The 71,613-nt window shown below is 45.6% G+C and overlaps 1 protein-coding gene across 3 annotated transcripts; it reads left to right on the forward strand.

Annotated features, from left to right (window-relative positions):
• Positions 1 to 1,093: 1,093 nt before the first annotated feature.
• Positions 1,094 to 25,702, forward strand: LIPG (lipase G, endothelial type). 3 transcript variants are annotated; one of them, XM_023647796.2, is made up of 10 exons: positions 1,094 to 1,627; positions 5,961 to 6,142; positions 7,786 to 7,965; positions 9,147 to 9,258; positions 13,821 to 14,042; positions 15,858 to 16,100; positions 17,007 to 17,127; positions 18,073 to 18,291; positions 20,954 to 21,058; positions 23,151 to 25,702. In XM_023647796.2, exons 1-10 carry the CDS (start codon positions 1,468 to 1,470, stop codon positions 23,170 to 23,172), a joined length of 1,566 nt encoding a protein of 521 aa, XP_023503564.2. In that variant the 5' UTR covers positions 1,094 to 1,467; the 3' UTR covers positions 23,173 to 25,702. The 3 variants fall into 3 exon arrangements, with proteins under 3 accessions (XP_023503564.2, XP_001499209.2, XP_023503565.1); XM_001499159.5 differs by lacking the exon at positions 1,094 to 1,627 and adding an exon at positions 2,378 to 2,781; XM_023647797.2 differs by lacking the exon at positions 1,094 to 1,627 and adding an exon at positions 2,408 to 5,217.
• The last annotated feature ends 45,911 nt before the right edge of the window (positions 25,703 to 71,613 follow it).

A 71,613-nucleotide genomic window follows, 5' to 3' on the forward strand; every position in this document is an offset into this window, starting at 1 on the left:
GTTTGCTTTTCAGCTTCTGTAGTGGAAAGTGGTCTCCTCTCATGCAAGGGGGATGCATTCCTCTAACACAGGAAGGTGTCTTCAGAGGATGGGCGGCCAAAAAGAATGATCACAGTCCTTTCCTAGTATAGCCTGAGATGCTGAAATTTTGACTGCAACACAAACAGAAGGTTCTGCGGAAACTCCCCAGGCAGAGACTTCCTCCACACAGGAGGTTCCCCAGATCTCCTTGTGGTTGTTCTGCAAAGTATGAAGTATAACAAACAGTTGATCTTATACACTACTCTAATGCTGTGTTTGTAATTTCCTTATGTCCTTTGGAAGTTCTCATGATGTTTTAATAGAGAGAGACACAGGAGGGCACTCTAACCAACCAGCAATAACATTTAAATGGTTTCAAAGCCTTGGCAGTTAAAAAAATGCATGTTGATTTTATCGAATCTGTTTTTTTTTTTTTTTTCTGTCTCTCTCTCAGGTAGAATAACCAACTTTGCCAGAATATCTAGCTCCCCTGGGGGGTCTCACTTGTGACAAAGGCCCCCAAGACACACCCTTCACACTGTTCAGTTAAGGTTCTAGGGACTATGGCTTTGAGCAACTCAGCAGAAAAAGGGATTTTTGGCTTACAGGTTACTGAAGAGACTGAGACGTGGTTCCCAAGGGCTCATATTTAGAGGTCAACTGGCTAAATCAAACCGAGAGCGGAAGAGAGAGACCTGGTTATCCAGACTTTCCTCAAATCCCCAGCCTGTCCCCATGATTCAGTTTTCCCGTCTGTAAAATGGAGATAACACCTGGTTTATGTCTGGATAGTTTGCCAATGGAGAAAAAGAGCAGGAAGGGGATGGAAGCAACATATTTGGGGGTACCCTTTACCATCCCACAAAGTGCATTCAGTTTTATGCTAAAAAAATAAAGCCAGCCTGCCTCTCCTTAATGAATTACAGCACGCCAGAGGGACAAAACGTGCTCCGCTGGCAGCTGGAGTAACAAAAGTAACGCATATCAGTCGGAACAGGACCTGTTCCTCCAGATTGGTTTCCCCACCCAGATCTCCCAGGCTGGGGCCCCGACACCGGGGAGGAAGGGGCGTGGGGCTTCTCGGGCGGTTTTCCTCCCCAGGCAGGAGCGGGACGGGTTCCCGGCGGCGGGGTTACTCGCGGTCAAAGGTGCAGCGTGGCAGAGCCAGCTCTGGCTGGCTGGAACGAGGCGGGATGGCGGTGCTCAGCCCACCCGCTCCGCGTCCCCAGGAGCTGTTGAGGAGCATCCGCCCCTCGGTTATCCCGGCCGCCCCCTGGCGGGTGCCCGGGGCTCGGCTCCGGCTTCCCTGCGCCAGACGCGGATTCTGGGCCAAGGTCCCCAGCGCTCGCGGCCCTGGGTCCCGGGGTCCCGCGGGTGGAGCTGGAGCCGGCACCCGAGGGAGGAGCAGGGACGCGGATCAATACAGGGAAAGAGAGGAGGGAAAAAATGTTGCGGGAGAGGAAGAAGCTGCTTAATTCCACGCAACAGGTAGTTGCGCGCGTCGGCCGAGACTCGGCGCCGGTCACGCGTCTGAGACCCTCAAGCTCGGCTCACTGTTCCCTTTGGGGAGTGTCGCCTGGTATTGCTCTAGTCCTCCACTCCCAAGGTAAGAGAGCGCCTACCACGTGGCGGGCGCCGCACTAAGCGCTGTACGACCTTATCGCCTAATTTCCCCCACGTCCCTAAGCGGTAGGACTGTTATCACCCGCGTACTGAGAACGAGGGAACGGCCTTGGAGAAGCTGGGTGGCTTGCCAGGAGTTTTGCAGCCAGTGCCGGAGCGAGGACTCCGAGAAGGGTCTGTGCGATTCTGAAACCCGGGCCACAGCCCACAGCCGCTCAGCTCTACAGGGTTATAGTCCGGTCGCGTGGTCTGCACCTGTCACGAGCCTCGCTGGGCGGGAGGAGAGGGAGAAGAGAAGAACCAAAAGGGTGACCAGGTGCCTCTCCCCCATCCACACCCTCGGCCCGGGGAGAGGAGAGATCATTTTGGGCGCGGGGCTGGCTTTGCGCCTTGGAGAGGATAACCTTTCTTCTCCAGGCATCCAGTCTCCAGCTGGCGCAGGATTTCGGGGTAAGGTCCCCGCTTTGGGGCAGCAGGGGCAAGCGGAGACTCTGGGGTCCGGGAACCTGCACTAGGAGGAAGTAGGGCAGCGGGAGCGTGGCCGCCGGCCGAGCAGGCGCAGGAAGCAGCGAGGCTGCGCGTGGCGAGCGTCCACGCGGTGGGTGTGCGGCGCTTTCATTCAAACTTTCGGGAGTCTCGGTTTGGGCGTCAGCGAAGGTGTGACCAATCAGATTCCAGAGATGGGAATAAATTATGCAAATAACCATCTGGCGATGGGTCAGATGACTCCGATACTTTAAAAAACTACCTCTCCGGTGTGACAGTGTCTAGCCCTGGCTTCCCGGGCAGGCGGCACGGGTGAGGGTAGATCTGGTTCTGGTTCAAGCCACTTCACACTCTTCCCCAGCATCCCGCGGCTCAGTTTAGCCGAGTTTTCCTTTTCCGTCATCTCCGCCTTCAACTGTCTAAGCCCAACACTCTGGTTCAGAGAAGGCTGCCTACTTCTCATCTTACCAGCTTGGACTGCTGGAAATCCCTAGAGGGTTTTTTTGTTTTTTTTTTAAAGTCCTGTTTCGCGGGAGGGGGTGTGGCGGAGAAGGATGAGAAACTCCATTCTTCTGCTCTGCCTCTGGAGCGTCTATTGTTGCTTTGCCGCGGGAGGCCCCGCACCCCTTGGTCCAGAGGGCGGGCTGGAAGGTAACGTGCACTTTTTTTATTTACCCCTTCCCACTTCTTTTCTGTGCCGGGCCCCCTCTGTCTTGTCGACTCTTACTTCCGTCCATCCTCCTTTCTGCGAGATCCTCCTTCCTTTCCCGCTGCGCTGTCCATTTTCTGCTCCTAATCAGCCTTGCAGTTCACTTGTTCTTCGGCGCTTCTGACCAGGGCATCCCTAGCGAGGCATCCAAGAGGCCGTAGGCTGGCGGGTGTGCTCGCCCGCGCTCGCTCTCGCTCCACCCCTTTCCATTATGTGGTTCCCTTAATCTGGGCTGTCCAGTCAGCCGAGTTGGCTGCCGGCCGCTCTTCAACCTTATCCTCGTCTTTGGAGCTGGAGGTTTTTGAGGCGAGAATGTTGTTAGAAAGAGCTCTGTCGCTTGGTGCCCCTGCTTTTAAATTTGGGGTAGGCGTTTTGAAAGTTAAGGTGGCAGGGTAGCTGGCTCTGGTTTGATTATGCTTGTAGGGACCATTTAGTGAGTAACTTGTGCCCAGAAGCTGCTGGGCTTATTCCTGCAGGTTGCCAGTCTCCTCCCCAACACTTTTTTTTTTTAAGATTGGCACCTGAGCTAACAACCGTTGCCAATCTTCTTTTCCTTTTTCTTCTTCTCCCCAAAGCCTCCCAATACGTAGTTGTATATCCCGGTTTTAGGTCCACCTAGCTGTGGCATTTGGGACGCTGCCTCAGCATGGCTTGATGAGCAGTGCCATGTCTGCGCCCAGGATCCAAACTCGTGAAACTCTGGGCCGGCGAAGCGGAGTGCGCAAACTTAACCGCTTGGCCATGGGGCTGGCCCTTCCAACAATTTTTCTAACTGCCCGCTTTCCTCTTTCTACTTTTCTTCATCTTTCTCCTGCTAGCTCCTAGCTTTTCCTTCTTCTAAGTTCTGTAGGGCAATTTCTTCCATTGGAAGAAGCCTGCCCCTAGAGGGTGAGGGTAGTGTTACTCAGTGGGAGAACCAAGTCAGTTAAGCAGGGGAGAGCATGGAGCCCCTAAAGCATACCCCATTATTTCATCTTCTACTATTCTGCTGAGGTTGGGCCGAATAATGTTGATCCAGGTTCAGCTTGTGTGCATTTGGAGGGTTCATTTGAATGAATGGAAAGCCTCGCTTTACTCAGCATGTTGCCAAGTCGAGTGCTAACGGAAGAGTGACCTGGAGTAGGCTGCATCTCTGGTTCCTCTGCTGTAAAATGCTAACGTTCCTTCTGACTTCTATGTTCTGTGATTCTGAGTATTTGTGGGCCATTTCATTCATTTAGAAAATATTTATTGTGTGTCTGCTTAGTGCCAGTCACTCTTCTAGGAGTAGGGGAATATAGCAGTGAACGAGCGGATGAAAACCCCTGCCTTCATGGAGCTTACATTTCAGGGGTGGGAAGACAGACAGTAAACTAGTTAAAATACGGAAACGGTGTTCCGTGTTATGGAGAAAAATAAAACACAGGAGGAAGGTCCGGATTGCTGGTGGGAGAAGGTGGTACAGGTTTCATCTGTGGTTGGGTTTCCCTCACTGAGAAATTGACCATTGAGTGAGGTGAGAGGTGAGAGCCATGAGGATATCTGGGTGAAGAACAATCCTAAAGTCCCAGAGGTTGAAGTGACCCAGGCTGGAAGCAATGGGACTGAAGCTAGAGAGCTCTGGGGTCAGAGGAGGCCAGATGCTAAGGTGAAACTTTTATGTCCATACGTGGGTTTATCCACAAACCTGTCCCAGAAAGCCAGCAGACTCCTTTTCCTTCTCTCCTAGACTTCCCCATCTGGTCTCTGCGTGTAGCTATCCGGGTGGACATTGAAGAGTTGTCAAACTAGTTATGTCCATGGTTCAAATTTCTGCCAGGTGGGGCTTTTGTTCTTGCTTTAATGACCGAGTGCTGCTTGTGTGTATTTGGCTGCATTTTTGGAACCCTATCCTTTTTACACCTGGTGCGTTCTCTTCCTCCCCTTGCCCCCTTCACCACCACCGTCTCCACTGCTTTGGTCTCTCTTTCAATGATTACATTTGCTTCTTAACTCTGGGAGAAATTAAGCTCCTGGGATGGTCATTTGCTATCTTTTCCCTTGATTTCTGGGTGATAGGAGAGTTTGATCTTCTAATTTCCTGGCTCGTTATCAGAGGATGGTTTCCGGGCTGGTTGGAAGCGTGCAGGATGAGGTTCATTTACAGCCGTCCGAAATAGTGTGGTGATGACAGAGCCTCGTGTTAAAAGGCCGTAGGGACCATCAGTGACCTCGGCTGTGTTTTGGGAGCAGGGCCATCCCCTAGACGGCACTGTGTGTGAACAGCGGAGTTAGAAGGAGCGGTTTTACTGCTCTTAGGAGTTTCTTCATGGCTTCAGTTATTTATTTAACAAACTAGAAGGATGCCTGGCACATGTCTGGCACTCTGAGGAGAACTGAGGATGCCTGAGGCCTTTGGAGTAAGTGCTGGAATCAAGATGGGAATTCTAGGGGAAGCCCATTGTATAATAGGTCGAACTTCTCGCCTCCAATTCCAAAATCCAAAATCTTTCAAAATCAGAAAATTTGTTTGGTAACTTGTTTGGCAGTAAGACCTGGCCTTACCTGACTTGAACTCATTTGGCAGGAAAAACTGAACTGAATGATCAGGAGGCTATTTATAATCTTTACTTTTGCCCTGGAGAGTGAGTAGTCATGGGTTTCCCTGCAGAAACATTAGTGTGTTTGACAAATGAGGAGCTCCAAACCCCGCTGGGTATATGGTATGCACCATAATGCATATACATGGTATATGTACCATGATGCCTTTCTAAAATCTGAAAATTTCTGAATTCTGAAACTCACCTGGTCCCAAGCATTTCAGGAAAAGAACTGGGGACCTATACTCTAAACGTATTAACTTGAGGAAAAGAAAGAGAACTCATTTTGATAGGGAAGAAGAAAGAAAAGCAAACAAGACCTATTTATTTCAAAGTCACAGTGATTGATACTAGTGACTAATTAATACTCTTAAATAGATGAGATGAAACTTTTATAATATCTTTGCAGCTCCTCTAGGGGGTGAGGAGGAAACATTCAGCAGATGTGAAAACTGAAACCCAGAAAGGTTAAGTAATTTGCTCAAGGTTGAACTAGAACTAGACCCAAGGTCTCTCACCGCTCAAGCCGCTAGATGCACCCACGCCCTGTTCTGTCTCCCCAGATGAACCCCACAAATCCAGGGATGTACAGCCTGCTGCCAAACCATCTGTGAAGTTTAGCCTTGTCATCTCTGAGGACCAAAAGCACAAAGGATGCGACCTTTCTCTTGGCCGTGACCAGCCCCTGGAAGACTGTGGCTTCAATATGACAGCCAAAACCTTTTTCATCATTCATGGCTGGACGGTGAGCCTGGGGGAGGGAGCCCTATAGCTTTACACAAGATTTGGTTGCCTTTGTTTTGGTCAATTAAAAAGAATACCGGTGCTTCCAGGTTCCACTCTCTCTCCCCTTCTTTTCTTGAGGGCTGCTTGTATTTCAGATGGCTGTGAAGAATGTCACGGGCCCTTGGCTGAGGGGGCAACCTGGCCTCCAGCAGAGTGGTATTTAATGCTGGCACGCAGCGGGCTTTCAGAAAGTGGCTCTCCTGAGGGCAGCAGCCTTGCTCCACTGGCTCTTAAGGACCCCTCTAATTACACTTAATTACATTGGTCAACCTCTGCCTCACGGGGGGCCATCTCTCCGTAAGAGCTGAGCTGAACTGAAGCAACTTGACTGGCTCCGAGAGTCTATGAGGAGCCAGCTGGCCTGGATTGCTGGCATGGTGCCCTCCTGTTTGCATAGAGATGGCTCCGGTTAAAGGCATTGGGGCTCTTTGTATGCCCTAGCTGAACAATTCATGGTGAAAGGCCCATGACAAACTTCAACAAAAAGGGCTTTAACGCTGGCTTCTGAAGCTTTTGACCAGCAAGGGAATTATTCATTCATATAATGACAGTCTGTAGGAAAATGGCACTATTAAGCGAACAGGTTTCTGCCTGGACTAATTGGGAGGGGACATTCCTCCTCTTAATGATGAGAAATTCATATCCGTTACATGCTTTCTGGGTCTTTAGGTCTGTCACCAACTGTTGGGGTCAGGCCCGGGGGGACAAAGGGGTGGGTAGGCGCTTACCTACCTAATGTGATTGAAGAGATGGTTAAGGGCCTGTCCGTCTATCCTCATCTCACAGCCTACAATTAGAATCATGCATTTGAACCTTTTGGAGGCCCCCTGTCAAAATGCAAATACAGACTGCCTGCAACTCACAAATGGGTTGCATTCCAGAAAGTTCTTTTGTAATCTATTTGGAACTTGGAGCAGCAGTTTCCCATAGAAGCAAGATTGTAAATGGTGTTTGGGTTCCCAGGCCAGGCACAGAAAATCTATTTATCTAATGATGTGCTTGTGGATAGGCTTACAACTGGACCTAGTCACTGCTTCTACTTGGTTTCTGTGGGAAAATGTGTTCTGAGTTCTAATTTGGGATTCCAGGAACAGATCTTCCCTACTCTGGGGTCAAAATGGATGGCAGAGATGGGTTGTGGGAAGGGGTCATTTGTTAACTCTGCGTTTGCCTGGGAGACAGCAACTCCCTGCATCTCCAAGAGAGGAGCTGATTCTCCAGGGCAACCCTCCCCAGCTACCTTTGAATGATGGACCAGGCCACTACTTGCCTGACTGTGACAGAGACTCAGGCTAACCTCAGGCCAGTATTGCCACCAATGCTTATCTCATAGTGTCCCTATCAGACAGGGGGGCAGCAGCAGAGGACACCAGCTATGAAAGTTTTGATGGGAAAAACTGGAGATGTAAAGAGCAATGGAAGACAAACACCTGGGCAGCAATCCTGCCTGTGGCTGGCCCTGCTCACATGCAGATGTGTGCTCCCTGAGCAGCCAGTGTGAATCGGCTGGGGAGAGGGTCATGGAGCTGAATTCCATATTCATGAAAAGAATTCTGAAGGCTGGAAGAAGAATTTTTAAAAAATGGCCTGTTTTCTCTGCAGATGAGCGGCCTGTTTGAACGCTGGCTGTACAAACTCGTGTCAGCCCTACAGACAAGAGAGAAAGAAGCCAATGTAGTGGTGGTTGACTGGCTCCCCCTGGCTCACCAGCTTTACCGAGACGCTGTCAATAATACAAGGGTGGTGGGACATGATGTCGCAAGGATGCTGGACTGGTTGCAGGTAATGAGATGAAAGGGAGTCATCTCCTCTCATGAGCAGGATCTCGAACCTGAAGCTTCTTGAGAAATACAGGTCAGACTGTTACAGAGAACGTCAGGAGTCTGTGAATATCTTTGGGATTCAATTTTTTACTGAATCAAGTGTTACTTGAAATTCTTGAAAGTTGGGACTTTTAGAAAGCTTTTCAATTATTGATCTGTCTCTGGATTTTTCCTGTTACTTTATTTGCAGGAAGAAAATTTGCCTTATGGGTCATTACTTGCTAATGCCCTTTGGTTGGGAGTGGTCAGGAGCCAGGACCAGCTTGTAATCTGAAATCCCTATGGAAGTCTGCTCTTGCTTCTGAGAGGTGGCTGTCCTGAGGGTGGGGAGGGGGTTGATTCAAACGAATGCAGCCTACTGCTTTGCATAAAATATTAAGTGTGGAAAACAGATCTGGACGTCTAAAATTTACTTTTCATAGGTCAATGATTTGCCTGAGATCAGAGGACTTAACCTGAGGCAGGGGTACACTGGCAAAGTGACCCAATCATCTGGGCAATTCTGGGCAATTCCAGCCTGACCTTCTAGAAGCAAAAGCCCATGGAATCTGATGGATTCTGGCAGAATTCAGGATTCTGGAGCGGTCCCTCAATCCTTTGCCTAGATTGTTTTGTAAAGCTCGGTTCCTGAGCCGTGGTGTCAAATTTCCACCTCCTCACCCCTTGCTAGCTAATGCCCTGTCAGGATAGGATGCTTTAGCTCTGGGGTCCTGGGCAGGCTTGTGGGGAGGAGTGGGCAGCTCCTGGGCCTAAGAGGGCAGGCAAGGAGCATGCTGCTGTGGGCTGTGGCTGGCACTTAGTGTCCAGTGAGTCTGTGGCTTTGACCTCCACCCTGCCACCCCTGCCCCACTTAGATACTGCCAGAAAGAACTGAAGCATGTAGGGGAAGGGTCAGGTACGCAGCTTATAATCACAGCCTCCACTCTGTCCCCAGCACTCGGCATTTGAAGTGCCACCCACTCTTTTGACCTCCCTTTACCTGGCTATGTTCCATTGCCAGCAATGCCAGCCATGCCCTGGAAGGCCTCTGCCCCCAGCGCCTGTGTCTCCTCCTCGTTGTGGTGGAATGGCTGAATTGTTGGTGATCCTGGGGGCTCGGGACCACACTCTTGACTCACGCTCTTTTGTGACTTCCTGCAGGGGAAAGATGGTTTTTCTCTCCGGAACGTTCACTTGATCGGCTACAGCCTTGGAGCTCATGTGGCTGGGTACGCTGGCAACTTCGTGAAAGGCACGGTGGGCAGAATCACGGGTAAGCGTGGCTGTCTCCACTGACAGCTGGGCCCTGGGCTCTCTCGGGGGAGGTCACTTGGCTTTTCTGAGCCAGCGTGAGTGAGCCATAGAGGGTTAGCTTTGGAAGAAACCTGGAGAATATCCAGAGCTTTTCAAATGTTCTTTTTAGTCACAAAACTTTATTCAAAAAACTTTTATATAAAGTTTTGAATAAAACATAAAGTTTTGATATAGAACTTCTGAATAAAGTTTTTATTCAAAAAACTTGTTTAGGACCCCAATATATGAAATAGAAGGGGTGTTCTGGTCAAAGCTGGGTGTAGGTGGGTAGTGTCAGCCTCGCTCTTTGGTCCTTCCTTTTCTCCGGGGGAATCTCAGGGTCCCAGAGCACCACGGAACACAGTTTGAAAACCACTGGTCTAATCCAACAGGTGAGGAAATACCCAGGGTTTTGTTAGTACTGTGGAGTCAATTCTGACTCCTAGCAACCCTGTGGACAGCAGAGAGGAACCTGCCCTCTTTTTGCGCCATCCTTTCACCTTCCAGCGCTGCATCACACAATGCTCTGCTGCTATTCAGAGAGTTTTCATGGCCAATTTTTTCAGAAGTGGGTGACCAGGTCCTTCTTCCTAGTGTGTCTTAGTCTGTAAGTTCCACTGAAACCCATCCACCATGGGGGACCCTGCTGGTATTTGAAATCCCTGTGGCGTAGCTTTCAGCATCACAGCAACAAGCAGCCGCCACTGTAGGACAACCAATAGATGGGTGGTGTGGTTTCCTGACCGGGAAATGAACCTGGGCCACGGTGGTGAGTGAGTGGCTGCAACACCCCCGGGGGCAAACAGCTAACAACTAAGGGGCAGTACTGGGGTGGAGCCATGGCCTACAAACCTCTGAGGCTCACTTCCAGTCTCTACCTGTGATACTCCAGGACCTCAAGGGAAAAGAAGGAGTGCGATCCAGTTTAAATTCTGCCTCTGCCACACACACACACACACACACACACACACTCCTTTAGAACCAACTGTTTGATTCAGCGTAGCTTGAGAGCTTTACTTTTGGTTACCAGGCTGTGGGGCCTGAGCTGTTAAGTGGGCAGTGATTATGTGGCCACACATGACTGCTTCTTAACCCATTGCCGGTACAAAGCTGTTCAGCCTTAAGCCGCTCTGGGTTCTATTGTCTTAGCACCTCCTCCCAGCCCTCAGTGAGAGGCAAGATGTTTCAGAGCCAGGCCAGCTGTGTTCAAACCGCAGCGCACACAAGGCCCCTGCCAGAGCACCAGGGCCCAGGCTGTCATTGGCAACAAGGACAAGCTGCAGATCCTTCCTTTCCCTATTTCTAAATCTGAAATGAGGTGGGGCTAGTGAGGAGCGTTCCAGTTCTTTCCCCTTGCCTGTTGGAGTGGGAGCTGCTGAGATGCAGGCTTTGCTGGCGGAATGCTAATCAGTGCTCCATGCTGTCTGCGTGGAGCCTGGGGGCCCGCATGTCCTGAGCACAGCCCCTTCTCTCTGGCCTTTCACGGTGGAGCGGGGGCCTGGGGTGAACTTGACAGGAAGGAGTGGCCTCTGTCCAGTTGCCAAGCAGCACCTCGGAGGGTATTTGGCTGCTCTGATGCATGCTGTTGTGCATGTCTGATGGGGGAGGCTTGTGCCCTCTCCTCTCCCCTCAGACTTCCCAGGGGCTTGGTGGTCCTGACTGGTAAGAGGAACAGAGACTGCAGCTTGTGTGGGGTCCTGAGGTCGGTGATGCTGCTGTGCAGAGGCCAGCAGGGGGTCCTTAGCCTGGGACCTGCAGCAGATACCTGAATCCCTGTCTTACTTGGATCAGAGAGCTGTGGACTGGGGTTTGCTAGGATTTACCTTCTTATTTTTTTGAGGGAATTCTGCAATGTACTAGCAGAGAGGTCCTGTATTCCTAGTTGAAGCTGTGTCTAGTTATAAAAAAAATAAGCAAGCAGATTCATTCATTCAAGAAGTATGAATTAAATGTCCCTTCTGCAGCCTCTGGGCTAGATGCCACCTAGTGTCAAGTACCTAATGTGTGATAGGTACTCTTGGCTGTCTCTAAGCCACATAGCAGCTGGGGTCTGTTTGGCTTCATTTTACAGATGGGGAAATTAGGACTCAGTGCTTAAATAATGGGCCCAATATCTTGTGCCCTAAGTAGCAGAGCCAGGATTCAGATTCCAGAACCTGCACCTAGCCACTGCAGCATGCTGCCTCTCCTCAGGCAGAGTAGGCTCTGCCCTGCGAGGCCAGATTGCAGAGGCTTTCCTGTGTGTTTATGTGTGTGCACAGGTGTGCGTGCGTGTGTGTATTCCATTTGTTGAACACAACACCTTTGGAGGAGTCTAATTGCATGGAAGAAGGGGTGGTTTTCCATCTTCTCTTTTTTTTTGGAGGGGATAAGTTCTCCCTCCCATTCCTAGTTAGAAAAAGAAAATTGTGCAACTTTTCCCCAGAGTCTGTGGGCCCTGGCTATGCCTCGGGCCGGGTCAGGCTGGGTGGGTGAAGGCTCAGCCTGCCTGTCAGCCGGCCTGTCGAGCAGCTCCATCAGCCGCCTGCGTTCCTCCAGCACGGCCTGGTTTCCATGGCACTGACCGTCTGGTGGAGACCTTTGTTCACACCGAGCCAAGAGCTCCTCTCTTGTATTGGTTGCAAAGCAGAATGTTCTTCTTTTTTTTCCCTCCAGGGGACATAGTGAGAGGCAGGGAGAGGCTGCCTGTGTCAGTACTGGGGTCCTTGCAGCCTCTAAAAAGAGTCATTGTGGGCTATTCTGGGAGGACACTGCTTTTGTGCCATCTTTCTTTTGGGTCCTGGGCTGGGAATGAGCCCCCAAGCAGCTTGGGCTCCCTTTCTGCCTCCATCACACATACATTTTTCTAAACTTCTTTTGGAAACTATTTAGAGGCTCAATTTCTATCAGTTCTCATGAGTCGTGAGTTCCACAAGCTGCTGTCCACTCCAGACAATAGCTCCGGCTTTTGTTTATCCTAAAATCACCCCTCTCAAGCCTCACAATGTGCTCCGGGATGTGGGGAGCACAGTTCCATTACCCAGCTCCTCCTTTGACGACTCTGTTCTTGGTCATATCTCCTCCCTAGCGTGGTGTTCCTAGGTCAAGGTTTCTCAGCCTTGGCGCTATTCATATTTTGGGCCAGCTACTGCTTTGTGTGAGAGCTGACCTGAGCATTGTAAGATGTTTACCAGCATCCCTGGCCTCTACTCTCTGGATGCTGGTAGCTTCCACCTTCCATCCCCTGAGTTGTGTTGACTAAAATTGTCTCCAGACGTTGCCAAATGCCCGTAGGAGCAACATCAGTCTCAGCTGAGAACCACTGTTCTAGACTAAACAGATCCCCTCCTCTGCGGCACATATTTTCTTGGTAACTTTCTCCAGGTCTCCTCCCTGTGTCTATAGGGCAAAGGCCTCCTAGGTTGCGGTGAATTTGCTTCCTATAATTACTTTGGCTTGGCAATAGTAGTGAGATTTTACATCGACAAGCACTTCATCTCTTAATATCTCACATGAACCGCATGACTTAAGACATTGAAATTTCATTTTACAGATGATACTGAAACATGGAGAAATTTTTCAGAATCCGGTTCACAGACCACGTACTTTGAGGATCACCTGGGGAATAAATACATATTTTCAGGCTCCACACCAGACCTACCAATCAGAATCTCTAGGGTATCAGGGAATCTGCATTTTATGCTTTGCAATCTTTTTTCAAGGGTTTTGCATTCACATGGTTCCAAAATTAAAAGAAGGTGAAAGTCTCTCTTGTTGTTGCCACTATCTGCCTAGTGCCCTTCTCTGCCCTCTCTCCCGACACATACACACAGGTACCCTGGGGCTTGTGTCTCCTTGCAGAGTTTTTTTTTTTATAGCTGCACAATGGGATTTGAATTGTTAGCAAGCTCTCCAGTGATATTTGTGCTGTTTCAAATGTGAGAACCAGTGCTCTCTACAGCGCTGCCTGCCTGTTCAATACAGTAAGTTTGCAGGCAAAAAGGTTTTCTCCTTGTGGCTGCAGAATAGAGGAATCCTGGAGGCCTGGGATGTGGATTCTCAGAGTATCTGGGGTACCCCCCTCTCTTGCCATTCCATCCCTGGGCCTGATTCATAACTAAAGGAAGGGGAAGAGTAAGTCCAAATATAGATAGCTCAGTTTGGGGACACTGAGTCTTCCCTCCGGAAGATGTAGGTAGCTTAGTTATTCTGTAAACCTTCTGCTAACATTAAGGCTGTGGAAGGCTCTCAGTGGCAGAATAAATGGGGTGAATGGCTTAGTTTCAGTCAGCCCCCATTCTTTGTCGAACCGCTCCAGTGCCGACAGTCCATGGTTCCTCGCATCCACTTGTTACGTGAGCCTTGTGGCTAGTTGACTGAGTCAGCTGAGTTGTCAGGACAGCTGAAGCCTTCAGAAGAAAGTTCCTCTACAGCAGGCACCACGCTGTTCAGGATTCACAGTGCCGGGATGTCTTCATTCTGTACACGCCGACTTAACTTTAAATCAAGACTCGTTGACTTGGTGCACATGACGGTCCATCTTGGCTCCCCCTTCTGCTGTAGGTTTGGATCCTGCTGGGCCCATGTTTGAAGGGGTGGACATCCACAAGAGGCTGTCCCCTGATGATGCAGACTTTGTGGATGTCCTCCACACCTACACACGTTCCTTTGGTTTGAGCATCGGGATTCAGATGCCTGTGGGCCACATCGACATCTACCCCAACGGAGGTGACTTCCAGCCTGGCTGTGGGCTCAATGATCTCTTCGGCTCAATTGCGTATGGAAGTGAGTTCCTATATTCTGCTTCATGTGGAGGTTTGACTCAGTTATCACATCTCCTCAATCAGCCAGAGCTGATGTACTAGCAACATCCATTTTATCATTCCCACCTTAGTGCCGTTCATTCTACAAGCCTGTTAACAGCCTTCCTGCGGTCTCTGCTCTGCTTTCTCCTGCTTTGAGGTTACAGTTATTATGGATTACTTTCTTTTTATAACAAAAGGAATACATGTTTGTTGGGGAAAAAAATCAAGCAATATGAAATTGCATAAAGGAAAAAGTGAAAATCCCCCTCACCTCCCACTCCGCTCCTACTTCCACTCTTCAGAGGCAGCTGATGTGAACAATTTGCTTGTATCCTTCCAGTCTTTTTTCTTTGCAAATTTATTTGTGTGTGTGTGTGTATGTGTGTTATGTGTGTGAGTGATTATATTTTTCAAAATCACATTGTTCTGCAACTTTCCTTTTTCAGACGTAATACATATTATGGACATTCTTAAACATCAGAGCACATAGATCTATTTACCTTATTCCTTTTAAAGGCTGTATAATAGTCGTTAGTATGGATGCACTATGATTTTATTTTTTGTAACATTTTGAAGAAGTAAAACCAAGACGCTTTCTCCATTCACTTATGATTTCTCTTCTGAAATCTACTGAGTGCCTGAGCTTGTTCCCAGCAGACTTGGGCTGAACTGAATTTGCTGCTGAAAGTGATGTGTGGCCCCAGTGACCAGTCCCTTTCTGGGTTTTTCATTTGCTCATTGCCTTGCATCCTGGCAGCATTTCTAAGTCTTCGCCCGGTCAACTCTACTTTGAGGCTCTGCCCTTTGGATGTCCCACTCTGTCACCCACTCTTAAGACTGGTGCCCTCTCCCCACGCGATAATATCCAAATAGCCCCTTTAGGGCTCGGAGGTCCATGCAAGGGGAGGTCAGCCCTGCCTCGGGAGATCAGATGATGGTGTTTCTTAAGGCTGATGCTGTTAGTGAGGAAAGGATGGGGGTGGCTTTGCTAAATTTTTCTTACTGTCCAAGGATTTACTTGAACTATTGGCTTTAGCCTCTGGTTACAAGAAATAATGATGTACCACGGGCCAGAAAACCCAGACTATACTCCTAACTTCATAACCAACTGACTATGTGACCCTAAGCAAATTACTTCACCTCTATGGCTCTTTGGGCCATAATCTTTAACTGAAAGGATTGGACCTGAAAGGGGTTGCCAAGCATTTTCCTAAAGGAGCAGCTAGTAAATATTTTATGCTTTGCAGGTCCTATAGTCTCTGTTTCGACCCCTCTACTCTGCTGTTGTAACGTGGGAGCAGCCACAGACAATGGGTAAACAAATGAGCATGGCTGTGTGCCGATAAAACTTTATTTACCAAAACAGGGCTAGCCTGCAAGCCATCACTTGCTGAGCCCTGGACTAGGTGGGGTTTAGCATCTGACCCATTTCCAGCATTTTGTGACTGTACAACTCTCTTAGGAGTTAGTGACTCCTCCTGCACAACTGGTCTCCATCACACTATTCAGTGCTTGTTATATGTACTCTCTTGCTCTTCATTCTTTGTGTGTATTAGTGCTGTCTTCCCACCTGGAGAGAAAGCAGTTAGGCAGCAGGAAGGGCTGTCAATTCTTCTACATCCTGATGGGAGCCTAGCACATCACTGGGCGTGCATTAAGAACGACACACAGAAGAATGCTAACAGTAACAATAGAAGTCGTTTTTACTGATGAGGTGTACAGTACTTATTGAGCGAGTGGGCGAATCATCGAGCGGCACTTCGTCCTATGTGTTCTCTGTCTCTCTGTCCTCCAGCAATTGCAGAGGGGGTGCAATGTGAGCATGAGCGTGCAGTACACCTGTTTGTCGACTCCCTGGTGAATCAGGACAAGCCGAGCTTTGCCTTCCAGTGCACGGACTCAAACCGCTTCAAAAAGGGCATCTGTCTCAGCTGCCGGAAGAACCGTTGTAATAGCATTGGCTACAACGCCAAGAAAATGAGGAACAAGAGGAACAGCAAAATGTACCTGAAAACCCGGGCAGGCATGCCTTTCAGAGGTGAGCCTCAGTCCCAGCCCGCAGTGCCCTGGCGGAGGACTTTGTCTTTTCCTTCCTTCTAAATATCACCTTTACAACAGAGCACATCCCAGCCCGGGCTATGTGACCAGCATAGTTTAATCAAATCATTGCAAATCAGATCATGTTGTGCCTGCCCTGGGGAAGGTAATCTTTAAAAATAAATGGTGGAGGGCTGGCCCAATGGTGTAGTGGTTAAGTTCATGTGCTCTGCTTCTGCAGCTGAGGGTTTGTGGGTTTGGATCCCAGGCACAGGCCTACACTTGTAAAGCCATGCTGTGGCGGGAACCCACATACAAAATAGAGAAAGAGTGGCATGGATGTTAGCTCAGGGTCAATCTTCCTCACCAAAAAAATAAAAATAAAAAAGGTGGAGACTCCTTTGGTGATGTGAATCCTCACTCCGTGATCACAATATCAATATCTTAAATTTCTATCTTACATTTAATTTTTCAAAGCTGTTTCATGTTTGTCTTCTCATTTGATTATCATAATAATCTGAAGTAGGACCAACAGGGGTCAAAATGATATCTTGTATTTTTATGACGTGTTATAAACCATAAGGTTTTGCGAGTATTATTTCACATATGAGGAAGTTGAAGCTTGAAGAGGCTAATACCTTGGTCCTTAATTCAAGGTTACACAGCTAGAAAGTTGGCCAGAATCCCCAAAAAGTCCCCCAAACCCCAAGGTCAGAGCTCCTTCTTCTATACTGCAGTGCCCTCTTATGTCACTGGACAGAATGAGACCAGAGGGAGACTAGAGGCTGGGCTGGACCAAAAGGATGTCGGTCCCTAAAAACTCAGTGTGCTAGGTGACTCAGTTTGGGTCAGGGTGCCCTGAGATGACAAGCAAGGCTCACACATGTCTTTCCTGCTGTCTTTGCAGTTTACCATTATCAGATGAAAATCCATGTCTTCAGCTACAAGTACATGGGAGAAATTGAGCCCACCTTTTATGTCACCCTTTATGGCACCAACGCCGACTCCCAGAATCTGCCTTTGGAAATGTAAGTCACAAGTTTCCCTTGCTGGGTTCAGGACAGAGAACAAGTTGGTTTGAGAGTGGGAGAGAGTGCGGGAATGTGTGAACAAGTACAGAAGAGAGTCTTCTGAGTGTCTCGGGGAGGAGCTGGATGGTTCCACTGGACTCTGCCGTCCTGTCTCCCACTGTACACTCTCCTTTAAGCCCTTGACTCAGAACATTTCTGGGAGGGAAGCTCCAGGGATGAATCAGCAATGCGAGAAGCTGCTGGATCAGCTGGGCAGAAACTGCTATTTCATTTCAGGCAACGCCTGACACCTGAGGCTTTAGGAACTTCCTAAACGTCATCCCTGGACCGTTTCTAATGATCTGTGGGAGGGACACAGCAATCTGTATGTATTTGTTGAGCCCTCACAGAGTACAAAGCACCGTGCTGAGTAATGTTGGGATTTCAAAGCAATGTCATCAAAGTATCACTCTCAGGGCTCAGGGTCTAGTTGGGAGACCAGATTTGTACACACATGCACAAAAGTGGGGCAAGGCAGGCTCCTCCAAAAGGTCAAATGAGAGGGACAGGCAGGAGGAGGCTAGGAGTCTGAGGGAGACAGATGCCTGAGGGCTGAGAGGAAGAGGACACTGTTGGGTGGGGATGCGACTTCTTTGGGCTTTCTCATTTCTGTTCTTTCTTGGTCCTGTCCCTCCAGGAAGTAGCATAAATGGGTAGATGCTCTGGAAGGGTTAGGATAAGAAGTCAGGGTGCTGTGAGCAGAGTTGTCGTTCTGTCCGTGTGGAACACAGCTGAGCTTCTGTCCTGGTTCTGCAGGGGGGCCATGGAGGGTGTGGAAGAGGGACCTCTTGCTTGTTTCACTCCAGTCACTGTGGGGCAGGTGCTGCCACAGTGTCACCCCACATGGTACAGAAGTTTTCCAGGTGGCAGGGGAGTGAGACCGGCTTTTCTCTCCTCTTGTAGAGTGGAGCAGATCGGGCTGAATGCCACCAACTCCTTCCTGGTCTACACCGAGGAGGACTTGGGAGACCTCTTGAAGATTAAACTCACCTGGAAGGGGACACCTCAGTCCTGGTACAGCCTGTGGAGGGAGCTTCGCAGCTACCTGTCTCAACCCCGCAAATCCGAGCGGGAGCTGAATATCAGGCGCATCCGGGTCAAGTCTGGGGAAACCCAGCAGAAGTAAGTGCCTCATGACCCTTTTTGGCTCCATGTCAGTGGTGAGCCAAAGGTGCGTGCCTCTGTGGCGTCCTTCCCTTTGCTAAATGTGCACCTTCAGTCCTTCCATATGCAGAGCAGCGGGCAAAACCTCAAACACTGGTGCAAGGAAAAGTGCGCTCCAGAGCAGGGGTCTGTCAGCTGTTGCGCACCTTGTGCCCAGATCACAGGCCCTCAGCTGAGAGGGGTGGGCAACCGGGCGCTGGAATCCAGCCCTTGTTCTGTTTGCCAAGCCCTGTGTTGGCTGGAGGAAGAGGGGCTTCCCTGGACCAGGGCTCTGGAGGAGCACAGCCTTGCTAATTTATTCGCTCTGAGGTCCAAGCAACCGAAAGTCTTTCTCCTGAGCAGAGCAAACCAGAGTATCAAGTCTCAGGAGCCCCCACAGATAAGGTCTGTGGGAGGACCTGGGTTCCCTAGCATCCTGGTTTCAGAGCGTTATATCTCTCCTTTGGAGGCTCTGAGTCAAGGACATGTGCTGGAATCCTAAGGTCAAGGAAGAGAAGCCTCTCTGCCATGCCTCTACACCACGGCAGGTTCCCCATGTCTTTTAGCCCCACGCCTAGCATGAAAAATCCAGACCATTTATATATCAGCCCCTAAAACTGTGCCTTGACTCTCTGAGCCCACTTCTTTCTAAGTAGAAGCCAGGGAAGCCTGGGAGACCTGTGTCAACAGAGGAGGGTTTCCTTGACCACGTCCTCCAGCAGGCCTCTGGGAGGGCACTGCCAGCCTCGGGATGGGAAGAAGCAGCCTCCACCCTCTTTGTACCTCATCTGGCATTTTCTCCATCACAACTCTTCACGTGTCCTGTTTCCATCCATCACCTATGGCACAGCTTGGCCTCGAGGGGAGTGGAGGCTCAGGTCCCTTGTCTGAGTGATTCTGGTCTAGAAACCTGTGAACTGGGGAGTACCAGCTGGGGAACCGTTAGCACCAAGACTGTGACCTAGATAATTATGTCTTTTTCCTTCTCTTGGCGCTTGTAAGTGCAGCCTGTACCTGTGGGTGGGGTAGCAGAAAGATGGTCCCTTTTATAACATATTTCAAATATAATAAACCACTGAAACTTAACAAAGGTAAAGAGTTTTCCATATGGGTTTCAGATACAGGATTTTACAAAGTAAAACATGACAGATAGAATTGAAGCCCCTTTGTGCCTTTCTCCTGTCCTGTTCTTCCCCTTTCAAACCAAATGTACTCATCTTCCAACACTAACTAGTGGTAGTGTGTTTTCCGCCTTCGTGATCTTAGACCTTTAGTCCTTCTGTTTGTATATGTATAAACAGCATATAGAATTGTTTTCGATTCTTCTGAAGTTTACGTGAACGACCATATCCCTTAACACATTGCTTTTTTCATTCAACTTCGTTTATGAAATTTACCCAATACATATAGATCTAAGCTATTCACCTTTAACTCCTTTATGTAAACTGTTATTGTACAAAGAATAGCTTCACCATTGTTCTGTGAATATTGAAGTTGTTGCTTCCTTTTTGCAGTCACAAATTGTGCTGGGATGAATATCCTTGTACATTTTCCTCGTGCACGTGTGTGAGGGCTTCTTTGGGGCAGGTATACTAAAAAGTTGAGTCACCGGGTTATGGCATATGTATCCTCCAACTTGATTAGGTATTACTACATCCTTCTCCAGAGTGGTTGGACCAGTTTTCAATCTTAGCCTCAGAATAAGAGGTCTCCTTTCCCCTCCTCCTCATCTACATTTGTTGAAACATTCTCGCCATTCTGTTGGGTGAGAATTGACTACTACCACCTGTTGTTTTAATTTGCATTTCCTGATTGTGAGTGTGGTGGGTAAACTTTTTATATGCTTATGGGCTGTTTGGGCTTCCTGGTAAAGATTCTTAAAGCTGTTCTGAATGTGTCTTTTGTCCTTTGGGTCAGCATCAAGGTCAGGTGTCCCATCCATCTCTTGGTCATGGAGTCATGCTAACCATAACCAAGGCTGGGGTAGCCCACATGGTTTGGCTGTAAGTTATAGTTAATGGTTATGAGACCCCTGATTCTTTCTGTGGTCTTGGTTGTCCATTTGCTGAATCTTTGATTTTGACTTGAAGATGAATTCCAATTACCCTTGTTCATGGATATTTATGAACACTGTACTTGAGGTACCTTGAGTTTCTCCATTCGAGGAGTTTATAGTCCACCATAGATGTAGAAATCCATGAGCAATTCAAGGCAGTGTATAATGTGTTAAACCAAGACAAAACATTCATTATTAACTCCATGCCATAATAAGTAATAGCAACAAAAGCAACATTATAAGGATGTGCTTTTCTGTTAAATTGAGAGGTCAAGGGTTTGGGCAGTCAGGGGGGCTTCAGAGAGGCTGTGCCTCTGGGATAGACAGAGCAAAGAAGGTGGAAGAGGTATGGTGAAAGGCTGCGTGAGCCAGATTATGGAAGATGTCCAAGTGAGACGTGGCTTAGAGTGCTTGCAGTAGCGATGGGAGTTCTGAAGGTTTTTGCGTCAGGCTGTGGCATGATGGCAACTTCTCTTTTCTCCTTGCTCCCTCCACCTTGGATGCAGAAAGCACCCTCTGGCTGATGCACAGCCATTACCTCCCCATGGAATTTTGGCTACATTGGTGGTTTCTTTTTCCTCCTAGATTGACTTTTTGTGCAGAAGACCTTGAGAACACCAGCATATCCCCTGGCCAGGAGCTCTGGTTTCACAAGTGTCGGGATGGCTGGAGAATGAAAAATGAAACCAGGTAAGCGGGACTCCTCATCTGTTCATGCAGTACACGTTGCGGGTCACCTAGCGTGTGCTGGATGTGGGTCTGGGCACTTGGGACATAGCAGTGAACAAAACAGATGAAAACCCCTTTCTTTATGAAGCTGACCTTCTGCTGGAAGGAGATAGAGAATCGGTGGAATGCGTAGGATGTCAGAGGTTGTTAATGTCCCTTGGCCTCTTGTTCTGCCTCACTTCATAGTTGTCACAGCCCATGGTCCTGCTGGAATGAGATCTTTCAGGGACTAAGTCTCTGGGGTGGGTGCTCTTGCACCTGTCTTAGATTGAACTCCTTAGTGACCATGGCTGTGAGAATATGCCAGGGTTCCTAGCTTCCTTCTGGGCACCAGGTTGAGTGGAGTGGGACATAAAGGAGACGCACAAGGTATACTCCCATTTTTAGGTATTCTGGAACCCAGGTTGTATGAGTTGATATTAGTGGGCAATTCTCCGTTTTTTGAGAAGCAGAACTGCTCATGTATGTGGCACTGAATCTGACAAAGGGGTCATCATGCTTCAGTATCCCATTGCCCCAAGCTGGAGTCTCATTATTTCAGAATTGAGGAAGGCTGGTCTCATGGTGTGAGGTGGTGGGTGCATCCAAAAGGGAAATCCATCACACACCCTCTGAGCCTAAACACCTGCGGAGGAGGAGGCGCCCCCCTCTTGGCCCAACCACGCTACTGGATAATGATGCTGCTGCCATACACCGAACACATAGCATGTGCCCACCTGCATTTGGTGCCTTCCATACATTATCTCATTTACTTTTATCATCAACCCCATGATGCTGGTGTTCTTAACCTGTGTACAGGTGGGGAACCTGAGGTTTGGGGAGGTGAAGTCACTCTGTCCAGGTCCCCCAGCATGTGATGACCAAATAAGGATTTGCAGCAAGTTGGTTTACTCTAAAGCTTGTGCTGTTTCTTGAGCGTGTAGGTTCCAGTTTCTCAGATGAATACCTCACCTCCATCTGGGTATCAATTATGAAGCAGCTGTGCTCATGTGGGGTCCCCTGTGATTAACCGTCTGCCAACCCTGAGGGCCGGGCTCCGTCCCAGCTGCTCTGTCTCCTGTTCAGAAGCATCAGCATGACCACAAGTTCAGTGATCACAAGACTGTGGGATTCTGAAAACTGCCCATCTAATTAAGTGACTCTGTCTAGTGTAGGCTCGTATGATTTTCTGCTATAATAGTAATTTTAATTCTTTATGTTTGTATTCAAATGTATACCTTTCCAAGTACTTCCACATATATTAACTTCATTGATCCTCAGAACAGCCGTGTAGATTGGACACGCCAAGGAAGGATTACCATTCTTATTGCTGTTCTTAGGATAAAATATCCTAAAAGACAAGTTGTTCTTTTCTGCTCCAGAACTTCCCAACAGTTGAGAATGATGCAGCTCGCCTCCTACCACCTCTTTGAGAAAACAACTCATCCTTTCCTTTACTCTCAAAGGAGCAGAAGACAGTAGGAGCCTGAGTAACAAATTAACAAAGGAAGTCATGACCTCTCTAGACATATGTTACACCTTCAGTATTCTCTCTCCTGACACGGATACTGTTCACCTACTCACGGATAAGCAAACTGAGGTTCCAGGAGGATCAGTAGCGCATTAGTGTAGCTGAGACCAGAATCAAGATGTCTGACTCTGTCTTGTCCCTTTGCTGCCGTACTACAGTCTTTCTTGTCTTTCTAGATCAAGGCAAAGAGGACTCACTAGTAGTTCTCCGTGCGGTTGTGTGTGTGCGTGTGCTTATGTGCGTGTGTGTGCTGCGAGTGAGTGTTGTGCTAAACATGTGAATGCCAGCGCTGAGGTGTATGGAACTAGGAAGCCAGAGAGGGCTCCAGCATGGTGTTTCTCAAAGTGAATCTGTGGCTTGTTGGAGGAGGGGGAGAAAGAAGCCCTCAGGACCTTTTCTATTTGTTCTGAAAGGGAAGCAAGTAAAAGAGTTTGACGGGTACATAAGAAAGCTTGGTTTTGAGGTGAGCAGAGCGCATCCTCAGTCAGGCTTGCATGATCGCTAAGCCAGCTAACCAACGCCACTCTCAACGGTTCCTTTCAGCCCAACTGTGGAGCTTCCCTGAAGGTGCCAGCCAGGCCCCCTGCCCCCGCCTTCCAAGCACACGGAGGAAAGTTACTGCTGAGGACCCACCTGACGGAAGGACCCCTCTCAGCCTTGGTCCTGGGGCACCCGGAAGAGCCTGCTTGCTGGGCCCAGGACCTTGCCTCCTACGATGGCTGGGACTTCTTCCCGGAGAGGACCATGCACTGCTACCCCTGCTGTTCCTGCTGCTGCTCTAGAATAGCTCTCACTCCAGATCTGTGTGCAGACAGCCGGATGCCCAGGCCCCTTGTGCACACCAGGCTGGTTTCTAAGTGACTGGATGAGCCTGTGTTTTTCCTGACAAGGAACTCTCACTCTGAAGTGGCTGTGTGGAAACCTGTCAGCTGCTTGACCTGACTTGAGCCGTAGTGCGAGGTCTTTCTGCTGGGAGCTGACTCATGTCAGGATGGCAGACCTATGACCCTGTTCACCCAGAGAGGGGAGAATAGATCTGGGCTGGTGCTGATGCCCTTGCTTTTTGGGTTCGATGCGCTACGTTGATCAATACTGGGTACATTTTAGACATTCCGACCTGCTCCCCAACTCACTCCCTAGAGCATGCATCATTGGCTTTCTTATTTTTCCATTGCTCATTTTTTGATTGAACAAATGTTTATTAAGCACTTAAACTGAACTAGTGAGTGGCAGTAGACAAATTAGTAAACCTCTCCAAACTGTCTCCTCATTTGGAACCTAATGGCCGTGGGATATCTAGCCCCCCTTCCAGTTTAGATAGTTCATGAATATATATGTGACGAAAGGCACGACGGCCGTTGAGAGCGCTACAGGACGTAAGAGTTGGGGACCCTGAGGCTTTAAGTGATTTCTACCTATTTCTTCTTAGTTAACATGGGTGTTCCCCCTAAGAGTGACAGGTTTGATCACTAGCAGAGTAGTGAGCAGCGTATCACACGTGCTGGGGATGGAAAGGTGGCCAATTGCCGAATGATTGCTTGGGAGAAAAATCTCTTCTGTTTAGGAAGATGGAAGGTATTACATATGTTATACATATCTGTTTATGCAGAAATCAGCGTCTGTCAAACAGAGCTGGAGCTAAGATTTAAAACAGTGCTTTTTCCTCCTTGGAATCTCTTGTTCTAATACCAGTGCCTTTGCTAGGTTAAACCTCTTGGAAAAGCCTCCAATTTGAGATCTTGATTTGAATTAATAGACATGAAATCTGAGAAATCCTTTTGCATGTGTATCACCTAATTAGAGACTCTCAACAGGACGTGAGCTGGGCAGCTATTATTATCTCTATTTTACAAAACCAAGACTAGTGAGGTTCAGCCACATGCCTACAATTATATACAAGTCGGTAGCGGAGCCAGGCTGAGGACCCAGATTTCTTGGAAGCACAGTTCGTGGTATGTTCAACTCTGCAACTTCATCAAGACCTCTACAGCCGTTTTCCATCAATATGCCCCAGATGTGACAAACAAGGAATTGTTTTCAGAGCCATCCATAAAACCATAAACCCTTTTATTATAGGACAATGACTATGCCAAGGGGTTGGGCTTTTTATGGATGAGATTATCTGGAAGGAGGTATGATGTCAGGTGGGGGGAAGAGCGATTTTCTTTGTACTTAAATTTTTAAAGGACATTGTTTTAATCTGTATTGTGCCAAAGTTGTATCATTATTTAATGCCAAACTTCAGAAGACATAACCAGTCAAGTCTTAATTCAAGGTATTTTCTCCATCCACTTGTGGCTTCTTCTCTTGCTTCTGTGACTGCTTTCTAGTCAAAGTGAAGCTTGTATTATTGGCTGTGCATTCTGGTTACTTCTGACTTCTGTTTTTAGTCATGGAAGCCTTGGGAATCCAATCCTTGGTGGGTCCTGTATTTATACATTTGGTCTTAGACCTTATTTGTATATGATGATGCTTTTTTAAAAAAAATGTTAAGAATACTATTTATTTTTCAAGTGTATATAATGTATAAAAACAAATATACAGTTAGTTTTTAAGACTAACCAATTTGAAGATTAACATTTTTTTAGCGGTTTGTGTGTCTTTTCAGAATTAAAGTTACGTTAACATATTATATTAATTACATAGGAACACGGTTACAGTCTAATGCAATTTTTTTCTGAATATATGTCCACACATATGAATATTCTTTCTTTTGTAGACTGACTTTATACTCCATATGCTATTTTATAACCTGACTTTTTCATGTAACATCTTTCTATGTCAATAACCATAAGTCCACATAATATTTTAAATAGGTTCATAAATTCTATCATATGAGTGTGCCATGATTTACATAACTAGCCCCCAAACAAATTGGGTTCGTTTTAAAATTTTATTAATTTTTTTATTGAGGTTGTAATAGTTTGTAACATTGTGAAATTTCACTTGTACGTTATTTTTTGTCAGTTACCATATAAATGCGTCCCTTCACCCCTTGTGCTCACCACCCAACCCCCTTTCCCCTGGTAACCACTAAACTGTTCTCAAGATTAACATTTTTTAATAGTAAAATAATAAAAAAAATTTACAAAGTTCTCCGTGGTCTGGCAACTTAATTCTTAAAATTTGAAAGAATTATGGCTGCTCAAGCCTAGACAAAGAGTTACTTTAATATAAGGTATATTCTCTATTTGATACTAATTATTGGTAGGAAATGGACAACAACTCCTTTCACTAAAGAACAAGAAGAAAAATTATTTGAACACAGTAGAAACGCCTGAGAGTGTATGTTAGGAAGAACAAAGAAGTTGGCTGAACACTGGGGGACATGAGCGAGGATATAGGTTTGGTTGCATGGGACCTAGGTAACAGTGACTCTAGATAGAAATTGATTTCCCTACTTTGTTAAAGTCCCAGCTGGTACTGAGGTTCCACTCCATAAAGCCAAGAGGGATCCAGGCTCTTAGCTTTTTGCTGTGCCATCCATAGGATGTTCCCCTCATCCCCACAGTCCAAAGTGTCCCCCACTGGATTCCCTTCCAGCCCAAGGGAAGGTAGAAAAGGAAAGGGAGCGCATATTCCCTCTTAAAAGCATGACTGTGAAGTTGCCCACATTCTATTGGCCAGAAATCCGTCATGTAGTCACATGGGAAGCTGGGAAATCCTGTCTTTATTCAGAGTGCCCACGGGCCCAGCTAAAAATCCAATTACTTTTTCTAAAGACGGAAATTGGATCTTGCCATCTGTTCATCATGAATTAATTTTTATTCCCTAGAGGCAGAGAGATAGACCCAGGGCACCTTTTAAATCATTCAATTTTGTAGTCAATTTTCAGCAATCTTCAACTGATCTATCGCTATAAAACAGGATGCATTACACCAGTTTGACTTTATTTCTAGTCTTAAACGTTAAAATGTTTTCAAATGAGAAGAAACTTCTCTGTAGGGGGCCTTTCTGGTGGTAGAAAGTGGCTGCTCTTCATGTCCACCCAGAACATTTTGAAATACCAGGGTTAATCGTGGCAGTAGGGGAGGGGTTGGGTTAGACAGTGAGAAGTATGCTCTGAACCTAATTCAGGTGACGAGGAAACGGCAGAAATCTATCTGGCAGAGTAAAGGAACTTTGAAATTGCCCAAAGATAGAGTCACAGTCTGGGTGACTTCAACGTGTCTTGTCAGACTTGGGGATTCAGTGCCACCCCTTCACTAGTCAGAGTCCGGCAACTTCTGCACGACCTCCTTTGACTCTACACACAAAGTGAGGCATTGAACTCCTCGGAAGGATGGATGCCAAGTAGTTACTAGAATAGCCATTGTTACCCAAAGTAGTGTTTCTTAGTTATTGCATCTGTGTTCATAGCTACCCTGGGCCCTCTGCCATGGAAGCTCTAGGAGGGCAGATATTTCTATCTGTCTCATTTGCTGCCGCAGCCCTAGAACGCAGACTAGTGTCTGGAACATAGAAAGTGTTCAATAGATATCTATTTATTTTTGTTTTTTATTCTTTTGAGGAAGATTAGCCCTGAGCTAACATCTGCCGCCAATCCTCTTTTTGCTGAGGAAGACTGGCCCTGAGCTAACATCCACGCCCATCTTCCTCCACTTTATATGTGGGACGCCTACCACAGCATGGCTGGATAAGTGGTGCCATGTCCACACCTGGGATCCGAACCGGCGAACCCTGGGCTGTTGAGGCAGAACGTCCGAACTTAACCACTGTGCCACCGGGCCGGCCCCAAAAGATTTCAAATGAATGGATGAAGTTGGGTACAAGAAACCAGGTGCTTAAACAGGCAGTAAGGGAATTGGGAAAAGAACAATGAATTTGAAGTCAGAAATCCTGGGATGTCACTCAGTATCATATGAGCTTTAGGCTAAATAGGATCCTTCTGAACCCCTGTTCGCTCATCGGAGAAACAGAGACAGTACCTGGCAGGGATGTTGTGATCGTTAAATATCTGTAGTGAAAACAAGTATCAGTGTTTTGTAAACATTTGAATTAGAAAAAGAAAAAGATAAAACAAAAATAAAATCCTTTCTATGAGTGTGGAAATTTTGTATATGATAAAGGGGTTCTGTGAATCATTGGGAAGGGAATGGACAGTTGGATAGACGATGCTGGGACAGTAGGCTCATTAAAGGAGAAACATTTTAGATCCATATCTCATATCATAGACAAAGGCTAATTCCATTTTAATGAATGATGCAAATGTGAAAGAAAGCCATAAAGTTACTAGATATTATGAAATATATATTTGAAATCCAGATAAAAACTGAGAAAATGTAAATGTCACAATTGAAATAATAAGAGATAAAAAATTAGAATAGATCAACAAATATTAAGGAAAATGAAATGCTCATAAAAGATTCTTCTTTACCCCATATATTAAAAAAACTCCCTAGTCATAGAGGTTTTACTGGGAAGTTCTACCAACATTTCAAGGAATATAAAACTCTAACTTACACAAGTATTTCCAGATAATAGAATAAAATAGAAATCTTCCCAACTCATTTATGAATAAAATTACAGGCCAAATATTCTTGTGAACATAGATGTAAAAATTCAAAATATAGCTACTCTTATGGGCTGAACTGTGTCCTGCCCAAAACTTATATGCTGAAGTCCTAACCCCCAGGACTTCAGAATGCAACTGTATTTGGAGCTGGGGCCTTTAAAGATGTAATTAAGGTTAAATAAGGTCATATGGGGGAACCCTACTCCAATTTGACTGGTGTTCTCATAAGAAGAAGAAATTTGGACACACAAAAGAAACACTAGGGATGCACATGCACAGAGAGAAAGGCCATGTGAGGGCACAGCAAGAAGGCAGCCATCTGCAAGGCAGGGAAAGAGGTCTCAGAAGACACCAAATCTGCCAACACCTTGAACTTGGACTTCTATCCTCCAGAACTGTGAGAAAATAGACTTTTGTTGTTTAGGTCACTAAGTCTATGGTATTTTGTTATGGCAGCCCTCACAAACAAACACAGCTACTGAAGCCAACAAATACTGAGAGGAATATATCGTGGTCTTGGTTCATGCTAGAAATGCAAGAACGGATTATTGTCAGAAAATCTATCAGCGTAATTCATCCAGTTAATTCACTAAAAGAGAAATACCACATAATTATCTCAACAGATGTAGGAAAAATATTTCATAAATTGTTTAGAACGTCTCTAACTTGATAAAGCCTCTTTACTAGAAATTTACAGGAAATATCACACTTAATGAAGAAACTTTGGACTCGTTTTCTTTAGATTGGTAAAAAGACAAGGATCCCCACTATCATCCCTACTGTTTAATATAGTACCGTATGTCCTGGCAAACCCAATAAGAAAAGCAAAAGAAACAAGTGGCGTATGATTGACAAGAAAAAACCCCTCTTATTGTTTGCAGATTATATCATCATCTACATAGAAATCAGAATAAAATAAATGGACTAATGATTAGAAATAACGAGAGAATTTGGCAAGATTGCCAGATACAGGACAAGATAACAAAAATCAATAGCGTTCCTTTTTACTAGTTATTATTACACAGAAAATTTAAAAGAAAATAAATTAACATCCATAATAGCAACCCAAACCCTAGGGAATTCCAGAATTAACCTAATACATATTGTACAAAATTTTTATGGAGAAATTTAAGAAACTATTAAAGGTGTAAAAGGGGACCTGATCTATGGACAGCTAATCTTCGACAAAGGAGCAGAGGGCCTACAATGGAGAAAAGAAAGTCTCTTCAACAAATGGTGCTGGGAAAACTGGACAGCCACATGCAAAAGATTGAAAATTGACCATTCTTTTTCACCACACACCAAAATAAACTCAAAATGGATCAAAGACCTAAAGATTAGGCCTGAGACAATAAGTCTTTTGGAAGAGAATATAGGCAGTACACTCTTTGACATCAGTTTCAAAAGAATCTTTTCGGACACTGTAACTCCTCAGTTGAGGGAAACAATAGAAAGAATAAACAAATGGGACTTCATCAGACTAAAGAGCTTCTTCAAGGCAAGGGAAAACAGAATTGAAACAAAAAAACAGCTCACTAATTGGGAAAAAATATTTACAAGCCACTTATCCAACAAAGGGTTAATCTCCACAATATACAAAGAACTCACACTGCTTAACAACAAAAAAACAAACAACCCGATCAAAAAATGGGCAGAGGACATGAACAGACATTTCTCAAAAGAAGATATGAATATGGCCAATAGACACATGAAAAGATGTTCATCATCGCTAATCATCAGGGAAATGCAAATCAAAACTACACTAAGATATCACCTTACCCCCGTTAGATTGGCAAAAACATCCAAAACCAAGAACGACAAATGTTGGAGAGGTTGTGGAGAAAGAGGAACCCTCATACACTGTTGGTGGGAATGCAAACTGGTACAGCCACTATGGAAAACAGTATGGAGATTTCTCAAAAAGTTAAAAATAGAAATACCCTATGACCCAGCCATCCCATTACTGGGTATCTATCCTAAGAACCTGATAACAGATATCTCAAGAGTCCGTTGCACCCCTATGTTCATCGCAGCATTATTTACAATAGCCAAGACGTGGAACCAGCCTACATGCCCAGAAACTGATGACTGGATAAAGAAGATGTGGTATATATACACAATGGAATACTACTCAGCCATAAAAAAAGACGAAATTGGCCCATTCACAACAATGTGGATGGACCTCGAGGGCATTATGTTAAGCGAAATAAGTCAGTCAGAGAAAGACGATCTCTATATGACTCCACTCATAGGTGGAAATTAGTATATTGAGAAGGAGATCTGATCGGTGGTTACCAGGGAAAAGGGGGGGTGGGGGGAGGGTACGAAGGGGGAAGTGGTGTACCCACAACATGACTAACAAAAATGTACAACTGAAATCTCACAAGCTTGTAATCTATCATAACATTAATAAAAAAAAAATAAAAAAAAATAAAAAAAGAAAAAAATAAAAAAAAAGAAAATTAAATAAAAAAAAAAAAAAGGGGACCTGAATAAGTGGACTTTTCACGTATGAGATAGCTTAATACTATAAAGATATCAAATTATTTCATAAATTCAATGCAGTCTCAATCAAAATTCTAGCATCATTTTTGAAGAACTAAAACTTTTATTCCAAAACACTCATGGAATGGTAAAGTTTATAAACATATACTTCAACTTTGAAAAAGAAGAGTAAAATGGAAACTTTTTTCCTAACAGATATTTATTAAGTCATGCTATAAAGCCATAGTAGTAAAAATGGCCTGGTGTTGGTAGATAATCAGTCAAATAGGTTTATGGTATGTAATAGATGAGATGTAGCAGAGAGATCAAAAACAAACCCATGTATTTATTTTAACTTGCTTTATGATAAAGGGGATGCCACAAAGCAATAGGGAAAGTTAGCTTATTTAAGAGATTGTGTTGGGAAAAATGGCTTATTATATGGGAAAAGTAATATTGGGTCCCTATTTCACACTACTTAAAAAGGGCAGACTGCAGATGGATTAGAAGCCCAAAAGTGAGAGGTAATGCTATAAAGACAATTGACTAAAATAAGGAGGGTATCTTTGAGAGCTTAGAGTAGGAAGATTTATTAAAGAAGATTCCCCAAAGTGTTAACCATAAGATTGAAAACGGATGGATTTGATTGTATCAGTATTAAGGATCTCTGTTCAACAATAATTGCAACACTAATGAATAATAATAGCCAGTATTTACTAAGTCTTCATTATGTGCCAGGTTCTGTTTCAAGTAGTTTACATATACTAACTCATTTAATTTTTACAAAATCCTGATAAGGTTAAGTATTATTATCATGCCCTGTTTACAAATGAGGAAATAGAGGCACAGAAAGGTTAAGTAACTTGCCCAAGTTTACACATTTAGTAAGTGGCAGAACCAGCATTTGACCAGGTAGTCTGGCTCCGAATTTTGTGTACTTAATCTTATATGAATCAGACATAATTAACACACAGATGCAGACCGGGAGAAGATATTTGTGACACACAATACTGATAAGAGATTAATATCTCTATTAATCTATTAATATCTTCTATTAATTGACAAGAAACATGCAGGATTCCAATAAAAAAATGGGAAGAATAGAAAAGAATGGCTAAGTGTATGAAGAAATGCTGAAACTCATAGAAATTAAATAAATGTGAATTACAACAGTGAGGTACTACTTTATATTATCAGAATGGCAAAAATAAAAAATGGATAATATCATGTGTTGGTAAAGATGTTCAGAAATGGAACCATTATGCACTGCTGGTACTGACATTTTGGAGAATAATATAGCTATACTTAATAAATTTAAATACGTATAGTTTGTGACTTGGTCTGTCTCATTCCTGTATATATACCCCAGAACTACTATCACATTGGCCCCTAATTGGATTTATATAGGGATATTTATACCATCGTTGTTAGCTATAGTGGAGATTTAGGGGCAACCTAGGTATCTATTGCTGTGTAACAAATTATCACAAATGTAGTGGCTTAAAACAACACCTCTTTGTTATCTCTTTATTAAAGAGATATTTTTATTATATCTCTTTATAATAAATCTTTATTATATCTCTTTATAATAAAATATATTTTTATATATTTATATATGAATAATGTAATTTATTATATTATATATTATATATTTATTTAATATTTATTTATAATACATAATATATATTTTATATATAAAAATATAAATAATATATTTTATTATAGCATATTTTTATTACAGTACAGATTCTCTCTTTATTAAAGAGATCATAAAGGAGTACAGGTCAGGAGTCCAGGAACAGGTTAGCTGGATCCTCTGCTCAGGATCTCACAGGCTGCAATCAAGGTGTTGGCTGGGGCTATGGTCTCATCTGAACGCTTGAGGACCAAGCTCGTTCAGGTTCTTGGGAAAATTCAGTTCTGTGCAGCTGTAGAACCCATGGCAACTTTCATCTTCTTTGAGGCGAGTGAGATAAGCATCTCCCTGATGCTTCACCTTCTTTTAAAGGGCTCAGCTGATTAGGTCAGGCCCCCACAGGGTAATCTCTCTTTTGATTAATTCAAAGTCCACTGGCTAGTAACTTAATTATAAGAGTGACATCCCACTGTGTCAAAGGTTCTGCCCATACTTAAGGGGAAGGATTACACAGGGTGTGTACTCCAGAGGGTGGGAATCTTGGGGACCATGTTAGAATCTGCCTACTACACTAGTGTCCTTCCTTGGGGTATAGGCAAGTGAATGTGGTGGACGCTTCCTAGAGAATACAACACAACGTACAATAGAAGCCTTGAACTAGAAGCATCTTGGATAGATCTTGGAAACTGTTAAAAGAAAAAGTAAGCCATAAACTGATGTTTATAGTACAGAAAATTTTATGTAAATTAAAATGCATACGCTCAAAATAACACTATATATTTTATAAGAATATATATCAAATGTGTTAGACTAGGCACCCATGGCAGAAAGGAGGAAAATGAAAGTTGGGATTAAGTAGAGGGTGGGGGAAGAAACAGAACAAGAGAGACTTTCATGATGGTAGAATGCCATGAACTAAGGAGAATGGATAATTCAATTCTCTGAAGCTGAGATCCAAAATAAAATAATAAAATCAAGTGAAATAATTAAAATAGAAACTATATTCTTTGACACAGCTGTTTCTTGCTTGGTTTCCATTGTCGATGACCTAAAATGATTCTAAGCACGAGCAGAGCAATTCCTAGTGTACTGTACAGACGGTTTCTGTACAGAATGGTTTCTTTTCTCAGAAAGGCTGTTGGATTGGCAAGGCATGTCATGCAGAGGCTGAGTGCAGGTGTAGTTGTTTCCGGAGGGAAAGGGGAGTACCCTGGAGGGGCCCAGGGGTGAGCCCTCTGCAGGGCTAGATAGGATGGTGAGACAAACCACACAATCCGGCCAACTTTGCCTTGTCTCGTAGAGCCCTTTATTAAAATAATATAAATTAGCAAAATGTAAGAATTCTACTTATAGGTCCTTTCCAATTTGTGAACAAACATTCATTTTTAAACTGAATGTTGAGATGTTCAAGCTTTCCCCATAGGAACAATGCTCTGAACCGTAATTATATTCCCAGTGTTTGCCAAACCACATGCATCACGCAGCTGAAATGCAGTAGTAACAGAACTCACTTAGGTTCCGAGTCTTGGGAATCGGGATGTGAGAGGAGGAGGAGGAAAAGAAGGAAGACTTTCGAGGCCAACTCTGGTTAAAATATTTAAGGAGATGAAGTTTGTATTTGTCAAACTCTGACATTTTTTCTTATGTCTCTTGCTTTCTTCTCTCTACGTTATATCAGGAGTACTTCCCTTGTTGCAAAAGAGCTTAAAAATCATTTTTTAAATGGCCGCAGAAATTTCCACGCAGGGGGTGGATGACCATACTTTACTTAGGGGTTCCTCTATTGCTGACCTTCAGGTCCACATTCCTTTTCTGCCCGCTTCGTTCCCCTGGTGCCTTCTTTCCTGGCCCCTATTACACATTCTCACATTGCTCTAAGCACATCCTCTCCCATACCCCTCACGTGTTCCCTTTTCGAAATTTACTTAACTTTCTACTCCCTCAATCCCAGCTCTCATTTATTCAGTGTAGCTGACTTCCACAAGGGATGCATTGCGAGCTTTTAGCTGAACTCAGTTACGCTCATGATCAATGGCTAGTAGACCTTTAACCTGTCCAGAGTTACCTGCATTGTTAAAAGAAGATGCTCGTTAATCCAAATTAATCTTTGGTTTGCACTGAGGCAGCAGAGCAAATCATAAGGCAAGTTTTCTGTTAGGGTAGGGAAATACTGGGTCAGGGAAACATTGGGTCACCTGAAAAATAGGCTAGTCCTCCTTGGGAATCTTTCCTCTAATCGAGTCTCCTAAGATATTACTGGTTTTCATAGTTGATTTCACTCCTTCACTCCTCATCCTATAGATTCTCTACACGCCAGCATTTGTTTTTTCCTCCCCCTCCTCCCCGATGGTCTCCATGGCAGTAGTAGTTACCATGGGGAGGTGGAGAGAGGGGTCAAAGCTATCTTTTTAACTGTGGGTTTATCTACAAATTGAGGGTGGCTTCTCCTAAAATATCATTAATAAGTAAAAAAAAAGGAATAAGAGTAAAACAAATATAAACTAGGGTTCAAGTCATTTGTTTTCCTAAACATCAGTGGTTAGCAATACCACTTAGCCCAGACTTTCCTCATATCATACCAGAGCATGTATGTGTTGCAATGGGAAAGGGCTGTTGGAAGAGTCTGGAAGCTAGGACAGGTCTAAGCAGGAAAAGGCTCAGGTCCAGAGGTCAGCTGGTACAGCAAGGAGCAGAGTTATCTGGACCAGTGCTAATTATCTCAGCCAAAGGAAGCCGACTCTACCTTGTTTATACTTTCACAGGAGGTGGGTGATAACGGGCAGACGCCACATAGGAGCCTTGAAAGTGTTGAGGCCGGGAACAGAGGCTGGGGTTATCTCACTAGCATGGAGAAGCTAAGAGTACCCTTAAAAGTAAAAGTATCTTTACTTCTGCCCTGGTTGTTATCCTAAGACAGCTTCAGTGGGATTACTGCGAAGCTGAAGCCTCAACTATTTATTGTGAGGGAGAACATTCTATCGCAACCTCAACAACTCATTTCTTTTTCTCTGTCAAAGATCTCAGTCCCGCTATGTGTCCTGTGTCCTTTCTTAGATAAACACCTATTTCTTCTTTCTGACTAGGCTACCCCAAACTCTCTAAACAGGCTTCTTTCTGACGTGTCAAAAAGAGATTCTCGGAAATACGGCTTCGCAAACCCTGCAGTTCACTTCCTTGGCGCCGCCCCTGCGGCCGTCTCTCCCTCCTTCAAGGCAGGCTTTTCCACCAACAGTTCTTCTTCTCCCTCTTGCTCTCCCCCCTCCTCCTCCCCTTCTTCCTCTCCCTCCTCTTCCCCATGCTCCTCTTCCTCTTCTTCAAACAGTTTTACTGAGGTTTAATGGACACACGATACAGTGTACATATGTAAATCACGTGTTTGGATGTTTTGATATGCGAAGTCATCGTGAAACTATGAGATCATGACCACAATCAAGATACGAAAAAATATATCAAATTACCTCCAGAAGTTTCCTCACGCCCCTTTGTAATCCTTCCTCCTGCCTCCTCTTCTCTGCTGTCACTACAGACTAGTTTGCATTTTCTAGAATTTCATGTAAGTGGAATGTATGTGCAGTATGTTCTCTTTTTCTGTTCACCTTCTTTCACACAGCATAACTGAGATTCATCCTTGTTTTTGCATGTGTCAGTAGCTCATTCGTTTTTATTGCTGAAGGGTGCTCATTGTATGGATATACCAGCAGTTTATCCATGCGCTTGCTCATGCACTTTGAGTTGTTTCCAGTTTTGGGCTATTGCAAATAAAACTGCTATGAATGTTTGTGTACAAGTCTTTGTATGGATGAGTACTTTCATTTTTCTTGGCCATATACCTAGGAGAGGAATGGCTGGATGATCATATGGGAGATGCATGTTTAACTTTTTAAGAAACTGCCAAACTGTTTTCCAAAGTGGTTGGACCATTTTATGTTCCCACCAACAAGTTATGAGAATTCCAGTTGTTCCACATCCTCGTCAACACTTATTATGGTCAGTCTTTTCAATTTTAGTCATTCTAACAGGTATATCATGGTATCTTATTGTATTTTAACTTATGTTGACTTAATGACTGATGATGTTGAGCACATTTTCATGTGCTTATTTGCCATTCATATATCTTCTTTGGTGAAGTATTCGTTCAAATCTTTTTCCCATCTTAGAGGAGGTTGTTTGCTTTCTTATTATTGAGTTTGAGTGGTTCTTTATATATTCTGGATATAAACTATCAGACAAGTGATTTGCAAATACTTTCTCTCAGTCTATGGTTTGTCTTTTCATTCTCCTAACAATGTCTTTTGAAGAATGGACCTTTAAAATTTTGACGAAATACAATTTATCAGTTTCTTCCTTTATGGATGTTACTTTAAGTGTCATTTGTAAGAAAAATTTACCTAACCCAAGGTTACAAAGATTTTCTCATATGTTTTATCTGGAAGTTTTATAGTTTTAGGTTTTACATTTAAGTTTATGATTCATTTTAAGTTAATTCTTTTACATGGTATGAGGTATTGATCAAAGTTCATTTTTTTGCATACATATGTTTAATTGTGCCAAATCTTTGTTGAAAAGACTATATTTTCTCCATAGAATTGCCTTAGCACGTTTGTCAAAAGTCAGTTGTCTATATGTGTGTGGCTTTATTGCTAGACTCTCTGTTTCATCGATCTGTTTATCTATTTTGATGTCAATACCTCGTCTCTTGATTAACGTAGCTTTAGAGGAAGTCTTGAAATTGGGTACTGATAGTTTTCCCACTTGGATTTTTTTCTGCAGTTATTTTAGCTATTCTAGGTCATTGAGTTTTCATACAAATTTTAGAATCAGCTTGTTAATTTCTACAAAATGTCTTCTAAGACCTTGGTAGGGATCACATTGAATCTATAGATCTGCTTGAGGAGAATCAATATCTAAATATAGAGTTTTTCCACCCATTTTCATCACTTCTTAATTTGAATTGGAACACTTTTCACACTAAATTTGGTATTTTACAGCTTGGCTTTCTACTGACAAAATTATTTCTTCAGGGAGCTATGGCTTACTTTTTCTGAAATATAAAAAATATTTTTGGATAGAATGATTTTAAGGAAATACACAATTACTTATTTACGGGGGCATTTTTGTTTTTAAAATTTAAAATTTGACAATTAAAAAATGTCAGGATACCACTTTAGATGGTGTAGTGAAAGTGTGGAGGAGCCCCCTTCAGGACTGAGGCACTCCTTCCCCCAGCTACTGGGAGCGTTGGCAGCTGAGGGCTTTCATCTTGGCCTCTCTCCAGGGACTGCCCTCAGCCAACCGAGGAGCTCAAGGCCACAGCCCCTCCCCAAAGGCAGTATACACCCAATGACTAGTCAATAGGGCCCCACGTCCTTGCCTCAACAGGGACAACTGTGGAGGACCACAGAAGCTGCAGAGCTCCTAATGGGACCAGCCAAGGCCTCTGTTGCATCATACATCAAGTTTTCCTGCCCAGCCCCACTGCCGTCACTTGCCCACAGGTGTTGATCCTGAGAGCACGCCCCAGTACTCCATCTCACACAAAGCCTGTCTCTCAGGGAATCCAACAGAAGACAGATGGTTATTTCCTAAGCAGCTTGCGATTAATTCAAGGGCTTAAAGGAGTGTAGATAGAGAACCCAAGGTCAGCCCATGAGGTTCAGGGATAAGATGTGGGGAAAACAGGAAGCTGATTATCGCTGGCCTGTTAGACTGTTTGCTTATGGTCAAAGTCACTCACCTCCCTCAGAGGTGCTTTCCCTTTCACACGTCACCTTTGAAACCACCCTGACTTTGGAAGGAGGAGAAAGTGCTTGACAGGCTTCCACCTCTTCAGTGCAGCAGGCAGACACCATGGGGAGAGAGAGGGAAGGAGGGAGCCTTTCCTATAGGCCAATGGAAGCTGGGCAGAGAGGCTCGCCCCCTGGGAACAGAGCATCACAGAGCTGGGAGTGCCCAAGGGAGCACTGACGGGAGGTGGAGAAGACTCACTCAAAACTTTTCTCAACTCCCGTTTGACGGGGGTGGAAGTGTGAGATGGGAAGTAGGAGGAAATAGTGTCAAAACTACTGTAAAATTAAACACTGTGATTAAACTCAAACATATTTTTATTCACCTAGCAATCAGAACTGACAGGTGAACAACCAGGGTCCTAATGAACGGATTTCCTACTTGCTCTTTGCTACAGACATTAGCCGGCATTCAGTCTCCCGCCTTGATATAAATCTTGTCCTGCTCTGTCCCAATAATCTGTGTCTCACGGAATCACTGTATTTTTTTTTTAAGTTAGAATAGGGTCTTTAAAAACAACCTTGGGTTAGTTCATGTAAGTGAGTTTCAATTTATACTACAGACATAGTTTTGTAAATTTAATTATATAATAACTAAGAAGTTAGCTGTATTCTAAATCCTTTCACCTATGTTCCCTCATTTGACCCTTACAACCACCCATGTGGTAGGCATAACTATGGGCACAACAATACCTTCTCTTGGCAGAGGAGTAAACTGAAGCTCCAAGAGGTCAGTGGCTGGTACAGGGCCTCTTAGTAATTGGATGAACTCGGACTTAAACTTGCGTCTACAGGCACTAATGCCTGTGTTATTTCCTTCTCTTAAAAGCACTAAAAACGTTTACTTTTCATAAGACTCCCAGAGTGAGTCTGTTCATCCTGTGCATAAATCTGGATGTTCATCTATGACTGGGTGGGAGCCACCTGCTTTCTTTGAAGGAACACCCATTTCAAGACCTTCTCATGAGAAAATGGACAGTGAAGAAATAATCTCTTTGTTGCTCAAGGTGAGTGGGAGATTGGCAGTCACCAAGATTTCCAAACTTGCTCAACTGGCTGGCTGTGGGATACCAGAATTCCGCACATTCCTGAAAAACGGCCCGGGGATGTTTTACCAGCAGAACCACCTGCTGAACCTGAGGGCAGGAGCAGCCACAGGAAGAAGGTGCTACAGAGGAGCAAGCTGCGTGGCGAGGGTGGACATGCTCCAGCTATCACCAGTAAGGCAGGCCCGGAGAGTTCTGGAAGTAATAGAGGACCCAGTGTGAAACCAGGCCCTTGCCAGTCCCATTTCATTTAATCCTCACCACACTGCTATGAGACGAGTTTTCCCCTCCTTTATTTCCATTGTGGAAGCAGGCTTGGAGAGGCTGAATTGTCAAAGGTCAGAGCAATACGTGGCAGTTGGGATTTGAGCCCTGGTCTCTCTGACTCCAAATCTCTTGTTTTTAATCACTGCTTTATATTGAGTATAGAGCCAGTCAGGATAATGAGTGGCAATGCACACCTTAAGACCTGTACTTAAAATATTTCTTCAACATTTACATGGTGGAAAGATTAAGGCTGAGACGGGGAAAGGTTGATGGGGGTGGGGTGGGGCAGCATCCAACATGGGTACTCACTCAGCACCTCCTCCCTCCTTGTAAGGCAGCCCAGGGCAGCTCTGTGTTCACTGAGCTTAGTGTTGGGAGGTATCTTCTTCCTCACCTGAACAGCCCATCAGAGCATCTCTTACAAGTATAAGCAGTTCGGACCTGAGAGGTGGCCCCGTAAACAATATTGCCAGGGAGGTTGTAGTGCCGAAGCCTGCCTTGCCAGGTGGTCAGACCACAGACTCCATCCGTGGACACTCTGGAGAAGTCTCATGCTTCATTCATTATGGCCTGCTTCTATGCTCTGTTCAGGGCTGGCAGCCTGGCTGGAAATGCTGGCCCCACTGGCCAGATGGCTCTACCTTGTCCCCCCGCCCCCAATCTGGCCTTGATGCTCCTGCTCTGCAGTGGGGGTGCAGGCACCTTCCTCTCTGTGGGAAGAATAAGAGGTGAGGGGACCTGGTGATTGTTTCAGGTAACTGTTACCTGCTTGGGTGGCTTCCTCCCAGACAACATGTTTTGCTTCCTCTCGGGATGCCAACAGTCCCAGGATATCAGAGGACATCCTACATCTATCCACTTTAATCAGAAGAAAATTTGGATTATGGGAAGACCATCTTCAGGGAAGCCTGCCCCAGGATTTGCTCATAGTGATGAGTAACCAACGGTCTATTCTCTCCATTTTATTTACTGTCTGTAGTTGTCAATATACTTTATGGAGGCTGAAGTCCATGGCATTTCGGTTGAATATGAATCGAACTGAATATTGTTTAAAACTATAATTTTATAGTGTAATTCAGACACTTTTCCATCAAGGAGTTAGCAGTCTACCAAGAATTCAGTCCACTGTGTGGCACATCTTTACTGTGCCCAAGCCAGTTTGAACATCTAGGAAAAGATGAGCTAAAAGGTTGTATGCAGAAGTATGGGCGTGGGAATAAAGGAGAGGTTCAGAGATGGGCGAAGATGACCAGGGGTGAACGGCAAGGAAGGAAGACCCAGGAAAAGCCTGCCTCTGCCACAATGTGCTTGTCCGAGTTCTGATAATTGTTAGAAGACAAGAAAGACAAAAGATGAATGTTCTGTCCCCGGGGCTAGGACTTAAGCCAGCCTCGAGGTGCTGAGAAGCCTGCCCCAATCTGTGCAAAGCCAGGAAGGACCATCACCTGGTGCTCACAAGATTCGCTTAAGCTATTAAGATGTGCAGATTATTCCACAACCAAAAGACTCTGGAAAAATACTCAGCTGGTGCTCAGAGAGTTTGAACTTCCTGGAGGATGTTCCAGGCCTCAGATCATCCTAGCCTGCAGATGTGTACACAACTTCTCTGTGATGACTGGTGGATTTGCTCAAATTCCATGAAGACATTTTGGCTAATGCTATCAAGGAGTGTCATGAAGGCCAGGGGAAGATGCTGCTGTCGTGAGTCTGGCCACCACAGAGGCAGGCAGGAAGGTTTGGAACATCTGGCTGTGAATGTAGCATCTGAATGATACTGTGTTATCCATGGTGGTGTCAATTGTTCTTTACTTTGTTCTGGAATAAGTCTCTCATGCATAAAGGTAGATACTCTAATAATGCATTAATAAGTGGGCTTCTGATTCCTTTAGGAAAGGTAAGAAGTAATTACTTAAAGCTGGAAAAATTAGGCACAGATAAAGCCAGTGACTTAGCCAAGATCTCACAGCTCAGTGGTTTTTGACTCCAATAAATGGTCCATGGAAATGTATCTTGCTGCTTTCTCTCCTTGTACTAGCTTCTTTCCACCCAAAGTGTTGGGGTGACCAACAGGATTCTTTGTTTTTCTGGTCCTCTCAGAAAGCAAAAGGCAATTTTTTTTGTACACAAATGTTCATAGTAGCATTATTTATAATAGCCAAAAAGTGGAAACAATCTAAATGTCCATCAACTGAAGAATGATTAAACAAAATATGATATATCCATACAGTGGAATATCATTTACCAATAACAAGGAATGAGTTATGATACATGCTACAATGTGGATGAACTTTGAAAACATTATGCTAAGATAAAGAAGTCAGTCCCCAAAGACCACATATTGTATGATTCCATCTATGTGGAATAGAATCTATAGGAAATGTCCATAATAGGCAAATCTATAGAGATAGAAAGTTGCCTAGTGGTTACCTTGGGCTGAGGGACTTGGGGGTGCGAGAATGGGGATTGACTGCTAAATGGTACAGGGTTTCTTTTTGAGGTGATGAAAATGTTCTAAACTTGACTGTGGCGATGGTTGTACAACTCTGAATATACTAAAAGCCACTGAATTGTACACTTTAAATGGGTAAATTGTGTGGTATGTTAATTATATCTCAATAAAATGGCTAAAAATGAGTAAGGAGAGACCATCAGTAAGATTTGGAGCATGTCGATGGGAAGCCTCCGTTGTGTTTGCACCCCTTGGCGTAGTCCTGGGACCAGAGCTAGTTGCCAGGGCACGGGTTGAAGGGGAGCCTAGACTGGACACTTCAGAGGCTGAAGCTGGTAGGGTTCTATGACTGAACAAACAAATACGAAATTCCTAGGTCTTTGCTGATGCCCAGTTAATGAGGGGGAAGAGTTTGGCTTAAGTCTCAGGATTTGAAGCTGGGAAGGGCTTTTGATGGTGGGCCAAAGGGATTTTGCTTTAAGCTTTAATAGAACCAACACTACGGTATGTTTGCCCCTCTCTCACCCCTCAGAGAGCACCACATCTGGGGGCTCATCTGAGGTCTGGGATGAGAGGTTGAGAGTGGGAGGATCTCATTTGTTTCTCAGCGTGCAAACCTGGAACAAGGAAACCTGCTGCCCCTAAGCAATGTAATCTTCCATTAGCATGTGGCGTTTAAGTTAAACGTGAAGATTTCTCCAGCAAAGCTCACAAAACACTGGAATGAGTCACCTCTGGGGACATGTGGAAACTTTTATACATGAAGACACGTGGGAATGAGATGAAATCTGGTATGAGACCAGGACGTGGATTGTTTATTTTTTTATTGAGGTCATAATAGTGTATAACATTGTGAAATTTTGGTTGCACATTTTTATTTGTTGGTCACCATATAAATGCGCCCCTTCAACCCTTGTGCCCACCCCCAACTCCTTTCCCCTTGGTATCCCCCAAACAGTTATCTTTGTAGGACATGGATTATTTGACCTCTGGAAAGTTCGCAGTCAGCGGACGCTGTCCCTTAGCCTGCTGAAGGATCAATTCGGATGTGATCTAGTGGGTTGAACACAGTCAAATGGGTCATTTCACCCAAGTTTTAAACCAACTACTGCTACTCTAATTTATTGTGTTATGCTGGGGCAAGCCATTTGCTGCTACAAATCTGGTATAAGAGTGTGAACGAGGACTGGTTTTGAAAGGGATGGTGAAGCATCTTCTGTTTTCCCTGTTGCCTCCGTATTCATTTTGACTGTGCATGTGCCCCAAGTGCCAATGTTACCCCAGCTAGTCCCAACTCCTGTTCCTTAGTAAAGTGGCTGGCAAAGAAAACTTCAGAAAGAGAATGGCTTAGGCTAAAACATTCTGATAAACAAATTCATGCTGAGATATGTATGACTAAGAGTTATTAAATGTGTTGCATTTTAAGAGAGGAAGTCGGTTACGTTAAGGAACAATTTAATGAACCCATACCTCATTGTGGTAGGATTTTTTGTTTTGTTTTATTTTGTTTTAGGTGGGTGGACTTTCTGGATGCTTCTTAATTGACGTCAGTTAGATCAGTGCGTCTCCAACTTTAATGTATGTGTAACCACCTGGGGATCTTGTTCTACCTGACTCTGATTCAGTAGGTCTGGATGGGGACTGCCTGATATTTGGCATTTCTAATCAGCTCTCATGAGGTGCTAACACTGCTATAGGTGACCTATAGTAGAGGGCCTGGGTGACCACCAACCCACATTCAGCACCACTAATAACGCACTCAGCAAGACGCTGAGTTCTTCTTTCTTAGCGTCGCCTTGACGTGCTGTACATCCTTCCAATAGAGCGTTGAAGACATTGTATTGTAATTACTTGTTTAGGGGCCAGCTTCTCTATTACATTAGGAGCTCTTACACAGCAGCAACTGTGTCTTAATTCATCTCCATTTTCATCACTCTTGCCGCCTCTCCTCACTTTCGCATAGTGCCTGGCAGAAAATAGTCACTTAATGTTGCATGAGGAGCAGACAGTCAGCCCTGAAGGTGGCTGGATGAGACCATAAATTCTGCAAGCTCTTACAAACAGGCACCTCTGCTCCTGCCTGGCCACATGGAGTAAACGTAAACCAGTGCTTTCCAGCCCTGACTGCACATAGGAGGAACTGAAAAAAATACCGAAGCCTGAGTACACGCCAGTGTTCTGATTTAATTGAACTGTTTTGGGGCCTATGTGTAGCTACTTTTAAAAGCCTCCAGGCTCTTACAACTCAACAATAAAAAGATCAATAACCCAACTTAAAAATGGGCAAAAGATGTGGACAGACATTTTTCCAAAGAAGATATACAAATAAGCACATTCAGACATGTACAAAATCATTAGTCTTTAGGGAAAGGCAAATCAAAGCAACAATGAGATACCACTTCACACATAATAAGACTGGTATAATAAAGAAAAAGAGAAGAAGTGTTGGTGAGGATGTAGAGAAATCAGAACCCTCATACGCTGCTGGTGGGAATGTAAAATGGGGCAGCTGCTTGGGAAAACAGTTTGGCAGTTCCTTAAAAAGTTAAACACGGAGTTACCCAACGATCCAGCAATTTGATTCCTAGTTATACACCCAAGAGAATCGAAAACACGTCTTCCTACAAAAACATGAATGTTCATAGCATTATTTGTAATTGCCAAAAAGTAGAAACAACCAAATGTCCATCAACTGATGAATAGATACATAAAATGTGGTATATCCGTACAATGGAATATTATTTAGCCATAAAAAGGAATGAAATACTGTTGTGTATGGATGAAACTCAAAAACATCGTGAAATGAAAGAAGTAAAAAGCCACATATTAGATGATTCCTTTTATATGAAATGACCAGAATAGGCAAGTCCGTAGAGACAGCAAATAGATTAGTAGTTGCCCAGAGGATGTGAGGAGGCAGGAATTGGGAGGTATGGCTTTCTTTTTGGGGTGATGGTAATGTTTTGGAATTAGTGGTGATAGTTGCACAACATTGTGACTATACTAAAATCCACTGAATTGTCCACTTTAAAAGGGTCAAAATGATGTATTTTATGTTACGTGAATTTCATTTTAAAAAGTTAAAACCTTCCCAGGGATCCTGATTTGCAGCCAGGTTCAAGAACCTCTGGGGTGAGACCGCCTGGGGTATGTGCTCCAACATTTGCTGTTGAGAAGATGACGCTGTTGCCCAGAAGTTCTCAGCTTCAAGTACACATTGGAATGACTTGAGAAACTTTAAAAATGCCAATGCCTGGGTCCCCCCTAAAAAAAGAGTCTGATGTTATTGTTCTGGGGTGCAGCTGGACAAACTCCACAGGAAATTCTAACGGGCAGCCGAAGCGAGACAATGTTGACTGTGATACACCACTTCCTAAACATTAGGGTCTGAAAGATCGCCAGGAGAGTGTGCAGTGCCCTTTTCTGAACTCTGCCCCAGGAGAGTGCGGTTTAGGAGGTCTGGGGTGGGGCTGGGAGTCTTTGTTATTAACAAGCTCCCTGGTGATGCTGTGCAGGTGGTCTGGACCACGGTTTGAGAAACACTGCTGTGGAGCAGACTTCTCAAAATCTGATGTGCATTCAAGTCACCTGGGACTTTGTCAAAATGCAGCTTCTTGTTCTGCATTTCTAACCAGCTCTCGGATGATTCCGGGGATACCGATCCGCAGACCACAGTTTGAGTCACATGGCCATAGAATAGCGGTTCTCAGAGTGGGGTCCCTGGACTCCCATTAGCATCATCTGGGAACTAGTTAGAGATGCAAATTATCAGGCTCCACCTTGGACTTACTGAAATGGGGCGGGGCAGTGATCTGTCTTAACAAGCTCTCCCGGTGATTCTGATGCATGCTAGAGTTCGAGAACCACTGTCAGATGCATAGCAAGTGCTCTCAACACCCACAAATGCTTCCCAAGCATGGACCAACACCCTGATAGAGTAGCTGAGAGCTGTAAACTCACAGGGTGCCTGTGGCCTCAGGGGGTCACTGATTCTGATGGGAGGAAGCTTTGAGAAGGAGGTGTTCGAGTGGGATGGTGGGTGCTCCTGAGGATTAACGAGGTCTTCAGCCCAGGATGGTAGCAGAAGGAAGGGCCAGTTCAGAACTGGGCCGCTGGGCAACAACAGTTGGGGCTGGAGTGGGGGTACATTTATGGCAGGAGTGGATTTGTGAACCAGGGCCTCCTGTCTTCTCTGCATTCCCGCTACAGCTCAGGCGACCTGCCTTCCCAGGCCCCCATGTCCTTTGAGAAAGCTGTACACCCACCCATTTATACTAAAGTGTTAGGAAATTAATGTGTTCCTTCTTTCAGAGTCATTTACATTTAAAAAGTGGCTTTCAGGAGAAAGCACTATTTCTAAAGTGCAAATTTAAGCTTTGGGGTTCCTGGGTCCGAAGCTGCTTGGTCTTCAAATCGCCCTTCCTCAGCGACAGCCTATGGGGCATATGAATGCGGCTCTGCCTCCGGCTTTCACTGGTGAAGGCTGGCAGGGCCCCTTCCCTGGGCGCAGGCCAGGCTGCCTGAGCTGAGGAATTCCCCATCTGCTCAGCTGCCTCCTGGAATCTCTCACAGCCCCATCCTCTGTGGGAGAGAGGCAGCAATTAGCATAACTGGAACAGATCTTCTTTGTCTGCATTCCAGACTGTGGGATGCAGGCCTCCCTCAGAGACATGCTAATTACCTGGAAGGGACCCTGGGTGCCTCTTGGCATCAATATTTGCTCAAATGTTGCTGCTGCCTGAAAATAAACCAGGTGTAGGTGAAGCCATGGTCCAGGCTTGTGCATCAATTCACCCCCTCTGATCCAGGAACCACCTGCTCATTCAGCCCTTTGAGTCTCGCAATATCTTCCTTCTCCAAATTTCTACAGCCCTTTGGGGTGAGGAAAACATGCTTGCTCTTGGCATGAATATCTTCCATCACTTCGCCATGATTGGCTTTCTTTCCCATCTGGTCTGCAGTTCCTTCACAGGGGACCTTGTTTGATACTTAATTAATCAGTCAACCAATCAATCAATGTTTATTAAAGAAACTCTTTGCCAAGCACCGTGCAAAGATCAATAAGGCCCCATCTGGAATGAGGCACGTGCAGCCTAGTGGGGGGAGCAGGGGTATACAGCCCAGTGCGCAGTTACATACCAATGGTGAACAGAGGAATGCATCGGATACTCTGGGAACACTGAGGAGGAAAGGTGCCTGAAAAGGAGTGGGGGGAGGAGTTGGGGAAGGCTTCCTGGAGGAGGTGAGCTTTGAACATTATTAAGGATGAGTAGGGGTTTATTATGCAGGTGTTACAGAGGGAAAAGAGTGTACAAAATCACATGGTAGGAAAGAGTTTTGGGTTTTCCTGGGACCATGGGTAGCTGAGGTGGTTGAATCATGGACCACCTGTGAGAGGGGCAGGAGGCAAAATGGAGAGGTGAGTGGCTGGGTCCTAAAAGGTTTTATCTTCCAAGCTAAAGAGTTTGGAGGTTGACCTAAGGGGACTGGGCAACCAGCGAGGGATTTTTTTTTTTTTAAAGATTTTAATTTTTTCCTTTTTCTCCCCAAAGCCCCCCGGTACATAGTTGTATATTCTTCGTTGTGGGTCCTTCTAGTTGTGGCATGTGGGACGCTGCCTCAGCGTGGTCTGATGAGCAGTGTCATGTCCGCGCCCAGGATTCGAACCAACGAAACACTGGGCCGCCTGCAGCGGAGCGCGCGAACTCAACCACTCGGCCACAGGGCCAGCCCAACCAGCAAGAGATTTTAATAAGACGGTAATGTGGTCAGCGTTGTGTTTTAGAAAGAGAGTGTCACAGTGTGGAGGGTGGACTGGAGGAATGAACTGGAAGGGGGATACCAGGAAGGCATCAGAACTGCTGAGGGATGAGACCAAGGCAGGGAGGGTGGGGAGAAAAAGGAGTCAGTGAGGAGAGGGTGACTTTGCCTTCCCAGAACCTAGCCCACTGCCTGGCACAAAAACAGATGCTCAATAAGTGTGTCTTGAACCAGCTTGTGTGAGCGAGATGTTGGATGAAGGCTCCTGCTTCCAGACACTGCCTACCTGGGGACACACCTGTGGGGTGTGATTGTCCTGGTGTTGGAGCTGCAACTAGTGACTCTAGTGTGACGGAGAAAAATGGTGAAAGAGCAAAGTGCTCTGAGGTTGCTCTGACCATCAACCTGGGGCCAATAAATGTTCAGGTGCAAGCTCAAGCATGTCCACATCAGGCATGTAGACCCAGAGTGGCTCACTCATTTGTTCCTGGAACTGGTGTTTGTGGGTGCCAAGGGTGTGCGATGTCTTGTCCTTACTGGGTCATGCAAAGCCTTAAAAGGAAGCGGAGTCATCAGTGTTGCTTTCATAAATGGGTGCTGTAAGTGAAAGGCTCTGACCGCTCATAAATAATATTCCCTCCTCACCGATGCCTAGAATTTTCCTGGCCACTCTAAGTGTGAGTTGTAGGGCCAGGCGGCACACCTTAAGTCTGTGTTAATCTCAGTCTCCTCACCTGGAAACTCAAGGAGTCATTCTAGCTCCAGTTGGCTCAGATTCTGCTTAATTTTTAGATCTACTCTTGAGATTGGGTTTTGATAGGAAGAGCTCGGAAGGATGTTAAGCAAGGGCTTCTGTGGAGAAGGAAGTGCTGAGAAATGGAAGATTATGTCTCTGGGAGACCAATTGCCTACCTCCCTGCCCTCATGTCACTTCCCATCCAATTGAGGAGTCAGGGTGACCACAGCCATGAAATGCTCTAACAACCAAAGTAAGCCTTGGATGATTGCAAGTTCATGTGAGGTCGTATCCATGGGCTCCAAAGGGAAGTGGTAATTTGGACTAGACCAGTTCATATCTGCCCTGCAAGTAGCCCAAAGGCCCTAGAGGTGGTCATTCATTCTGGGACCTGCTCATTGGATCTGCTCTGGCCTGGACAGCCTCTAGTTCTGCTCTGTGCTGTAACCAACCTCTCCAGGTAATCCACGGCCACAGCAGACCCAGCCTGCAGAGAGGAAAGGCAGGATCCCAGGTACCCATCCCAGGGCATCCTTCTCACTGATCAGCAACAAAGACATTGAAGGAAGCTCTCTCTGCCCTTGGCACCGTAAAGATGCTAACATACGAAGGCCTGGTTTTGAGTCTCAGCTGGTAGACAGAGCAGAGATTCTGAGATAGCTTTGGTCTTTCTTCTCTTTGGCCTTGAAGACTCAGGCAGGAAAGCAGAGAGGAGGAGGCATCATTCATTCTGCTCTCCGTAACTTTGCATAGGGCTCATGTTTCTTCTGTATTTGCATCTCTCCCTGTGCCTAGCATTGGGCTAGACAAACGTGTTGCCTCTAAAGTATTTATTGATTAACTAAATTAATTGTAAACTGCAAAAACATAGTGGTTTTCACATTTCTTAAGTTACATACGTTGAAATCTGCCATTTCAACCTCACCCTGAAGGAAGAAATTCATATTATCTGTTTGAATGGGAGGGGCTGTCACACCCTGGGTCCTTCTGCGGGAGGATGTATTCCCAGACTGCCTCCATCCGACCCCCTGCAGAGCCCAGTTATCCTGAGGCAGCCTTGTTCACCTCTGGTTCTGATCGAGCAGCAAGAGCATGTTTTGTGACTTGTTTGGAGCTTGCTCTAGGAAGTGGTTCTTCTATCCTGAAGTTGAGGAGGCCCTTTCTGATGTATTATTGCCAAGTGGGCTTGAGAGGATGAAGGAACTATAGCATCTTCAGGGTCTATTTTTAACTCTCAATGCAATAACCACTCTCCAAAAAGGAGAGGCAGTGTACTTTGACAGGAAAAAGCTGTGAACTAGGAGTCAGAAGACCTGAGTAGTTCTGCCACTTAAGATCCAAGGATATTTCACTGCCCGGTTCTCAGTTTTCTCATCTATAAAATGGGGATAAGAATTCTTGTTTTGTCTGAATAGACATTTTTCCAAAGAAGACAGGCAGGTGGGCAACAGGCACATGAAAAGCTGCCCAGTGCCACTAATTATCAGGGAAATGCAAATCAAAACCACAATGAGATATCACCTCACCTCACACCTGTTAGAATGTCTATTATCAAAAAGTTAAGAAATAAGTGTTGGTGAGGATGTCGAGAAAAATGAACCCTTGTACACTGCTGGTGGGAATGTAAATTGGTGCAGCCGCTATGGAAAACAGAACGGAGGTTCCTCAAAAAATTAAAAATGGAACTACCATATGATCCAGGATTCCACTTCTGGGTATTTACCTGAAGAAAACGAAAACACTAATTTGAAAAGATGTATACATCCTTAGGTTCATTGAAGCATTATTTACACTAGCCAAGACACGGAAACAACCTAAGTGTCCATCAATAGATGAATGGGTAAAGAAGATGTGGTATATATGTACAATGGAATACTACTCAGCTAAAAAACCCAAAATTTTGGCCATTTGCAACAACGTGGATGGACCTTGAGGGTATTATGCTACATGAAATGTCAGACGGAGAAAGACAAATACTGTATGATTTCAATTACATGTGGAAAACAAAACAAACAAAACTCACAGATACAGAGAAGAGATTGGTGGTGGCCGGAGAGGAGGGCGACTAGAGGAAGGGTGAAATAGTGAAGGGGGTCAAGAGGTGCAAACTTCCACTTATGAAGTAAATAAGCCAGGGGATGTGATGAACGGCATGGCGACTATAGTCAATAATATTGTATTGCATATTTGGAAGTTGCTGAGAGAGTAATCTTACAAGTTCTTATGGCAGGATAACAATTTATAACTTTGAATGGTGATAGACGATAGTTAGACTTATAGTGGTGATCATTTCATAACATATATAATATCAAATCATTATGTTGTACACCTGAAACAAATATAATTCTAAATGTCAATTATACCTCAATAATAAAGAAAGAAAAGAATACTTGTTCTAGCCCCTCACAGGCTGGCTTTGAGGATTAGCTGAGATAAAAATGCAAAGGCACGTTAGAAGCTGCCACACGCTTTCTGGAGGTATGGGATGGCTCTTTTGGTTACAGACCAGCTGGACTCACCCTCCTCCAGATACCTGCTAACTCAGACCACACGGGTCTGCAGCATGTCTGGAGCGGATGTGGGTGTGGGGCTCCCTCAGCCCAATTCGGGGCCCTCCACCTGGCAGCACCATCTGCTGCCCTGTATTCCTTGCCTATTTTGTCCCACACTAGAGCCAGTAGGGGCTTCCAATCTGGAAATGTTTTCCCAGTTTCTGCCACGAACAACCAAGCTTTGCTGGGGCTGCACTCCTAGCCCCCCAGAAGGCCATTGTTGGAGAGCTCAGCCTTTATCTTGGCGACAGTTATAGTCTTTATAGCCAGTCAGGCATTTTATTGTTTCCCCAGTGATGACATGATTGGAATTCGGCCCATTGCTTTGTAGCCCTCCCCGGTGTTGAATTAATAAGGGGGAGGGCCAGGGAACCGTGCACTGGACAATGAGAGCTGTGCAATTGTGGACAGACTCCCAGAAATTCTCTTTTGGTCGGGAGGCAGCTGAGCTGGGAAGGGTGGAAGATCTGGAACTCTCCTTTCGGATCTGGCTGCTGGGAGTGGGGCAGGGTGGGTTACAAATCCCTGGGCATCATCTTGTTAAAACCGTCTTATGTGAAGCAGGCCAATGCCAGAGGAGCAGGCGGTGGCTTTCTGGGGGTCATCTCTGAGTAGTGGCTGAGCTGAAATGGCAGCATCAGGACAGTGGAAATTAGCCAAAAAATGATCAGTTTCACACAGAAAGCAATTTTGAACAGCAATACAAGGATCAACAATATGGAATTCCTCCCCATCAGGAACCTACAAGAAAAGATATTGAGTCTAGCCATACATAGTTATGATCCATGGTGGACTGTGATGACCACTATTAGGTAGTACCAAGATGGTGTGATGGAATGCTATCGTCTGAATGTTTGTGTCTCTTAAAATGCACATGTTGAGGCCTAACCCCCAATGTGATGGTATTGGTAGATGGGGCCTTTGAGAGATGATGAGGTCATGAAGGTGGAGTCCTCATGAATGGGATTAGTGCCTTTATGAAAGAGAACCCACAGAGCTCCCCACTTCCTTCATGTGAGGATACAACGAGAAGTCTGCAAACCAGAAGAGGACCCTCACTTGACCAGCTGGCGCCCTGATCTTGGACTTCCAGCCTCCAGAACTATGAGAAACAAATTTCCGTTGTTTATAAGCTTCTGTTATTTATAGCCTCTCCCCCTTGGCTGGTTTTTTTCTATCTGAGTTTAACACATTCATGTCTCATTTACTAAAAAAAAAAACCAACAGCCTCCCTCCCTGCCTTTACATGCCCGTCGTGCTGCCTCTCTATTTCTCACACCTGTTATAGCAGCTCAACGGGACTAAGATAGGTATTGTCGGGAGAGTCCCAGATGTTTGATGGGTGACGGGTGATTGCACCAGCCCAAGGCTGAAGAGCTACACCTATAGTCATGTGTCTCCACAGAGCCCCACATTTTTGCCACCAGGAGCTGGTAGCCTGAGAGCATCATTTTATCAGTCTACCTTGAGGCCAGCCTCCTTTGAGATCAACAAGCAGCTATCGCATAGGCCACATCAGGTGCATGCCAGGATGGCTACCTGCCCTGGAAGGCAGTTGCCCCAGGGACTCCAAGCCTGTCACCCTATGATGTCTCCTCTGGTTTGCACTAGCCCAACCTCCAAAGATGAGGTCCCCTTCTACTTAAAAAAAGGAAAGGAAAACAGAAACCATCAGAAGCAGCCCTCCCCCTTCCTGGTCACCGAACCATCCTATATTCGTTTGTACCCTTTGTTCCTTGTCCGTGTCACATTACCTCCTCCTGGCCAGCTAACTCCCAACACCTGTGCCCCAGATTTTACAATCTACTGATCCCATTAAATGTCCTCTCTCTCCCATGTCTCTAGCCCCTCCCCCTTGGCTAATGTTTTTCTATCTGAGTTTAACACATTCAAATCTCATTCATTGAAAAAAAATAACAGCCTCCCTCCTTGCCTTCACATGCCCATCGTGCTGCCCCTCTATTTCTCACACCTTCTGGAAGGTAATTTCTAATTCACTGCTCTCTAACTTGTCCATCTACCACTGGGCCCAAACTACCCTCACTGTGGTACCGAGATGCCTGTTGGTAGACTCAATGGACATTTCCTAGGCAGGTTTAATTCTCTTGACTTGACCATTTCTTCCTGGTGAAAGAAAAACTTCCAGTCTTCTCCTAAAGTCTCTGAACCACCTTTCCTGGGTCTCCAACTCCTCCTCAGTCTCCTTTCACCAGCTTCCGCTCCTGTGTCCTGAGCTCGCTCTCTCTTTTTTACGCTGACTTTCAGCTATTTCATCCAGTTACATAACATAAAACCACCACCTATCTCTGATTCCAGCCCAGACAGCTTTCCTGAGTTCTGCTTACATGTCTCTAGACGCCCCAAGTGAGCGCGTGAGGCTGGCTCATCCCCTCCCTCTCCTACGCTCCGGTGAATGGCATAGTAACTCTATTACTCATCAGAAACCGGAGATGGTGAGTAAAATGTGGGATGTCTGGTGAGTACATGACAGTTTCCCTTGAGTCCAAATTTTCTCCCACCGCCCCGGGAGAGTAAGTTTGGAAGGAGAGAGAGAGAAGGCTGGGAGCCGGCGGCGGGGGGAGGGGGGGGGGTGGTAAGGAAAGGGAGGGACTGACACAGAGGCAGGAGAGTCAGCATGCTTTCTCTTTTTAGAAATGAACATCCACGTTTGCAGCATTTTAGTAGTGAACAATTATCAAGGTAGGATTCTGGCAGATTTCACGTCAGAGGACACCACAGAGAATGCTCTTGAGGATGAACCCCAAAAGGAAAATAGTCCTGATCTTTTCTTGAGATTAGACCTGGATTAGGCACCTCAGCGGAGCATTGATCCAACAGTTGAAGTCCCAAGAGAAGAAGCAGTGACTAGGAGAGGGCTGAGCAGGGAGGGAAGAAAGGCTGGATGTGCAGATGGTGACATGTTATGGTGCTACCACCAACGAGGGTCTGGCTGACTGCTAGTGAAGGAGCCCAGTAGCCCTGGAGGGTGCCATTTCCCAGGGTCTATGCTTCAGGCAGACAGACCCTGGAGGCCTGGAAGGAGTGGGAGGCCCATGATGGGAGGAAGAGGGGAGGCTCTAACGATGATGTGAGCCAGCTCCCCTCACTCCTGGCGGGGAGACCAGAAGCCGAGGGTGTGCAGGAGCCTTCACACTGCTTTGCTGGAGCATGACCACCAGGCTTTTGGCGGAATGGCTTCTCTTACCTCCTCACGGCCTCTGAGCAAAAAGCCTAACCTCTCCCTGTTGCTGCTGGTTGTGAACAGCTGGGATAGCCCTTTGGAAGACTGGCTCAGGGTCTTTACTTTTCGAGTTCGTTCTGTCTCCTTCTGCTTGTCTTTTTTTTTTTTCCCTGAGGAAGGTTCAGCCCTGTACTAACATCTGTTGCCAATGTTCCTCTTCTTGCTTGAGGAAGATTAGCCCTGAGCTAACATCTGTGCCAAAATCTTCCTCCACTGTAGACGTGGGTTGCTGCCACAGCATGGCTGATGAGTGGTGTAGGTCCATGCCGGGCATCTGAATCTGCAAACCGGAGCGGAGCACACCCAACTTGACCACTACGCCACAGGCCTGGCCCCACCTCCTGCTTTTCTTTTGATATTCTTCTTTCTCTTACACTGTCTCCATTTCCTAATCTAACTCGATGACTCATCTACTCTGGCTCAACCCTGGATCCAACCTCCTAATTTCTGTCTGGAGAGACAAACATCTGTCCAATGGTGTGGCTTGAAGGAGGCTTCCTTCCTGTCTCTTTCTCTTTCTCAGTGTTCCTGTAAGAGCAGCGTCTTATAGGAACCCTTCCGTCATGACCCCCCCCAGCACAGAAGTGTTTGGAAGCTCCCCCACACCTGGTGGACCAGCTCTAAACTTTGCACTCAGGTGTCGGATGCTCTGCACACTCACCTACCCCCATTTCCAGCTTGTCTGCAGCCCCTGGTCCCCCTGCTCCAGCTACTCACCTTCTCACCGTCCTCAGTGAGTGTGTCACACACACGCACACACACACACTCGCACTCTTCTTGTCTGGAATGCTCTCCGTGGGATCTAGTCCCGACTTTTCCGTTGTCAGGCTGTGCTGCCTGGGGCAGGTCCCATCCCCTCTCAGAACCTCAGTTTCCCCGTCCGTAGAACAGAGGGCTTGGACTAGAGGAGCCTCATGGGGCTTCCTTGCAGCACTGAGATTCTTTAACTTTGGGACAAGTTAGAAAGTTGCTGGAGGACAGGGAGTGTGCCTCACATACATCTTTGTGTCCCTGACAGCAGCAACATGGAAACTGCTGCCTAAGTTACTGTCAATTTTGCTGTGACAGTCTGCCCATCGAGGGGGCAAAAGTTCTCCCTGCTGGTGTGGGTCTAGGGCATGCAGGTGTCCTGGTCTCTTGCATTGCTTATTAGTCAACAGGACGTGTACGTATAAAGAGAGATTTATTTTAAGGAATTGGTTTGTGTGATCATGGAGACTGGCAAGTCCAAAATCTGCAGAGTAGACCAGCAGGCTGGAGGCCCAGGGAGGAGTGGCAGTTCAAGTCCTAAGGCCAGCCACTGGCACAATTCCTTCTTCCCTGGGGGGAGGTCAGGCTTTTTCTTTTTAACTGAGGCCTTCAACTGATTGGATGAGGCCCACCCACATTATGGAGGGTAATCTGCTTTACTCAGAGTCCACCTATTGAAATGTTAATCTCATCTAAAAAATACTTTCGAAGAAATGTCTAGAATCATGTTTGGTCAAGTATGTGGGTACTATGACCCAGTGAAGTTGACATAAAATTAACCATCCAGGCTGATCGTCCTGCTGTTTCATGCAGTCCTTTCCCCTTGGCCTGGGGGTTTGTCTGTTCTTGACCCCGGAGGCTGATATGCCAAGATCCTTCTGTTGAGTACAAAACATGCCCAAACGAATAGAAAGAAGGCCTTGTTCCAGGAGGGCATGTGACAATCTGTTCCTGGGCAGTGATGACAATGGCACTGACAACAGTCAGGATCTGAGCAAAGCATCTTAGACAATGCCAGTGACCATAGGATCTTCAATCTCACGTCATAAGTCTCAGTCCTTGTGTCTTAGTTTCCTCTTCTGTAAAAATGGGGAAAACTGTAGGGTTAAATATGGTGATAGGATGTGAGTGCCTATCATATAATGGATGTCATGTAAAGGACACTCGGTAGACATCAGTTTTCCGGTTTCCTTCTTCCTTCCCTCCTTCCTCCCCCACTCTTTCTCAGGGGAGATGACTTTCCTTTGACTCAGTGCCAAGGATGAGGCAAATAATCTTCCTTGCTTTGTGGGGCAGATACTTTTCTTGTTCCTCCTTTCCACTTGGATGTAGCCCCCTGGATATTCCAGAATAAAGTATCCTATTTGACTACCCACCTTGAGATGGCCTTACACTTTGTTCCCATAGTCCTCAATGTCCCAGCTTTGTCCACTAATGTCCATCCGCTCTCAGCCCCGATGGTGTGGGTGAGAGAGAGTGCTTCTCTTGTATTGCCTCCCTGGCCAGAATATAACTCATTCGTTTCAGGAATTATTTTTTTCTCCTCTAAAAAGCCCCATTGTCTATGACTCAGACCCAGAATAGTTCATGAGCGAGTAAGATGTCACTGGTAAATTGCAAGGATTCAGCACCAGCCACATAGAAACAATGCTCTTTCTTCTGTGACCTTATCTTAGGTAGCAAAAATAAAATCAAAAGCGAGGAAGGCACTGTCTCCTCTGCCCAGCCGTTTAGCCCAGGAGTACTGGTCCAAGCCTGACTCTCCAAATCACTTTCCCGTGGGATGTAGAACAGTTCAGGCAAACAGGAGCTCCAAGGAAAATAAGGTAACAGTTTAGTGACCCTGGGCTCATCTTGAATGAGCCACTGGGGGCTGAGTTTCCACGTTACCTCTGGCAGGTGAGGTTGCTTGCCAAACATGTTAAACAGGAAGGAGAATAGCATTCAAATTTCCATCGTCAGGTGTTTGTAACGGTTGATTTTGTGAAAATAAACAACAAAGTGCTAGAAGTCAACCAATCTAAGATCACCTGCTGTGGCCGAGTGTGCCAGCAAGATGCTCAGGCTGTGTGGTGCTTCTCTGGGAGTAGATCTGGCTTGTCCATTCCATGCTCTGGGTCTTTGGTCTGTCTTTGGAGGACTGCCTGTGGCCTTGAACAAGAGCATCACCAGTTTGCACGGAACCATACTTGAATCCAGCAATTCTAAGCTCAGGGTAGGGAAATGTGGCATTAGAGTCCCTGGGGAGCTTGTTGAACACACACACACACGCAAATTTCCACACCCCATGTGGGTCTGATTTGGCGGGACTGTAATGGGGCCCAGCAATCTGCATGTTCTCTGAGCTCACCAGGTGATTCTGCCTCACAGCCAGATATAGGAACCACAGTCCTAACCTAGGGTGGAGTGATTGGAGATGGAGCATTGTCTTCCAAATTGGCCTGTTTTCCGTTCCCTCTCTGACTGTGGTTCTCCACTGTTTCTCGGCCTCAACATTACACTGTGTGCACATGCGTGTGCTCAAGAGTGCGGTTATCAGATGCTCAGGGTGTCTGACCCACCCTCCCCACAGTCAAAGACAATCATACACAGCCCTCCCTCCCCTGTTTTGAGAATGATGACTTTTTTACTTTCCATGTCTCTGGCTGGAGTGCGGGAGGAAGTCCCCCTGGGCATTCAGCCTCTGTTCCTTGATTGCCTGCTATTCCTCTCATGTTCCTGGGGGACATTGGGGAGCAGAAGGAGGAAATCCGCCCTGGTGGTGGGGCTTTCATTGACCTAGACAACTCCCTGTGAACTAGTGGTTTTGACGTCAGTAGGTGCCCTTAAGATGGGCTGTGTAAAATTCCTCTTGAAAGAAAGGGGCTGAGTTAGCAAAGAGATACGCCAACAAGTGCCAGCTCATGGCAACTGCCTTCTCCTTTGGGTCTGCTCCTTTCCCTAGGAAAAGCATGAGTATAAAAGGAATGGAATTGGTGAACTTTGCTTGCTACCATTGATGATGGAGCTATATGCACTGGGTGGGCTAGCGGTTCTGAGCCAGAGTAGAAGGGCCCGAATTACATGTGGGCTGGCCCCAGAGCAGGGCACTGTTGGGAAATCACACATGGGCCTTTCTGTCCCTTGGGGAGCCCCAGAATGACTCCATGTCTCTCCTCGTGATGCCTAGGCTTACCCTGCCACATTTGGTCTGCCCACCTGTAGGTCAGAGGCTGCTGCTCCCCTTCTCTTCATGTTTTCTTCTCCGAGCCCCCGTTCTGCCCCGGAAGACAAGCTCATGGCCTATTTTTGTCAGAGGGTCTCACTGCCCTCACACAGTGAAGACAGGAGCACGATGGCACAGGGGGAGTTTCCAAGCATGTGGGGCTCACATAGGCTGCTCCATGGCCCCTGGCTCCTGACTTCCTTCTGAGACCGTAGGTGGAAGCCCCGTGGACAGAGCTCACCAACGGTGCCCTACCCTAGCCTTGGGCCCGATGTGTAAAAAGATGTAACAGCTCACACTTCACTTGTCCTTCCAGATCATCGTTCTTGCCTGCCTAGTCTTCCAGGCTGTTGTCTTTTTGAGGCTTTCTCTCTGTTTCCCCTTTCTGTTAACTGTGCATGTGTGGAGGCTGCCTTGCATTCTGATGTGGCCAGTCCCAAGATGTCGCCTCTCAGATGGACTCCCTGAGTTAACTACGCATCCTTCACCCCACCCCCAGCCTTGACCCTTGTCCTGGCCCCATTTTTTGCCTTTTGCTAACCTGGGTTGGGGAGCAGACATGAACAGATGGAGTCTGGCTGGGGAAGAGGAAACAGGGGGTGCTCTTCCCTGCCACCCTTAAACACCCAGCCTCCTCCCTGCCTCCACTTAACAGCCCTGTTTTCTGTGTCCTTCGCATGCTGTCTGATGAGGACAGCCTGGCCTGGGTCCCTCTTGTACCCTGTTACTTTTAGCCTTTACATACATGGGCCTGACTGTGTGCGTTGACAGGAAACCAAATCTTCATGTGGGCACATTCTATCACCCCAGTTAGATCACAGAGGGCAGGAAATATGCCCCCAGCCCTCACTAGTGCCTTGTATGCTGGTGGCAGTCCAGCTGTTCTGGCTAACTGACTTCTCCTGGTGAAACATTCCTGGTTTCCCTGTGCTCTGGGAGGCACTGGTCTCTACTGGTCTTTACAGTGGCTTGGTCTCTACAAAAGCCAGTGGAATGAAGAGCTCTCTTGTTGGGAAGAGTTCTGGGTGTCTAAAGAAAACGTTGCTCTGACTGAAGCAATCCATTTACTCATTCATTTGAACTTTCATTCATTCATTCCCGGTAGACCTACTAAGTACCAGTTTTAGGTAATACACAGTCCCTGGAAGCCTACCGTCTTGTTGAAACAATTAGACAACAAGGCAAATCAGCCTGTGACTAAATGCCCCGGATACTTGATTTGAGTCATGAATTGAGGAGGTCAGAGTAGAAGGATGGGAGGGCTGCAGGGGAGTGCAGGCGCCTTGTGGTAGGGAGGGGTTTCCAAGGCCCTGGGAGGAAGGGGGGAATTGGGGCATGTAGAAGAGAATGTGGAAGACCTTCCAGGCAGAAGAAATGAACAAAAACTTGGTGTTTTGTGGCAAGCAGAGGGTGTTCTGGGGCAGTGGAGGGAGCTGGAGAAAATAAAAATTGGCTCTATGCTGCTTCCGTGGACGTAGCAGGCGTATTGGCCCACACTAGCCATTCCAGACCTTGTCTGGGAATCGCTTTGGTAACCAAGAATGCCTAAGAGTGGCTCTCTGGGCCTGTGCTCACCTCTTCCCATGACCTACAAGCAGGCCCAGCCGGGGCCAGAGGCCTCGTCCAGACCACTCTTGTCTCACTCCAGGCTCAGAGGCAGCAAAAAAGGCCCGAAAGACGAAGCTGTTTAATTTCAAGGCTTTCTGAGCTAGCCAGGTGGAAGGCAGCCAGGGAGGCAGCAGCTGGTGACAGCCTGCCTGACTGCCTCAGATAGCAGGCAGCTACTTAAGGGAACAATTGGGCAGAAAGGGGGGTGTCGGGTCGGGGAACACGGGCCAGTGGAATTCTGAACAAGGTCAAAGTCCGATTTGGTACAGTGCTTTATTACCAATTTAAATCTCGTCTTTCCTCCCAGGCGGCTACTACCCTGAAGAAGAGGCCAGGGCTGCCACAGGGGAAATTTGCTGCTAAAGTCTCCAAGTGTCTGAGCCCCAGCAGGCTGCGATCTGGCCTGCCCATTCATCCCAGGGCCCAGAAGTCACACTCGGAATGTGTTCCTGTTTTGCCCATATCTTGAACCTGTTTGCTTGTGAGGCAAATAACCCCCAAACTCTTCTTACTTCTTCTGATCTGGGGGAGGATCCTGGAGCGGGCAGGGTGGGAGGCGGTGGGGTCTGGGAGGTGGTGATCCTGTGCTTTTCTTAACTGGGGCTGGAGGAAAGTCTTAAGAGAGTGGCAGTCAATGGGGAACAGGATCATTAAAGGGCCAAACTGGAATATGGGAGAAGGAGTGATGTGTAATGTGGCCAAAAGAATGAGGCAAGAATCTGGGTCATGATAGGATCTCGTGGGTTTGACAGAAGTAGTGGATTGATGTGTTTGAGGCATATGATTCAGTCTGAAAGAAGCTTCCCCTTTGTGCCTCTCTTCTTGGGGCTGTTGTTTCTTGGTCTTTGACTTCACTTTAGGGAATATTAATGCCTAATTACTAATGCCTCAGAGATTCTGATATAGCAAATCCACAACTTCTCTCCTTTCCCATCGATCCCATCACCTGTGCCACCATTACCAGCACCCCAAGGGGAAGGGATGGAAAAGTTCCTTCCCACTTCTGTGTACTACAACCCCCTTGGCTTGGTCTTCTTGGGACCCCTTTACCATTAAATCAAAACACATTTATTGGGTCCCTAGGAGTTGTGAAAACTCAGCCACACAGTGTAAAGTCTAGGCTGTTTTGGAGTTTGATTTCAGCAGGTGAAACGTACAGAACTGTCTGTGAGAAGAGTGAGCATGTGGTACAACGTGTTTGTGACATGAGAGTTCATGAGGACAATGACCCTCTCAGAAGAAGATTTGCTTGTCAGCACCCTCAAAGATAAAGCCTGTTGCAATCCTTTGGCTGCCTGTTGGGCTGGGATGTTAGGCGTGGGTTACCCAACACCCTATGCCCAGGAGCCCCACATGTAAAAACACACACGCACACCCCTGCATGAGGCACCTGAAGATACATTCTATGTATCCTGCAGCTACGTTGATGGTCAACCAGGCCTGGCTGGCCCTGACTCCATCTGGGTCCTCTGGGGACTCAGGGAGTGCACTCAGGTTTTGCCGTGGGCCTCAGTGTTCCTCACAGCCTCTTTCCAGCTGGCAATGGGGAGCAGAGGTTGATGTGACAGGAACCCTCTGTTGTCTCTTTTAGTCTGACTGGCAGGAACTAGGGATGATGGAAATCAGCTATTCAGGAACACGTGGCCCTCTACAGGTCTCTAGGCCATGCTGGGGAGGCCTGAAGGGCTCGCTCAGGCTCTGGTGAGTGTCCACAGATGGCGGGTGCTCTGGGAGAGCCATTACTCAGAGGTGGGCGCTAGATGAGTGGGCTACAAATGATCTTTGCTGGGACACATTCTCCAGAATAAAAAAATCCAGCCTCAGTCAGCACCACTTGCCACTCACTTTGGAAGTGGCAGGAGCTTTTGTGGGGCACATTTAGGGCCCCTCTGCAGATCAGGAATTCTTAGTAGATCCAGGTTCCCACAGCCTGATGCCCAAAGGTCTTTGGGTGCCATCCATGACACTTTATTGTCAGCTTCTAACTGTCCCGTTCAGCCTCATCTGTCTCTTTGCTCTGACTCAACTCTTCTTCAACTAGCCTATTCTCTGCCCGCCTCATCCCCAACTCACCTGGCCTGCTCCGCAGCCCATTGCTCTCATGCTAATCACACCACAGGTGTGGAACACCTGCTTCCTGCTTAGATACCTACAAATTCTACCAGCTCATCCAGGCCCAGCTCTGGGAGACCTCTGTCAACCGGAAGTGATTTCTCTGCATTTCTCAAGGATGGCACCTGGAATTATTCCTTTCCATGTCCCCAGAGCTTAGCATAGTAAGTCTTTTTTTTTTTTTTTTCTCATTAAACTTTGTTTTAATGAGTCTCAAACTTCCGTGAGAGATTTTTGGTCGAGCTGTTTCCACTAAAAAGTACTGATTTTAAAAACTAATAACTTAAAACTGCCACACACACAAAACAATCCACAAAACATTCTCCCTTCCTTCTGGAGGTTTTACGGTGTTTTGTTATCATTAGCCAGTCTTATACTGTTAAACTTAAATGGCCAATTGAGACAAACAGTTCTGAGTCTGTTTGGCCACTGATTAAGGCTGGGGTGGCAGGCGTTGGGGATAATATTCATTTAGCCTTCTGAGCCTTCTGGGCAGACAATAAGACTTGGTCTCATAAACCAATACACATTGATAATCATTAATTTAGGACTCTGCCTTGAGTGTGTTTTTTCCTGTACATACATTATCTCTTTAACTAACTTAGGAGCTCACAGAAGGCGCAGACTCTGCGTTTTGCTTCTCTCTACACGTCACAGGACAAAGCCCAGTGGAGATGTTCAGTGACAGATGTGTTTTGATGAGGAGAGACAGTAAAAGTGGGTTCCTTTCTGCTCCCTAATTTGGACCATACATGGAACCCATACGTGAAGCCCATTTCTTCACTGTCCCTGCCACCCACTCCCTGCTCATCTGGGCTGTCACATGTTTGCTCAGCCTGTTCTCTGGTTCCCCTCTTTGTCCCCCCAAGACCTATTGATGGTTCCCAAGGGAGATTGAACCCCATCTCATCCCTCATACCCACTTCGAGATCTCTTTTAAGTGGGAAAACTCTCAGTTCACTAACTCATGTATGCAAGCAATACCATAGTTTTTTATTTTCTAAAAAATAGCTAGTGATAGTTAATTTTATGTGTCAACATGACTGGGATAAAGGATGCCCAGATAGCTGGTAAAACGTTATTTCTGGGTGTGCCTGTGAGGGTGTCTCCAGAAGAGACTAACATTTGAATTGGTGGACCGGGTAAACAAGCTCCCCCTTGCCAATGTGGATGGGCATCACTCAACCCACTGAGGGCTTGAAAGGATTCACTCTCTCTGCTTGAGCTGAGACATCCATCTTCTCCTGCCCTTGGATATTGGTGCTCCTGGTTCTTTGGCCTTCAGACTCAGACTAGGACTTACGTCATCTGCCCCCACCCCCAATTCTCGGGTCTTTGGACTCAGACTGAATCACACCACCAGCTGGCCTGGGGCTCCAGCTTGCAGACAGCAGATCCTGGGACTTCTTGGCCTCCATAATTCTGTGAGCCAATTTCTATGATAAATCTTTTATCACTCTCACTCTTTCTCTTTCTCTCGCTCTATATCTGCTGCTGGTTCTGTTTCTCTGGAGAACCTTGACTAATACACAGCTTAATGGTAATTTCACATCCCCATCCTACTGAGCTGTCAGGAAACTCAACCCGAATCTTTCTTTGGTCTCTACCTGATCCCCCACTGGATTGGGTAAAGGCTCCAGGCTACTGTTGCCATGGGTCACTGGTCCATACTGATCATAGTGGAGATGCCCCTTCTCAGCAGGTGTAGTCTTTCCAGGTCTACTGCTCTGTATCTTCCAGATCACCTTTGGGTCATGGGCTTCAATGGGGAGTCCAGAGCCCAGGATACACCATACCACCGTTCCTTCTGAGGGTCTCTCAGTTTGGGATGCAGGGAGTGGGTTGCAAGTTCCTATTGATTTTGGTACCCATTGACCCTACCCCCACCCCCAATTTTAGCCTGGGAAAAATCTCTTTCCTCAAATCCTCTTCTCTTCAATTGAGCTTTGACTTTGGGGAACCAGGAGGCCCCTGAGAAATTCTCCCAGGCAAGGAAACTGGAGTCTGCTACCTGCAGGAGCTGAGTAAGGCAAAGACAAAAAAAGTGGGAAGCATGTGCACTATTATTTCAAAAGATTGCTTTGCCTGATCTCCCTTCTCTTACTTCCATTTGTCATACTACACTCTTCTAGTGTTCCTCACTTTTAAAATGCAATACTCTCGTCTCTTTAATGAAATCGCAAACTCTGAGGTCATTTCCTAGTCTATAGTATGAGGGAATATCCCTCAAATTTCCTCCTTAGCAACTTGTGCAGAGCTAAGCATGCAGTAGGTAAGTGTAAGGGTTTGCTGACTGATTCTTCTGTTTCCAGAGTTCATCGGAGAATGACTTTGGCTCTGCTCATCTTCTCTGAAAACTTAGAAAATCCAGTCTCTTGCCTGGGTGGCCCTTGATGCTTCCTGTCCCTCAAAACACATAGGTTCTACTCACACAGCCTGCTTCTACTCTCCAAGCCCTTCTTGCCCTGTGGTCCCCTCCCACAGCTCCCACAGTGCTCACCTTCGTCTGGAGCTGGGGTAGGCAGCCCACAGCAAAAGGACAAGCTCCCTTCTTCATCCTGGCTGGGATCTGACCAGAACAGAGTGGTGCCATTCCTAGTCCCTTGTGTGAGAGGGAGGCTATGGGATCTTTGGAGAGAGTTTTGAAATTCCCTTTCCCTTCCTCTGTTGGTAGGACTGACACATATAATGAGTCCAAGCTGCAAGAAGGTGAGGTCACAACCATTCTTGGGCTAGTTCCAGGCACTTCATCTTCTTTCTTTCTTTGAGCCCTCCCAACCCTCTCTCCCTCCTTCCCACCCTCCCTTCCTTCCTTTCTTTCTTTCTTCCTTTCCTCCCTCCCTCCCTCCTTCCTTACTTTCTTCCCTCCCCCTCTTTCTGTCTCTGTCTCTTTTTCTTTCTTTCTAACTCACCTTGATTTCCCTTTTTTCTAATCTATTCCAACTTAGGTAGTCAGTGTTAACAGCCGTGTCTACCCTTCCACAACTTTCTTTATGTACATAGAATCATACAAACTCATCCATAGGTTAACTTGTGCTTGTTTATTTCTTTAAAATAGGACCATTCTAAATATACTTTTCTGCATCATGTTATTATTACTTAACAATATAGTATGGAAATCCCTCCAAGATAACTGGCATAAATATAATGCATTTTTTAAATGGCTAGACATCATTCCTTGAAATAGCTATACCACCGTTTATTTGACAGATTTCTATTGATGGGTCATCAGATTACTTTCTGTTTTGTGCAATATAAATAATGCTTCTGTATTGGTGCTTTTTAATTCTATGGAACAGATTTCCAGACATGAGATTTCCGAGTTGAAGGAAATGTGCAAAGGTATGATTTAGATACAGCATAATTCACCATTTTAGTGCAGAATTCTGCAAGTTTGGACAAATGTACATACCACAGTCAAGATAAAGAGCAGTTCCATGATCCCTAAAATACCCTCATGCTTCTCCCCCAACTCCCACCCTTGCAACCACTGATCTCTCTTCTGTTTCTCTAGTTTTGCCTTTTCTAGATTGTCATATAAATGAAATCACAAGAGGAGACTTTCGAGTCTCACTTCGCTCACTTAGCATAACGCTTTGAGATTCAGCCACGTTGCGAATATCAGTGGTTGGTTCCTTTTTATTTCTGAGTAGTATTCCATTATGTGGAATTATTTATCCTTTCTCGAGTCGAGAGACATTTGAGTTGTTTCCATGTTTTGGCAGTTATGAATGAAGATACTATAAACATTCAGGTGGAGATATTATGTAGACATATGTTTTCATTTTTCTTGGTTAAATTTCTAGAAGTACGATGCTGGGTTGTATGCTAAGTGTATATTCAACTTTCTAAGAAACTGCCAAGCCGTTCCCTATGGCTGTACTATTTTGAATTCCCACCATCAGTGACTGAGAATTCCTGCTGTTCTGCATCCCTGCTGGCACTTGGTATTGTCAGTTATTTTGATTTTAACCATTCTAATAAGTGTGTAAGGTATCCCACTGTGGATCCAATTTGCGTTTCTCTGATGACAAGTGATATTGAACGTTTTTTCATGTGCTTATTTACATACATTTATTTCTTCTTTGGCAAAGAGTGTTCAAATATTTCACTCTCCCTTTTAAAAAATTCAGCGGCTTGTTTTCTTACTTTTGAGCTTTGAGACTTCTTTATATAATCTGGATACAATTCCTTTACGTATTTTGCAAATATTTTCTCCAAGTCTGTGGTCTGTCTTTTCATTCTTTTAAGAGTATTTTTTGAAGAATAGAAGTTTTAAATATAGCAGAGTTTAATCTATCAATCTTTTTCTTTTATGGGTCATGATTTTTTTTTTATGGTCGTGATCTTTTATGGGTCAAGAAATCTTTGCCTAACTGAAAGTCACAAAGATTTTCTCCTATGTTTTATAATTTTAGCTTATAGTTTTAGGTTTGGCATTTAGGTCCATGATTCACTTTTTTTTTTTTTTTTTTTAAAGATTTTATTTTTTCCTTTTTCTCCCCAAAGCCCCCCGGTACATAGTTGTGTATTCTTCGTTGTGGGTTCTTCTAGTTGTGGCATGTGGGACGCTGCCTCAGCGTGGTCTGATGAGCAGTGCCATGTCCGCGCCCAGGATTCGAACTAACGAAACACTGGGCCACCTGCAGCGGAGCACGCGAACTTAACCACTCGGCCACGGGGCCAGCCCCCATGATTCACTTTTTAAGTTAATTTTTGAACAAGGTGAGAGGTATGGGTTGAGGTTAATTTTTTTGCATATGTCTGTCCAATTCAAAGGACTATCTTTCTCATTGACATGCCTTTGCTTCTTTGTCAAAAATCAACTGACCATATCTGTTTGGGTCTGTTTCTGGATTTTCTATTTTATTCTACTCATCTACATATTTTTCCTTTCACTAATACCAGGTATGTGTATTTTTAATTTGATAAATGTACTTTTATGAGACATTGCTAGATTGCATTCCAAACAGGCTGCCCAGTTCATCTTTTCAACAGCAATATATGAGAGTGTCCTTTTCCTGCATTTTTATTAGCAAAGGGTTTTATCGCACTTTACTTTTTGCCAATCTCCCAGGTTAGAAGTGATATCTCAACATTACTGCAATTCTAATTATTTTCTCTTGATTAGTTCTCTATATTATATTGGAGAATGGGGAAGGAGAAGGAAAGGGCAGAATGGGAAGTGAGCTTACCTCGTTACAGCCTACTATGATTCAGACTTTCTGCGAGGTGCTTTTTTCCTCTGTTTAAAAAAAATTTAGTCTTTTTATGGTGGTAAAACATATATATATAAAATTTACCCTTTTAACCATTTTTAAGTGTACAATTTAGTGTATATTAAGTACATCCACAATGTTGTGCAACCATCACCGCCATCTATTTCCAGAAGTTTTCATCATCCCAAACAGAGACACTGTATGTATTAAACAATAACTCCCCATTCCTCCCTAACCCCAGCAGCTGGTAACCTCTACTCTACTCCTGCAGACAGGCCAGGTGGAAGTACAATGGGATTTTGCCAGATTAAGAAATAAGACCCTCAGCCATGGGATAGGCAGTGCGGAGCAGTGAGAATGCCTGTTTTTGCTCAGAACCTCTCTGAGTCTTGCTTTCTTCATCTGAAAGGTAGAATGATAAAACCAGCCCTGCCTCAAACAAATTTTTATACTGAGAAAACAAAAATATCACAGATGCAGCGTTATATCTAAATGGATGCACCTTTGTTAGGTTTATACCAAAAAAATTGTGAATACATTGATGATATATAGGTAAAATTGTATTTTATATGCCCTAGGGGAGTTGCCTCTTTAAAGAAGTTCTGTAATTAATTCTTTTATTAAGGGGAGGACTGTCAGCAAATGTGTCTGTTTTGAATATTCAGCTTTTTTTTGAGGAAGATTTGCCCTGAGCCAACGTCTGTTGCCAATCTTCCTCTTTTTGCTTGAGGAAGATTTGCCCTGAGCTAAACATCTGTGCCAATCTTCCTCTATTTTGTATGTGGGCTGCCACCACAGCATGGCTGATGAGTGGTATAGGTCCATGCCCAAGATTCTAACCTGTGAACCAGGGCCACCAAAGCAGAGCATGCTGAACTTAATCCCTTCACCATGGGGATGGACCCCATTAAATATTCAGCTCTTGTTTCTTTCTTAGGACCAACTACGCAGATCACTGACTGGCTGACTTTGGTTAAAGTGGGTGGACGATGGAGAGCGGAGTGGAACTGCTCAGATACAGGCAAGCTGGGGAGAAGCCTTTTGAGAGTGGGAGGTGTCTTCTTGCTCTCCTCACACCTTTTCTAGAAACAGGATGCGTGGATTTGCCTTCTACCTCCCTGGATGGAGGCAATGTGAATCTGTGCCGAGCTGAGGAGCCAAGGTAAAGAAAAGCACACTTTACAGAGGTTCTGTGCTTTGTGGGCCCTTCTAAGGGGCTCCAGAAAGCTCGTGGGGAAGCTCAGTCTTTGTGCTCACACAGCTTAAGCACACTTTCCCTGCGTGTCTGGGGACCATGGGGCCATCTTGGAGAAGCTGGGAAGATGCGTGGGGTAGATCCAGCCTAGGTGGCCGGTGGCCTAGATTTAGCTTGGGTAAGTCTGAATTTGCTTTTTCCTCCCTAGAAATTTGTTTTTCCCTTTTCTTTTTCCTCAAGACCTGGGACCAGGGGAGACCCAGGAAGAAGCAAGGAGAAGCAAGCCTTAGACGCCAAGGATGTGGGCATGACCACCAAGTGAAATGAGGCAGCATTGGTGGTTCAGATGGACAGTACAAACCAGACCCCTTGGCTAGCCTAATTTGATTATGGTTCATGTCATTCACATCGTTCCCTGTGTCTGGGCTGGAGCTGTGGTGGGGGGAGCAGTCAGCTCCCTGTGCTGGGCCTGGGCCTGGAAAACATCAGGCTGTGGCTGACCGTACATAAACAACCAGCCACTCCTGGGCTGAGGACAGTTTTCCACTCACCTGGCTCCAGATTTCCAGGGCCCATGTCAGTCTATCTGTGTTTACGTCTTGGCCCTGTGAGTGGAGTCTCCTTCCTGGGGAGGCCTATTCTTAGAGCCCATGACCTATGCCTGCTTACTCTCCACAAGACGAGGGGCTGGGCAGTCACACTTGAGCCCTTCAGAACATTTCAACCCTTTTGAGAGAGGCTGCTAGGATCTGTCTCCTTGGGCTAGAGCAGCGCTGGTGGGGAGTCAATATTATGGGCCTAGTAGATAATCCTTCATGGTGTGAACAGAGGGGAGGAAATGTCCCCCTGGTCAAATACATTTGTGCTCCCTTATGTTGCTCACAATTCTACTGAGGTGATAGATTAAAAAGTTACAATGATAATAATGACTGTTTTTTGCTCGAATTGTGCTTTCCAGGATTCATTAGCTTGTTCAGTCTCTGTATCAGCTTCACGGTAGGTGGGCCAGGAATTATCTCCACTATTTCATAGATGGGGACACCAGGAGGGTCAAGGAGAGGAAGCAGACTCCGGCCGGGGTCAGGTGGCTGGGGTCCCATCCTCATTCTGTCACTGTCATTGTCAAAGAGAACAACTGACTCCTTCTCTGAACTTAGTGTCCTGATTTGAATATATTTTGTAATTTATAAAATTCTTTTAATTTGAATACAACATATCAGTTAAGGGCAGGCCTTTATGTACTGATATGAAGGGTCTCCAAGATAAGGTGCTAAGTACCGAGAGCAACAGTTGGCACCTGGGTATAATCTGATGCTATTTGAATTTTGAAAAATGGCTATATATCCACACACACTTCTGATTCTATTTGTGCATGACCTTCAGTGGGAGGATATACAGAGCATGTTGTTGGCAGGGGTGAGGGTAGGAGGGGGTGTGGACGGGGGTGGGAGGGAGGAAGTCATGGGTGGACAGGAGGTTGACTTTTTACCCCTTTGTACCTTTTAATTTTCTACTGTGCATAAACAAAATTTAAAAATAAAAATATTTTATATTGGCAGTCTTAAGGTTTTCTTTTGGAGCTGAGGGGATGATGTAAATGATATGAGATGCTTTACGTACATAAAGGAATTATTATCATTATCTAAGGGGATTCCTTAAAGACTATTATCACCATTAGTCTTGGCAACATTGTGTATTGGGAAAATTATGGGTTTAGGAATTGAGTAGGCTTGAGTTAAATTTGGTGTCTGTTTTTCTCATCTAAAAAATTGGGGGAGAGGGAGGGAATGATAGCTATTATGAATTATGAGAAATAAAATGAAAATATGAAACACCAGGTGCCATGTAAGGCACGTCCTTCTCCCTTCCCGTGACCTGTGCCAGCAGGGCTCTGGAGAAATGGAAAACTGTTCTGTGTTTCAAGTAAGTTTGGACCTCAAGGAAGGTCTCTAGGGCAGCACTATCCGATAGAAGTATGATGCAAGCCACATATGGAATTGTAGATTTTCTAGCGGTCGTGTGAAAAAAAGGTACAAAGAAACAGGTGACATTAATTAAAATACTGTATTTTAATTAACCCAATGTATTTGAAATATAATTTTAGCATGTAATCAATATAAAATTATTCCCAGGATAGTTTATGTTAATTTTCATACTGAGATCTTTGCAATCCAGCGTGTAATTTATACTTACAGCACATCTCCATTTGGAGCAGCCCCATTTCAGCTGATCAATAGCCACATAAGGCTAACAGCTGCCGTTTTGGAGGGAGTACCTGGAGGGTGTGGGCTCTTTGCCAGGGATGACACAGTGGAAAGTTCCAGATAACCTAGGGTCCTGGGGCTGGAGCTTAAAAGAGGATGATAATGGAAGTAAAACCAAGTTTGCTCAGTCCAGGCTGTGATTAGGTAACAAAAGCACAGAACGTGCTTGAGCAAATAAATAGGAGGTTGTATGTTCTGCCCCGGAGGCTGTCCTTCCATCACCCTGAGGAAGGTCAAGTGCTTTCACCACCGTGATGACGTGGACAGGGACCAGGAAGGGAGGTGAGGACAGGGCCAGGGAAACAGCTGAGTGCTGTCTATGTGACCCCTGTTGTCCACTCTGTTGGTCTCTCTTCCTTCCTCAGTCTTTGTCGTGAGCTCTTGGTCGGCCTGAGCTCTAAATGTCACTGCTCCTGTGGTCTTATTCTGAGCCTTCTTCTCTCCCCATGCTTTATATCTCTCTCTTCTCATGGTGCCAGGTCCTTCCACGGGCTCACCCTCCAGCCCTGAGCGCTCCCCTGAGCTCGAGTCTTGCGCATCGAGTCCAGAATCTTCTCAACATCTTGACTCGAGTCTCCCGCCTCCTTCCTCCCCACGCTTGCTCCTCCTCCTGTGTGCCCTCTTTCAGTTGCCTCAGTAAGAAACTTGGGACGAAATGTGAATCCTTTCCTTCCTCCCACTTCCAAATCACCACCAAACATTGTCAATTCTGTCTCCCAGATATCTGTTGAGTGTCAAGAGATATTTCTCCCCGAATTGCTGCAACAGTATCCTAGCTTGTTCTTCCATATCTAATTTTGCCCACACCCAATCCATTCTCCATCCTGCAGTCAGCATATTTTTCTAAAGCTTAGATTCTATTCTGCAACTTTTTTGCCTAAAACACCACTTCTCACCAATGTGCCTGGATGAAGTCCAGAGCCTGTGTGTGTCCTCAGCCTACCCCTGAGATCTTGTCTCTCTCCACTTCCTCCCTTGCCCTCTGTAGTGGGTTGGATAGTAACCCGCAAAATTCATGTCTACCCAGAACCTCAGAATTTGGAGATCGGGTCTTTGCTGATGTAATTAGTTAAAGATCGAGATGAGTTTATTCTGGATTAGATGGGCCCTAAATCCAACGACAAATGTCCTTATGAAAAAAGGGGAAGCCACAGAGAGACACAGAGAGAAGAAGGCCATGTGAA

The sequence above is a fragment of the Equus caballus genome, chromosome 8 (assembly GCF_041296265.1).
Source record: "Equus caballus isolate H_3958 breed thoroughbred chromosome 8, TB-T2T, whole genome shotgun sequence".
Classification (NCBI taxonomy): domain Eukaryota; kingdom Metazoa; phylum Chordata; class Mammalia; order Perissodactyla; family Equidae; genus Equus; species Equus caballus.

Excerpts from the sequence above, each read along its gene's own strand:
- LIPG (XM_023647796.2), top strand. The coding sequence starts at position 1,468 with ATGTTGCGGGAGAGGAAGAAGCTGCTTAATTCCACGCAACAGGTAGTT. Across the intron at positions 14,043-15,857 it reads CGGCTCAATTGCGTATGGAA|CAATTGCAGAGGGGGTGCAA; the intron begins GTGAGTTCCTAT and ends TCTGTCCTCCAG. Across the intron at positions 21,059-23,150 it reads AGAATGAAAAATGAAACCAG|CCCAACTGTGGAGCTTCCCT; the intron begins GTAAGCGGGACT and ends GGTTCCTTTCAG.